This window comes from Sinohyriopsis cumingii, chromosome 12, assembly GCF_028554795.1.
Source record: "Sinohyriopsis cumingii isolate HCF-2022 chromosome 12, ASM2855479v2, whole genome shotgun sequence".
Classification (NCBI taxonomy): domain Eukaryota; kingdom Metazoa; phylum Mollusca; class Bivalvia; order Unionida; family Unionidae; genus Sinohyriopsis; species Sinohyriopsis cumingii.
In genome coordinates this window covers 22,945,198-22,997,118 of record NC_142972.1, presented here as the reverse complement: position 1 = coordinate 22,997,118, position 51,921 = coordinate 22,945,198, and the positions used below count along the sequence as shown (strand labels likewise).

At 36.7% G+C, this 51,921-nt stretch overlaps 1 protein-coding gene across 3 annotated transcripts; it reads left to right on the top strand.

Moving 5' to 3' along the window:
• The first annotated feature begins 13,679 nt into the window (after positions 1 to 13,679).
• Positions 13,680 to 50,528, top strand: LOC149786100 (uncharacterized). 3 transcript variants are annotated; one of them, XM_089976412.1, is made up of 6 exons: positions 13,680 to 13,879; positions 14,365 to 14,639; positions 16,944 to 17,356; positions 23,633 to 23,796; positions 49,211 to 49,520; positions 50,117 to 50,528. In XM_089976412.1, exons 2-6 carry the CDS (start codon positions 14,488 to 14,490, stop codon positions 50,338 to 50,340), a joined length of 1,263 nt encoding a protein of 420 aa, XP_089832538.1. In that variant the 5' UTR covers positions 13,680 to 13,879; positions 14,365 to 14,487; the 3' UTR covers positions 50,341 to 50,528. The 3 variants fall into 3 exon arrangements, with proteins under 3 accessions (XP_089832538.1, XP_089832537.1, XP_089832539.1); XM_089976411.1 differs by lacking the exon at positions 13,680 to 13,879 and having other exon boundaries at positions 13,939 to 14,639; XM_089976413.1 differs by lacking the exons at positions 13,680 to 13,879; positions 14,365 to 14,639 and adding an exon at positions 15,901 to 16,160.
• The last annotated feature ends 1,393 nt before the right edge of the window (positions 50,529 to 51,921 follow it).

Here is a 51,921-nt window from a genome sequence, read left to right as displayed (position 1 = left end):
CAGTTTCTTCAGCTCCAGATTTCAACCAACCATTTAATATATTTTTTGATGCTGGTGATGTGGTAGTTAGTGGCCTGTTAATTCAGGAAGACAAAAATGGCGTGAATCACCCAGTGTGCTATATGTCAAAGGTTTTATAAGCACAGAGAAATTATCCCGCTATAGAGAATGAGTGATTGGCTTTAATTTTGGCTTTATAACACTTGGAAGTATATACAAAATTCTTCTACTTCTCCGATTATTGTATCCAGTGATCACAAACCCCTTACTTTCAACAACAAAATGAAAAATAAAGATCAGAGTTTGTTGAAATAGAGTTTGATGTTGCAAGAATATAGCATCGATATTCAGCACATCAAGAGTAAAGACAATGTATATATTGTCTTTGCTCATGTGTGGTTCAGTTGAATGTGGTGCTAGTTACAATTCAGTTAAAGATACGCAGTTACAAGCTCTAACAATGACTGGTTAATAAAACACTTGTGACCGTTATGGGGCAATCCCGTTGGTCCATAGGGGCTCGGTTCATTATCATAACGGAGTAATGTAAAAAGCAGACCCAGCCTTATTATACCACCTATAAATGTACTTACACAAGCATAAGTAGTCTTATGCTGTTTATTGGGCCATACATGAAGACTGACTTACATCCAACATGACCGTAACGTCGGCCGTCTTGAAAATATTGTTGTTGTTACTCTTCCTGAGAAGGTGGTGATAAAGTTTTCACTAAAGGTTTCTTAAAATATCATGCTGATTTTTTAAAGTCACAATAGTTCTGCTCTTAGGACTAGATTACGTTTAGTGTTAGGGGTAGGGTTTCCAAACTTTAAAAAGTTGTAGCGTAGGAGTAGTAGAAAATGCGTTTGCACCTCTTATGCTTTTATGTAAGTATGTAGAGCTGGACAATTTTAATCTTATTTCTTATGTTCTTGTTGTAACACACGACATATTAAATGTTGTGGTTATATATTATTGGAGATGAAACATATGCTAAGATTATTCATTGGATCTATGAAGTGCTCATTGGACTAAAGTATTATTCCTGGACTTTTGTAAAGCATACAAGAGTTCTAGACAATGCCATTTTGATTGTGGCAGATGTGTACATTCGAGGATTTAAAACGCATTTGGAACATTCAATTCTTTTCGATTTTAAAATAACGTTTTAAGAATATTTTGGATTCAATTCTTAATACTGTAAGCTCCTCTATAATTTTATGTTTTAATTCAATAATTAAATTATTTGTTAAGTTTTACAAAACTTGGTTGTTTTGCTTGTTTCTGTTACTCAGTTTATGACTCGTTACCCTATTTTAAACAAAATTACAAATAGAACAAACAGAGTAGACACTGTTCAGCTAAGGCAATATGCGATAACAGATCCGGGCATCTTTTGTTTGCTTTGGGTTATAGATTAACGTGCTACTTAAGATTAAAGATTCGAAAACTTTTTGCCAGTAATTTCTAAACATACACAAGAAAAGAACACAAGGCAATGATATATCGTACCTAATATAGTATAATAATTATATCACTCAAAGAATCAAATACATTTTGTAGCTTTCAAGATACCCTGAATCATATATAGTCATTATATACGTTAGTACATCAGAACAGATATAACCATAGAGCGAGGGTATTTCTTACAGCTAAAATTAATCGATATGACTTGTACTGAATCTTTTTGTATGTTGTTGTTTGGTTATTTCTAATAAGAAAGTGAAAGTGTTCGAGAGTCTAGATAATTATACCAGGTATATAATACAGTTAACTCGTTTTATTGTGGACAAGAAAAGATTTCGGGAGTTTATTCAATAATACATTTAATACAATGCAGCATTCTTCCATACTCTGTTAATGCTATACTATTGTTGATCGATCTATTCGCATCCTGAAAATATTTATAGAAATCAGCATGGAGTATATCGATGGTATCAGAATATTTGTAATACCAGCTCTAGGGGCCTTAACAAAAGACGGGGCTTATTATAAAATAAAATAATAACAAGGATTGGGGCTTAATATAGAATAAAATAATAACAAGGGATGGGGCTTATTATAGAATAAAATGATAACAAGGGATGGGGCTTATTATAGAATAAAATAATAACAAGGTATGGGGCTTATTATAGAATAAAATAATAACAAGGGATGGGTCTTATTATAGAATAAAATAATAATAAGGATTGGGGCTTAATATAGAATAAAATAATAATAAGGGATGGGGCTTATTATAGAATAAAATAATAACAAGGGATGGGTCTTATTATAGAATAAAATAATAACCAGGGATGGGGCTTATTATAGAATAAAATTATAATAAGGGATGGGGCTTAATGTAGAATAAATAACAAGGGATTGGTGCTTGTTATAGAATAAAATAATAACAAGGGATGGGGCTTATTATATAATAAAATAATAACAAAGGATGGTGCTCACCATAGATTCAAATAGTAACAAAGGATGGAGGCTAAAATCAAATAATTTGAATGCTTCGCTTGCAAAAGAAATGCAAATTACTCTTGAATATTTTGAATTGTAATCACAATCATTTCGGCTTGTGACAATTTTTAATTTAGTTAAGGTTCGTGACGATATTGCAATAAATAGAAAACTCATTATTTAAATAATCACATTGTAAGGTAATTTTTCATAATTTCATACGGGACTACACTTTCAAAAACAATTATTTCTGTTTCGCTTAAGTTCATATCCATCCAATATTATCTGAGAAATTCCATTGTGATATTTACCTGATTTTGAAGTCTTAATGCAACTTAGGCACAATATGCGATATCGACAGCAAATAATAAGCAACGAGCCCGATACTCACTAGTGATATTAGATACCTGGCACAGAACGTTCTCTTATCAGGGTACATAAGTCATTAATACATAAGGAGAAAAGCATCGTGTTGCTTATATTCCCTTGTCTCTTCCCGTGATTACAAGTTTTAAATCAAGTTGAGCGGTGTCCGCCCTCTTTTTTTTTTTTTAAATATAAAAATAATAAGTTGCATCGGCTTAAAAATGCTAAACATTTCCCATGTATTCCTTTATTCACTTTGCTTTGGAGTAAGGTGTCATGTTTCATGTTACCAAAGGCCTTATAAAAGCGAAGCTATAGACAATAGAAGAGGCCTACTCTTTATTATAGTTATTTCACTGTCATTCTTTTCGGGCGAGTTGAGGTGGGAGGAGGGCGGTCACGACAGCATTGTGTCATGTGGTTGTACGGGGTTGAGACCACCATAAATCATGTTCTGCTAAATCTAGGAGCAGCAACGTTTGTATTAGACCCCGGCTTGTTGAATGGTGGGTCTAAGGCAGGGTGGGCGACTTTCACCAACATAACCAATTAATGACGAGAGGGGTCTGTGAGATACCGTCGTGGATAAGCCTGAAGCGTAAGGTGGAATGCAGCGTTTGGGAGGAGTCCTCCAGCGATGAAAGCATTACCTTTTATTATGACGACTACACATTACAGGATATTGAGGACTACACAAAAGCACCAGAAACATTCCGACCTTATTCCACTGGTGGGGATGTTCCATCACTCCTCCTTCCATAGCTACACTGCGCAAACTTTTCTTTAGCAACTCTGACGAAGAATTTATGCAACATGTACAGGTATCCGCACGAAACGAGCCAACTCAGAAGAGCCGTCGACCTCACCAGCTAAGCTCATACCCCGGAGGAGCGTTCGGAATTACCCCCAGCGAGGTCAGGCAGGCTAGAGAAAGAATAGATGACACAGTTTATGCTACAACCTGGATTAACCTTTTATGAGATCAGCGCTTCCATCGGATCGATCCTAGGCCAGTAGCACCATTTGTTCGGCATCGCCAACGGTCACCGCGATATGGGTTATTATTGCAGCCTCCGTATGTCATTTTCAGGATTGTACAATTGTCTTGTCCAAAATGAGAGTATACTCGTCCTCCGACACGGAGGCAGCGAAGAGGGCTCGCCAAACTAGCTCTGAGATGGAGTACAGCCAGGACACGAATTTGATCATCCTTTTCGGCATTGACTCTGACGCGCCGGACCATAAACTATCTAGCCAGTGAGATGAGCCAGCGGTATAGGGAGAGGGCAGCATCCCCACACCAGGGAATCCAGACACATAAGGCAACAGTGATATATGCCGCCTCAATACGGTCGACAATATCGACAGCCTGTCCATACTTTCTTCAGAGAGACCATCGGTGCTCAGTCTCCGCCTTGAGCTGGGCCTTGATACAACTGAATGAGTGGGATACGTGGTTATCAGAGATTTACACATCTAAGTGACCACACCAGTCAACAATGTTCGAGCGATAGGGATCGGTGGTGCTGAGGCTTTTTAATGACCCGTGTAGCTGTAAAGTCAAGATCGGCCAAACTTATTGAAAGTATGCGGCATCCTCAGAATGTTCGCATACTGTTCACGTTACCCGAGAAAGACCGTCATGTAGTGGTCTTGGAGAACGACTCGTGCGTCCTCTTTCGGTGTGCGAAGCGAGAAATTCGGGCCGGCACTGTTGAAAATCGTGGTGGTAAAATTGCCTTTGTTTAACAGATTTACTCAGGTCACCTTAGTTGAGGCCTGGCAGTGACTATCATATATTAGAATCCAAAAACCATTTTGTCTGTTTAGACTAATCGTAAGAATTTACTTTACACTGACAGAAGTGTAAGTGTTATGGTGAAGAATTCTATGTATATTTTTACTTTGATCAGACATACACTTTACCTATAGTGTATCCAAAGAATGATTTTAGTTTATGTTTACAATATATGCTTAAATTTGTGTTTTTCGAAAGTTACATCTAACGTACTACTTGTAAGTTTGAATCTGATAAAAGTAATGGTTTTGAAAATTGGCTTTGCTCGTATGTAAGAAAGGGGTGTAAAATTTGCCACCTTCATGGTTCTCCTTTAAAGATCATAGGTGGACATTACTATATTTGTTTGGAACTGTAACTTGCAAACTTACAAAGGCAGTAATATACATAAAACTTACAAAGACAGTAATAGACATAAAACTTACAAAGACAGTAATAGACATAAAACATACAAAGACAGTAATAGACATAAAACTTACAAATACAGTAATAGACATAGAACTTACAAAGACAGTAATATACATAAAACTTACAAAGACATTAATAGATATAAAACTTACAAATACAGTAATAGACATAGAACTTACAAAGACAGTAATATACATAAAACTTACAAAGACAGTGATAGACATAAAACTTACAAAGACAGTAATAGACATGAAACTTTACACAAAACAAAGACATTAATAGACATAAAACTTACAAAGATATTAATAGACATAAAACTTACAAATGCAGTAATAGACATAGAACATACAAAGACATTAATAGACATAAAACATACAAAGACAGTAATCGACATAAAACTTACAAGACAGTAATAGACATAAAACATACAAAGACAGTAATAGACATAAAACTTACAAAGACAGTAATAGACATAAAACTTACAAAGACAGTAATAGACATACAACTTACAAAGACAGTAATAGACATACAACTTACAAAGACAGTAATAGACATGAAACTTACAAAGACAGTAATAGACAAACAACTTACAAAAGATAGCAATAGACATAAAACTTACAAAGACAGTGATAGACATGAAACTTTACACAAAACAAAGACATTAATAGACATAAAACTTACAAAGACAGTAATAGACATAAAACTTACAAAGACAGTAATAGACATACAACTTACAAGGCAGCAATAGACATAAAACTTACAAAGACAGTAATAGACATAAAACTTACAAAGACAGTAATAGACATACAACTTACAAGGCAGCAATAGACATAAAACTTACAAAGACAGTGATAGACATAAAACTTACAAAGACAGTAATATACATAAAACTTACAAGGCAGCAATAGACATAAAACTTACAAAGACAGTAATGGACATAAAACTTACAAAGACAGTAATAGACATACAACTTACAAAGACAGTAATAGACATACAACTTACAAAGACAGTAATAGACATACAACTTACAAAGACAGTAATAGACATGAAACTTTACACAAAACAAAGACATTAATAGACATAAAACTTACAAAGACAGTAATAGACATACAACTTACAAAAGATATTAATAGACATAAACTTACAAAGACAGTAATAGACATACAACTTACAAAAGATAGCAATAAACATAAAACTTACAAAGACAGTAATAGACATACAACTTACAAGGCAGCAATAGACATAAAACTTACAAAGACAGTAATATACATAAAACTTACAAGGCAGCAATAGACATAAAACTTACAAAGACAGTAATAGACATAAAACTTACAAAGACAGTAATAGACATACAACTTACAAGGCAGCAATAGACATAAAACTTACAAAGACAGTAATGGACATAAAACTTACAAAGACAGTAATAGACATACAACTTACAAAAGATATTAATAGACATAAACTTACAAAGATAGTGATAGATATAAAACTTACAAAGACAGTAATAGACAAACAACTTACAAAAGATAGCAATAGACATAAAACTTACAAAGACAGTAATAGACATAAAACTTACAAATACAGTAATAGACATAAAACTTACAAATACAGTAATAGACATAAAACTTACAAAGACATTAATAGATATAAAACTTACAAATACAGTAATAGACATAGAACTTACAAAGACATTAATAGATATAAAACTTACAAAGACAGTAATAGACATAAAACTTACAAAGACAGTGATAGACATAAACTTACAAAGACAGTAATAGACATAAAACATACAAAGACAGTAATAGACATAAAACATACAAAGACAGTAATATACATAAAACATACAAAGACAGTAATAGACATAAAACTTACAAAGACAGTGATAGATATAAACTTACAAAGACAGTAATAGACATAAAACATACAAAGACAGTAATAGACATAAAACATACAAAGACAGTAATATACATAAAACATACAAAGACAGTAATAGACATAAAACTTACAAAGACAGTGATAGACATAAAACATACAAAGACAGTAATATACATAAAACATACAAAGACAGTAATAGACATAAAACATACAAAGACAGTAATAGACATAAAACATACAAAGACAGTAATAGACATAAAACTTACAAAGACAGTGATAGACATAAACTTACAAAGACAGTAATAGACATAAAACATACAAAGACAGTAATAGACATAAAACATACAAAGACATTAATAGACATAAAACATACAAAGACATTAATAGACATAAAACATACAAAGACAGTAATAGACATAAAACTTACAAAGACAGTGATAGACATAAACTTACAAAGACAGTAATAGACATAAAACATACAAAGACAGTAATAGACATAAAACATACAAAGACAGTAATAGACATAAAACATACAAAGACAGTAATAGACATAAAACTTACAAAGACAGTGATAGACATAAACTTACAAAGACAGTAATAGACATAAAACATGCAAAGACAGTAATAGACATAAAACATACAAAGACATTAATAGACATAAAACATACAAAGACAGTAATAGACATAAAACATACAAAGACAGTAATAGACATAAAACATACAAAGACATTAATAGACATAAAACATACAAAGACATTAATAGACATAAAACATACAAAGACAGTGATAGACATAAACTTACAAAGACAGTGATAGACATAAACATACAAAGACAGTAATAGACATAAAACATACAAAGACAGTAATAGACATAAAACTTACAAAGACAGTAATAGACATAAAACATACAAAGACAGTAATAGACATAAAACTTACAAAGACAGTGATAGACATAAACTTACAAAGACAGTGATAGACATAAAACATACAAAGACAGTAATAGACATAAAACATATAAAGACAGTAATAGACATAAAACATACAAAGACAGTAATAGACATAAAACTTACAAAGACAGTAATAGACATAAAACATACAAAGACAGTAATAGACATAAAACTTACAAAGACAGTGATAGACATAAACTTACAAAGACAGTAATAGACATAAAACTTACAAAGACAGTGATAGACATAAACTTACAAAGACAGTGATAGACATAAAACATACAAAGACAGTAATAGACATAAAACATACAAAGACAGTAATAGACATAAACTTACAAAGACAGTGATAGACATAAACTTACAAAGACAGTGATAGACATAAAACATACAAAGACAGTAATAGACATAAAACATACAAAGACAGTAATAGACATAAAACATACAAAGACAGTAATAGACATAAAACATACAAAGACAGTAATAGACATAAAACTTACAAAGACAGTAATAGACATAAAACATACAAAGACAGTAATAGACATAAAACTTACAAAGACAGTGATAGACATAAACTTACAAAGACAGTAATAGACATAAAACATACAAAGACAGTAATAGACATAAACTTACAAAGACAGTGATAGACATAAACTTACAAAGACAGTGATAGACATAAAACATACAAAGACAGTAATAGACATAAAACATACAAAAGATATTAATAGACATAAACTTACAAAGACAGTAATAGACATACAACTTACAAAAGATATTAATAGACATAAACTTACAAAGACAGTAATAGACATAAAACATACAAAGACAGTGATAGACATAAACTTACAAAAGATATTAATAGACATAAACTTACAAAGACAGTAATAGACATACAACTTACAAAAGATAGCAATAAACATAAAACTTACAAAGACAGTGATAGACATAAAACTTACTATAGCTGTACATCATGACTTCGTGTTGTCGTTCGGCATTTTCATGGACCAATACTGTTTTCATTTTTTGGGGTGTTCTCAACTGACACCCAGAATCGTTTTCGTTAAATATCATAGAATGATTTTTTTCCTCACAGTATAAGCACAGCCTTGGGATGTATCATGTACTTACCATGTGCGCCATTAATATGGTCCTATCAGCAGGATTGAAGTCATGTGTGAGGATTATTAACTTTTTCTATTAGGATTGTAACTCTAAAACCAATGAAGATATTTTAATTCAACATGTTAATAACCATGTTTAAATCTTATCTTCTTAAAATATAATTTATTGTTCGTGGTATTTTCATCAAAGTTCAGGTCATAGATGAATATAGCTTTGTGTCTGTTCTGTAGCTCACAAATTCTCAAGGATAACGAGGTAGAAATGTATATTATCAAGACTCTAGGTCTCACAATATGTAGAAGAAAGAAGTGAAACGAACAATTTAAGTAAAATCAACAAGCAATTTCATCCACAAGGAGGATATATACAAATACATATGTTTTCACTCACATGGTAATACTGAAAAAGTTTTGGATATTCACTCGAATAGTGATAATGATAACTTTTATTAAGAAAACGGAATATATAACTTGTGGTGTCCAGTTGACGAACACAATTCTTTTCAGGTCCACCGCTGTCGGATGGTCAAGGAGATACCACACATTGTCCACCCCTTCCAGTGTACCTAAGGATCCCCCAAGAGCCCTCCTGTTCGCTATAGACTCATTGTTCCTAAAACGTTGGTCCCTCACCTCCGACTTGTTAACTTTCTACATATCTTGTTTGTTACGTATAGATCGAGTCATACCAAAGACTTACAAAAAGTTGTACTAAAAACCGCCTCGCTTGGCGCTCAGCATTAAGAGGTTAGTGTTAGAACTGGTCGGCCTGGTATCTGGATAATGTGACTGGGTGGGACATCATGCTACATGTCTGTGGCATGCTGCTTCAGTGCTAGACATCACTATGAATTGTCACACTGCAGACATCGTAGCGATATGACTGCAAAATTGTTAAAGCTACGTTAAAAATCCAAATCACACACACACACACACACACACACGAACGTTTAGATAGCTCTTATTAGTAAAACATTATCCATGAATCCTCTCCCTACAAGTCATCCGTCTTGTAAACTATCAGATCCCCTAATATTCCCTTCAAGCTTATGATAATAAATAAATTATTTATTGAAACTGTGAGAACTGTTTTTTTTTTAACATTCATGATATATTTATACAAACTCTCTAAAGCGATTGAATTTATCACACTGTAGCTTTGTGACTTTATGGTAATCTGTACCAAAATATCAAATTATTTTCTATTCGCTAGGGTGCTCACCAACACTTGTAATTCAATAGAGCGATTACTGTACTAATTAGCACTATAAATTTAGTAGTTCTATTATTGCGCTAGGTCACCACCTGTTCAAGAAGAGATAGCATATGGAAATAAATGGAATTGTGTTTATCAGTAAAACATTCATTTATTTGTTCTGCGTACTACTTAAAAAGTATGCTACTGCTATCAATATGCAAACTGCTCACACTTCAATCGAGTTAATAAGTCCTTCATTTTCCTTTGTAAATGCCACATATATTTTATTCTTTGCTCTGATTTCACTCTAATTTTATTAATTTACCTAATTTACCTAATGTATTGTAAAACATCTGAATACTATCAGTACCTCTTATACTGTTGTTTTATATTTCACGTGAATCGACGTAAGGTAGAACCTTTCCAGATGGAAATTGTAATGCTGTTGTGTGCATATTTTCAATTATATACAATGCATATTTAACCAGTACACATTCAGAATCTCACGAAACAATATGGAACACTTGGTTGATGCTGATATTTGTTTTAGCTTTATTGATAGAACAGTTATTAGGCATAATGCATATAGCTATAATGTAACACAATCGTTTGAGTTCTGTTAATGTTTTTCATCTAAATTGAAATAGATCAAGCATTTTTTACAAATTAACTTTAAAACCATGTTGTCTATTTATCAGACAAGACATCAGATACGAGAATCTTTTGGTTTCTACATACTTCCTTTTTCTTAAACCAAAAACTATTAACATGTCAACGTACCTTTCTTTCTCATTTTTATATCCCCAAACATGTCTATTGTTTTTATCTTCTACATAATGTTAGTATTATCTCTAGGTGAAAACTCTTGTGATTTATTTAGCGAAAATTGCCCCAATGTGTTTGCGTTAGAATTTGTCAAGCTTTCACAAATGTTTCAACCATCAGTTTATTGTGATTCTGGAGTTTGCTCTAATTAAATGAATTTTTTCATATATTCCACGTTTACAATGAGCTGTTCTCTTTTCTGTTTACATCCTTTTATTTACTTGTACAGTTTCAACATTTCATATATTCATTTTGTCATGTTCTCAGATTGACGAGGAAGCGAATTTTTGATCTGTTTAACACATGATAATGGCTCATAATCGTCAACAATAATTATATTATTAAAGTTGCATCAACAACCATTTATTTTGTAAAAATAAAGAAACTAGCATCTAGATCTCACTACCCAAAAGTACTAAAAATGAGTAACAAAAAATGAATCTTAGAGACTTAAGAATATGGGCTGGATGAAAACTTTGAAATTGAATTTACACCAAGTAACCTACAAGCATATGGGTCTTCGCAACGGAATTTTTGCACTTTCCATGGGATTTATATGCACTGTTTATATAACAATGATATAAAGTCGCAAACCCTGTCGTCGTCATACGGCAAATTTCTCGATTAGGTGGTACACATACTATGATGTATTTAATGTTTTGTTGTTGTTTCTACTAAAAATCGATTATTATTAATTAAATAGGAAAATGTCCAAATGCCACCGCCTCCCCCCCCCCCCCTCTGGGCCATAGTGGCAAGACAGGTGCGAAAATCTATGAAAAGACGAACATAGAGGACTTTCGCTTTTCTTATTCCACAATGTCTCTGGACTTATGAATGATGGTAAAAGTTAAGTCAAACCGACCAAAGAATGAGAGAGAGACAGAGAGACAGAGATATTCTAATGGTCGGTAGTACTGTTATTAAAGCAGAATAATGACTTAGATCAACTGTACGTATATTAAAATATTTTAACTACCTCTTGTTAGTTCCTCATTTCGTTTAGTTTTTATTCCACACTAATTTTCATGCGCCGGTACCTGAAGGACAGAGCGTTCATGTGAATGGCTAGCTAAGTATGTGTTTGCAGTGCTCTACTTTCTTTCATTAAAACCATCTTTCATGTTTAAATCATAAGTGTGTATTTTATATGATTTAATCAATGTGAAAAAATAGAAACTCAGAAAAGAAAATAACCAACTTATCAATATGCAAAGGTGATCGTGAATATCCACAAATGGTATAGAACTACATTTTGTAAAGGACACACTCGGCAGGGATGCGAGGAGTCTATTCAGTCGGTCAATACACAGTTACCTGTAGTAAATCTGAACTCCGTTCAAAGGGCACATATATGTATTTGTATGTATCCTTTCAGTGAAAAAATTATGCATCTCGTGGTATATCATTCATACAACGTACATAATATATATATATATATATATATATATATATATATATATATATATATATATATATATATATATATATATATATATATAAGTCGTTTAGTTACTGTAAATTTTGTGTATCCATGGATCTGCGTGCACTCTGCAATGTGTTTTTTAAGGAAAAATAACGGAGTGTTATTTTTTTCATGAGTACACAAAGTGTTCTAGAACTCACATGGTCTATACTACTCCATGCAATATCACACTATCACGACTTTTCTTGGATATATTTTAGCGATAACCAACGTTCGCCGTTTCCAAGAACCTTTACTTTTCTTATTTCATTAATTTATTTTTATTACACTTATCCATAGACCATACGAACAATCTCTGATGATTTATAAGCTGAGATGAACTACATAACAGTACACTCGTACTGATTTGCACCAACGGACAGACACACGTACGGGTAGAACAGCATGACAATGCAAACAGTGGAGTACATGAAACCAATCATTTCTCTGTGTATGTGTGTGTGTGTGTGTGATTTGGATTTTTAACGTAGCTTTAGCAATTTTCAGTCATATCGCTACGATGTCTACAGTGTGGCAGTTTAATGTGATGTCTAGCACTGGGACATCATGCCGCAGACATGTAGCATGATGTCCCACTCAGTCACATTATCCTGACACCAGGTCGACCAGTCATAACATTACCATCTTAACGCTGAGCGCCAATCGAGGCAGCTGTAAGTACCATTTTTATAAATCTTTGGTATGACTCGGCCTGGGATCGAACCAACGGCCTCCCGCATCCGAGGCGGACGCTCTAACAACTAGGCCACTGGAGCTGTCAAACGTCTCTAAATACATCTACATTTTCGAATTATTAACAAAAGACAAGATTTAAGTTTCGGATGCATTATCCAAAGTGGGTGAGTGAATTGTACGTTTGTTGTTGTGTTTGACTGTTTTGTTCTTGTTTTCTTTAAACCAGTTTTGTGTACTTATATAAAGCACGAGTACACTATTTCTGGCTTGAATACACATGAGAGAGAGAGAGAGAGCGCATGCTATATAGATGTTATCTTTAATTAGTACTTGGCAGTAAAAGCGTATGAAAGTCTGAAGGACCCGTACAATAAACATCAGAATAAACGTATATACGGAGGTTCATCCACTGTCTCAGCTGGTGAGTTGTACTAATTGTTCATTTAACGGTGATGTTTTCGGGACACGTAACGTAATTAACAAACACCATTATATTACCACTGACGAAAGCGTGGACTTCGCATTCAGAGCGCTTTTATTACGATCACGCTTTGATGACGTCATGCCACTAGGCCGTATTAAGTGCCAAGTCTATTCCTTTTATTCAGAGAGCACGTGATTTTTTTTTTTTAAAGTACAGTGACCTTTAGGATCTGGATATGGACAAGGCCGCCAGCAGAGAATCCAGGAGAAATGCATATCCACAGACACAAGGTCACGAAATAAATTATATGAATGGTATGTATATGGCTGATCTCATGACCACTATTTTGTGTAAATTTAATTTGTGGGCTAAATCAAAATGTTGACAAAATATGTGACACTTTGCTCATTGATAAATTCTTAGTAATAGATATAAGTATATTGATGGCTACAAGTAAATCCATTACTTCCAATCAGCCGAGTGCGTGAATCAAATATATTTTCGTTTTTGTCGTAATTCTGATGAAACATGGATCGCCAGGTTGTTTGATATTCCGAATGAAAAATCAATATGTGAGCAGTGCAGCTGCGCACTAAACGAGACTGTTCAATATAGTAGAATTCATTGTCATCAACCAGTCGATATAATATAACAGACTTGAGAAAAATATGTTTTGTATTCAGACATGTTAAATCACAAGTATATCAAGCAGTGAGCCTGTGACTGATTAAGTACATGTGATGTACAACAAGACTATGAACAAAACTGACCAGTGGTATTGGCGATATTTATTTTACAGACTGATAATGCACGATGCTGAATAATGAACAAGCGGAACAGAATTGCTGCATTAGACAAAATCAGAGAGATTTATTAAAGACTGGACTCATCGATAAACACTGAAAATTTATGTTACTGGACAATGAAAATTCACGGTTCCAAGAAAGACTGGTTGATCAGCGTATGGAAAGGCTGGGCCCCTTGGCACACTCACATGACCACAGAACAGAATGGTAAAATGGGGACCCATGCCAAGATGAACAAACATGGATCTTTGGTCTTTAAATACTTGTGGTAAGTAACAAACAGCAGATTTCATAGCAAAACGAAGTGTATCTACTATCACTAACCGCTTGAATATAATTAAAGGTACTGACAAACTTGTTGATTAATCGCTAAATTCTCAGAGAGGGGTTGCTTAAATGAAATACCGTTAAAACGTATCATTTTTATTCTTCGCGTGTTTCAGTGTGTGATTCCTCCGACAACGAATGCTAAACTTAAAGATGGTTATGTTCCATATGATATCCAATAACTCATCACAAATCGATCCAGATTGTTCAGTATGGTCCATGTTTTGTCAGCGGAAGCTCTACACGCTATTTATTTACAGTAATGAAATAGAAGCTCAAGCCTTACTGATATAACTGTACTTCTTCGATAATCGCTTTGAAATAAACATGAGATTAAGTCAGATTGAGATTTTCAAAAGAACATTTTGTCCATAAAATATTTGTTAAGGATTTTTTTTGTAGTGGAGATGTTTTATTACTTGAAAAAGCAGATGCCACCTTCATTCATATGCGGTCTTGTGTAGTCTCTCTCTCTCTCTCTCTCTCTCATGCCAACCTAAACATCACGTCTGGTTTTTACACACAAGCACAGCCATAAGCCAAATCAAACATCATATCTGGTTTTTTACACCCAACCACATTCATTTGCCAACTTAAACATCACGTCTGGTGTTTTACAAACACGCACATTCATTAGCCAACTTAAACATCACGTCTGGTTTACACACACGCACATTCATTAGCCAGCTTAAACATCACGTCTGGTGTTTTACACACACGCACAGTCATATGTCACAAAACATGCTGTCTATGCACGCACACATAGGGAAGCTGCAGTAGCTCAGCTGATTTAGCGTCAGACTCGAAATCCGGGCCACAACACTCTCATTTATATACATTACAAAACATACCGTATGGTGATGTTCTACACCCACACACACGCGTGCGCGCCTATTTATATACCATATAAAACATACCGTCTGGTGTAGTTCTACATCTACATACACGCATGTGCGCCTATTCATATACCATACAAAACATACCACCTGGTGTAGTTCTATTCATTAAATATGCCACACTAACCATACTGCCTGTTGTAGTTCTTCAGACACGGACACGTTTTCTTTTATAAAAGTGTACACCAAGAGCATTATCATAATTTATAGGAGAATCGGTATGCGGTGTGACTACGGTAATTTTACTCAATCAGTATCAGTCAAATGCATCCATGTGGCGAAAGAAACAGATGCGTTTCATTAAAACTTTATCAGGGAAGTACAGGTGTCTTTAGTTCCCAGGACAATGGAACGTAGAGCGGACTGAAAGGTCACAGCTGCAAAACATTTGGAAGAAAAAGTAACTTTTAGAGTTTCACAAAATCTTGAACCAAAAACCAAAACTGACGTTCGTGGAAATAACTGATCAAAATGTGAAATCGTATGGCCTGAACAGAATTAATTGACAGTCTGCCTTCTAGTGGATATATATCGGAGTCATTCCTTGTCCGTACAATGAACTCAGTGTAAGGTCGTTAGTCAGTAACATTTAATTCAGGAGAGGATATGACATTATTTCTTGTCCTCAGGTGTCTGTTCAAGTGTACATAGACTGATATTTCGTATAACACTAATTGATGTTGTTGTTGTTGTTCTAGGGTTTAACGCCATTTTTCAGCACAAGATAGGCCATATATGGCGGCCAGTATAACTGGTGAAGGAAGAACCCTGGAAAACCCAGGAAAGAACCACCGACCCACGAGAAGCTACTGGCAGGCTTTCCCACGTACCCTCTCTAACCGAGCCTTGGACTCGAACATACGCAGACATAGGTGAAATGGCAGTGATCAGGAACGGTGAGCGCTTTAGACCACTCGGGGCCCCCAACACTAATTGATACTTTTAACATACAGGTAAGGTCCGATATTTCTTATAACACTGATATTTTTACCACACAGGTAAGGTCTGCATGAAATAATGGCATGGAAAATAACAATAATGGCATAAATACAATGTTCATAGTTACTTAAGTCAGTGGTAACAATAATCAGCAATAAAAGAACCAAATATATATACACAGAATTGTGTAATTTATATTAAGTGATACAAAAATATAAAACGCTTCGGAAAAATTGTCAGACGACGAAAACACCTGGCAAAATTAGGAACTGATTATACTGGCTATTTTCCATATTCCTCTGAGTATAGAATAAAATCACCCTTTTCCTCTTTTAAGACTAAATGGAATGGCGGGTTATACTTAAATAGGGACTGGTCTGCTTTTTGTATATGGATGTGTTTCTTTGCAGGTTTACTTTTGCATTCATCGGTATTATTGGATCCCTAAGATGCATCCTGTCCCTATTCGTCAGTTTTGAATTGGAGACCTCACCTGCTGAAGTGACTAAAGACTTAAGATGTGAACCGGATATTCTGCAAGACTCAATGATTTCCGGTGTAGATGCAGCCAGCGAGCCTGAGTGCCCATGGAATCACGTGTTCTCGGATGTGAGCAATAGAGTTAATCTGCTAGAGGTCGCTTTCAAAGAACAAGTATATGCGCGGGAATCTATTGCACGCGAAGTTTTCAATCAATCTGATATCAACAAGATTTTGAATGCAAAACTAGCCATATTTCTTGAACAATTGAACAATTTAAGCCACAAATATAACGACCTAGAGCTGAAGTACAAAGAACTGTCCACACGAGTATATTCAGACGGTAAGTTACGCGGGCCATTCTTTATGACCTGATTCGGTAAGTCATTGAGACGGACCGATGGAGCCTTACTTCTTATTTATAGTCTGTTTTCCTTTTCCAATCGTGAAATTAAAATTTGTATCATTTCTGAATGTACAAACAATTCTAACTGAACTCACATAACGCTCTTGTATAACCACCTGTATTTTTTTTAAAAATAATTTTTGAAAATGTATAATTTGTGTGCCTGATACAACAGTGGCTCATACAAAAGAACGTTGGGTATAAACACACTAGTACTGTAAATTATTACCACACATCACTGTTCATTATTATCATACTACTACTGATCTTTATTACCACATGGCACTGCTCATTATTACCACACATCATTGTTCGTTTTTTACCACACTAGTACTGCTTCTTATTACCATACTAGTACTGATCTTTATCACCACACGGCACTGGTTGTTATTGCCACACTAGTACTGCTCATTACTACCGCACATCACTGATCATTATTACTACACGTCGTTGCTCATTACCTCACAGCACTATTCATTACTATCATACATCACTGCACATTATTACCATAATAGTACTGATCACTATCAAAACACAACACTGCTCATTATTACCACAATAGTACTGATTATTATCACATAACATCACTGCCCATAATTACCATACTAGTGCTGTTTATTATTACCACACATCACTTCAAATTATTACCATACTAGTACTCATTACCATTACCACACAGCAATGTTAATTATTACCATACTAGTACTGATTATTATCACATAACATCACTGCCCATAATTACCATACTAGTGCTGTTTATTATTACCACACATCACTTCAAATTATTACCATACTAGTACTCATTACCATTACCACACAGCAATGTTAATTATTACCATACTAGTACTGTTCATTATTACCACACATCACTTCAAATTATTACCATACTAGTACTCATTACCATTACCACACAGCAATGTTAATTATTACCATACTAGTACTGTTCATTATTACCACGCATCAGTGCTCGTTGTTACCAGACAACTCTACTCAGTATTGTCATACTAATACTTTTCATTATTTCCACACAGCACTGCTCATTATTGCTACACAACACTACTTATTATTACCAAACATTACTACTCGTTATTACCATACTAGTACTGCCCATTATTACTAAACAGTAGCGCTCATTGTTGCCACACAACGCTGCTCAGTCACCACACGGCTTGAATTAAGTATAAATTCCAATGTCCTTATCCAAGAATGTTATCAAAGCACGTTTGTATTTCCAGAGAAAATAATCACTTGAATTCAGTAATTTGAAGAAAATAAAATTCATCCCAAACTGGTCAAACATAATACAACTTAAAGTGCTACATGTTAAAGCACGATTGGTAAAATCCTCACAGTCACAAGATAATATAGTTCTCTGCTTGACCCCAGGTCACAATTAGTATTTTCTAAAAACAATCATTACCTAATGGAAAATAACCTAGAATGATCTGAGCCTTGTTTACGTACAACACAGTAGCCTATAAAATTCGCTTTGGTATCTCCTAAACCCTCACCCAAATCAATACGTTTACCTGAATAATAATTCGGTTAATAAACTCATACATACAGAGAATACTAATGCTGTTATTAGTTGTTTAAATAAATGAAATTAAATAAAATTAAAAAGTCAATTAGGTCAACTTGATGGTCAAGTCAAGGTCAAGGCAAGCAAACAATGTTACGTTACAATAACATGTAATGAAATAAAAAATTTAAAACTAACAAACAAACAATTAAATTAAATGTACATAACATATGGCATGCGCCATGTCAGATGAGTTTCCATGCATATATCACAGCTGCCACGTACTGATGTTTTGCTGTCATAAAATCAGAATTGCTCATTAAAATATTTGTAGAGGTTTGTTTGCTTAAAATTTGAAACATTAAGTGCTTGTATCATATTATGCTGCTGTTTCGTAAAACTGCTCGCGTAAGGAAAATATGTCTTAAAATACTGTCCGAACGGTGGTATATGAAAACTGTTCTTTTCATTCGTCCGTGTACTCCTGATAGTAATGTTCCTTACAAACTTAAAAACTTTAAATCACTGGAACTTGATTATTTAAAACCTTGAAAGTAAGAAGAGCTTTTTCTAGAAATAACGTGATCCTTAATTGACGTCCATCCAAGAGGTTAGAAAAGAGATTATGTAGATATTTAAAAATCTTTAACATTTAAAATTAGCCTGGTTTTTCTTTTGTGTAAGATGTATAGTCTCTACATGTAAGAAAAATTGATGTGTTTTCCCCACACAGCAGAGCAGTAGGCAAAATGTGTAAAATCAACTGTACACGTTTAGGATCAACATATTAGACCTTAAACATCTAACCCTTTCTATATAATTCATAGTGTCTTACAAACTTTTATTAGGAGTTCTTTTTATTCCAAAGTGGACCAGGATAAGCATTATTAAAGAGGATACGTGAATGTTTAGACCAGGATAAGTTTTATTAATGAGGTCATGTACAAGTTTAGACATGAATAGGTATCATTAAGAGGATACGTAACGTTCAGACCAGGAAAAGTTTTATTAATGAGGTCATGTACAAGTTTAGACCCGAATACGTATCATTAAGAGGATACGTAACGTTCAGACCAGGAAAAGTTTTATTAATGAGGTCATGTACAGGTTTATACCAGATTACTTATTATTCAAGAGACGTTCACTTTTAGACCATGGTGAGTTATATTAATGAGGATACGTACAAGTTTTGACCAATAAAAGTATCAGTAAAATATTGAGTATACATACACGCTGGGTACATTTAGCAGTTTTAGTCACCCCCATCACCTCTAAACAGGTTTTGGCCTATATCCATAAAACTTAGCTGACCTCTAAATGTTTGCCCCCTCCCCGAAAATAATTCATCGGGCGCCCTTGTAGGGAGCCACGGTAGCTCATCAATTGTGGACTATCCGACACGTAATCCAAGGGTTGCCGTAGTGTGTCTTTTTCTCGGGGAAAAGTACTTAGCTCCTTTTTAATTTGCATGAATTGGCGAAATAGTGCTGACCGTACCGTGAAATCTACGAAAAACACGCTTAGTGTATTCATTCAAAGCACATATGAAATTAAGATTTCGTTGCTGTTAAGGTCATACAACATATGTAAGACTATCGATTGTTTAAATTTGCCAGTGTGTAATTTGCTGTTTAATGTACCGTTTTTCCCCATTCGAATTGGTTGCCATAGAAACGTTAGTAAAGAGATTGTACTGATTGTCAAAAAGTTTATAGTCACCAAATTCTGTATAGGTTGTATAACGTCCCACAGCCAATACATATCATTTTCTTTAGACTTTACAGACACCATCACCATACATTGTTTAGGAACGAAAATGAAAATAGGGAAGGGGAGGTAATGATGCCATGGTTTCTGAATCAAAAGCGAACTCAAGAGATTTTTGTTCCTTATTAGTCAGTTCATATGACACCCCCCCCCCCCTCCGATTAATACTTGCATACATGTATGTCATAAACTAGGAGGAATGCAAGAAACACAGAACATCAGATCTATTCATGTTCCATTTTAAAAACGTTCTCATTCACACTTATATCACGAATAACATCTACTTGGTATTATGGTACTAATCGTCAGAATGCATTAGTCATTAGTTTCTCTACTCTGTATTATCGTACTAAATGTGTTTCAGAATGCATTCGTCATTAGTCTCTCTACTCTGTATTGTCGCACTAAATGTGTTTCAGAATGCATTAGTCATTAGTCTCTCTACTCTGTATTATCGGTCTAAATGTGTTTCAGAATGCATTACTCATTAGTCTCTCTACTCTGTATTATCGGTCTAAATGTGTTTCAGATTGCAATAGTCATTAGTCTCTCTACTCTGTATTATCGTACTAAATGTGTTTCAGATTACATTAGTCATTAGTCTCTCTACTCTGTATTATCGCACTAAATGTGTTTCAGAATGCATTAGTCATTAGTCTCTCTACTCTGTATTATCGGTCTAAATGTGTTTCAGAATGCATTACTCATTAGTCTCTCTACTCTGTATTATCGGTCTAAATGTGTTTCAGATTGCAATAGTCATTAGTCTCTCTACTCTGTATTATCGTACTAAATGTGTTTCAGATTACATTAGTCATTAGTCTCTCTACTCTGTATTATCGGTCTAAATGTGTTTCAGAATGCATTACTCATTAGTCTCTCTACTCTTTATCGTAATAAATGTGTTTCAGATTGCATTAGTCATTAGTCTCTCTACTCTATATTATCGTCCTAATGTGTTTCAGATTGCATTAGTTATTAGTCACACCAAATAAGGCTTCTTCATTTCACAGGTGATTTTCATGAGAGTGAATACAAAGAGCAAGATGTTTTAAACGGCAGCAATTGCTTTTTACCCATCCTTAATAATTCCATGATAATTATCTTATCATCCGGCACCGTTATCCTCTACCGCGCGTGCGTGCGTGCGCGCGCGCGCGTGTGTGCGTGTGTATGTAAGAGAGAGAGAGAGAGAGAGAGAGAGAGAGGTGGTGGTGGATATGTGATCGCAATAGCTAAGGTTCCAATCTTCAGACTGATGACATCAAATGCTGTGTAATTACCAGGTCAGGGTTGGATACTTTTTTCAGTGTCAACTGAAACATAAATTTGTTTTGTTTACATTTTACCCGAAATTAAAAAAAAAAAAAATAGATGTGAAGAATTCAAGCGCATTCGCTACTGTTTTCGTCTGATTTTTAAATTTTCAACTGAATGCCGACAAAAATCCAACGTTTGACAGTTGCTGGAGCAATTTCACAAATTATAAAATTAAATTGTAAACAAATCAGTTACAAATGAAAATAAGAAAAGTAGATGTCACGAGCTCGCCATGTCTATATCACTATGCCTACGTTACAAAAATAGCTGCACCAGTGATGTTCTCTACACGAATGCATGGTTTTCAGTACTACTGGTGCCTTTTCAGCCTCTGGTATTGAATTCTTCTTCCCATTGTGTCACACTCTATGCACCATTCTATCACACTATTCCCTATTTTATCACGCTCTACCCACAACTCTATCACGCTCTGTTCACATTCTATCGCTCTATTGACCATTTTATCACGCTCTGTCCACAACTCTATCACGCTCTGTTCACCATTATAGCATTCTATTCACCATTCCATCATTCTATTCCCCATTCTATCACTCTATCCATCATTATATCACTGTTCACCATTCCATCACTCTATTCCCCATTATATCACTCTATTCATCATCATATCACTGTTCACCATTCTATCACTCTATTCACCATTCTATCACTCTATTCACTATTACTTACACGCATACTCATAATATCCCACAGTCATACTTGATTTATCATATGTAAAATTGTTGAAAAAAGCGTGAGACTTTCAGTTGTTACTTCACATTTTCCACATAAAAGCTTCTGAACAATAACATTGTTTGATTTTGTTTTTCCATCTGTAATATCCCCCGCCACCTCCGATGTTAATACCTGTAACATTTCAGTATCCAGTTTGGTGAGATAAAGTTTTGGTCATCTAGTGTGTACATTAGACTTTGGGTGTGGGCTGAAAAGCCCATTTGAACGATTTTACAATATTTACAAGCTACCGTTTCTTTTCTGATCTCTGGCATCCTAACCCTTATTTTCCATTCAGCCTTTTTGTTTGTTTGGACATTTTGTTCACCACATCCAACCAGACTTTATTATCATAGATTCATTTGCTAATTTGTATTCATGATACATCTTGCACTGCATTTTCTACTGATCACACATCATTTTATCAAGACAGAATTACAAGACAATATCCTCTACCATCTGGAGTGATAAAATTTTAAACTTGATTTTCATCAATATGTCTTTCTAACGTTAATAGTTTGTGCTTTTCTTGTAAATGAAAGTTACCAGAAGTTTACCATTCATCTGAACAAAAGGAAATTAATAACATGGTAATTATTTATTATCCAATATTCGTATTAAGTACTTACCATCACGGACGTCATTAGGGTAGGGATTGGGTGGTTGCCTTTGTTATCTCTTACGATACCTAAATCCGAAGTTTACCACGTGATCCCTTGTGATACCTAAACCGGAAGCTTGAAATTGTTATCTCTTGCGATACCTAATCCCGAAGTTTAACGTTTCTTCTCAGTCTCGAATTCCACCAAATGATCAATTCTAAACCAGAGGAGATACAGCCAGATCTTTCACAATGTTTCCATTTCTTCCAGAGCTGCTGGGCCTGGCCATCTTTATGGTCATTCTAGTAGAGATATTTTCTAGACTATGGTCTCGGATCGTCAAGCTGCTGTCCAAAATCACAGTGTACATGCCTCATTTTCCCCAAATGGGCCAGCGTCTGTTCCCCCGAGTGAGCCAGCCTCTGGAGAGAAAGGTACTGATGCTCTGAAATTTCTTAAAGCAATTCAGACGTCTAGAAATCATCATCTCTGATTATCAGTTGTTTTAACCAATATATACTGAAATTTAGTATTAACGTTTTCTTCAGATATCGTTCGACTTGCGGTAGAGTGCATCTGATTTTATAAAAAATAGCAACAATAAAGTTACGACTAAACAAAACAAAAAGCAAACCAAGCAGCGATGTAATTTATTTGATATCTTTTTAAACATGTTAGACGTAATATGTTGGATAAACATGCAAACATGTTTCCAAAAGAATTACTGAATTAATAATTTATAGATCCTCAGTTCTTCTCTAAGGTTGCAATATTTTCTGATAGAAATAATCATTCTTTGAGAAAGTTCTTGTTCGTGTAAATTGATATATTGTGCACGAATAGATTGATAAAGTGCTTTAAGAAACTTATTGAATTCATCGTTTAGATACATTGTATTGTGTCCACAAAGGTCTGAATTATAAAGTATTACATAAATATATATATAAATAATTAATAAAGAAGAAAACAGTACAGCTATTTAGTTTAATTACTTGAATCAGAAAAAGTAAACCGTGAACTATAATCTATCTCCTTTGAAGAAAAACAACTAATTATTACTAAGTTAAACACTTATCATTCTGTATTATTTGTCTGAACATATTTAAATACAAGACATGCTCTTATTTAAAACCGTGAACATAGCTGAATCATGTAATGCCCCTTATATTTTATGAAACACGCGTTTCATATCCTTATAAACATGCATGTTTGGATGACGCACTGGAACATGACCAATCGGATTAAAATCAGATCTCCACAGTGCTACGTGGAGACATGACGGACACCAATAGAAGTTCGTGTTTTGCTGATCTTTGAAATTCCATTTATTTTTTGTATTTTTTCAGATAAAGCTTTGCAAATTAATGTTAATTGTTAGTAACGATGCTCCAAATAATGTTTGCCACCTTCAAAAATTTGATAGTTGTAACTTTATTGGTGATCTACAAGGTCAACAGAACATAAATTCATATTGATGTCTATCTGATCTCTACGTGGGAGTGTAACAGTCTCATTTTAGTTAGATTGGGAACATGACATTTCCAATAAAGAATTTCAGGTAGCAAATAAAATAATAAAAATGAGTTGTATAACTATATACTCACACATTATGTTAAGCAACCAAAAATATTTTGTTACGTCATAGTTTTTTTCTTTATTGCTACGTTGGGGAAGAAAAAAGTTATTTGAGGTAATGCATTCTTTACACTGTCAAAAGACATTGTAACTAATAGCATATACTATTTTCCTTTAATGCTCCATTACTGTACTTTCCCATTTTAAACTGGTGTGTGAACGTTACTGGGAATGAATTTTACAACATATCTGTTGTTTAAATCAGCCGTCTGCTTTTAGATGGTGCGATTTCCATACTTTCAGCCACAGTATATGGAAGTAGCATAGTGGCATGCAAATATTCTCTCCACTGCGCATGTTGCAAATGCAAACGACTTCACATTATACCCGTCCCTTTTCCAGAAGTAAGTACGAACTGTAGAGTGGATCCTATATAGATTAGTGCAAAATACATTGTTTTTTGTGTCACGATTGTTGCGTACTGTTGTTTTTTACGATTAAATGTCATACCAAATCATTCATTACTTTCGAGCTAGTTTTAAAAGTCATGTGTAATGCCTGTTGGTATTCGGCTCCTCGTTTCTGAGATGCGTAGTGCAAGGAAATGAGTAAAAATTTCGCAAACAAGAAGAAAAAGATCATTGATTTATTAATAGCAAATGTTCAACACATATTTCAGTTCTAATTGTTTAAATCTATTCATAATGTTTGGGCAAAAAGATCGCCTCAGTACAGCTTCTGCCATTGGAGCTTTTTATATCAAAAGTTAATGACATGACATCCAGTGAGGAAGGACACCTTTTAAATGCAGATATTTCTTTACACGTTGGATCGAACTTTGTGTTCCGTTCTTATCTCATGTTACGCATCTCGAGACACGAAAACATTTTTGTTGTATTGTTTGCATATTTTTAATATAATGCTTACGCTAGCTATTAGGTCACGCTATGTATATTAGCCATACAATACGTTTGTTTGTAAATATTTAAGTTAAATTTTCTAGTACATTATCGGTACGATTAATTGTATTTTATATATTGTAACAATAGAAAGGGTAGTACTTACATGGCAGGTCAGGGAGCACAAGTGGTGGAGCGTCTGTGTAGAGTTAGTAAAATCTTGGGTTCGAACCCAACTCCAACCGTGTACTTTTCTCTGTTACATTAATTCATTATTTTGGTATGTCTTGTTTTAAGTCGTGCAGAATCGTTTCCTACTTCTAAGGGTATATTGTGTATTGCTATTTATGTGGCCCATTTAAAATACTGAATTGGGCCTCGATTTATGTAGATACATATTTCGCCGAAATCAAGACTGAAACTATAAATTCCTGAAATACAACCATCATACCGACTGAGTATTCGAGCTCACTTAAAGACACTAATGCTCCTTTAAATTAACATGCAAAGCAACGATATTTGGTTTCCAGTTTTGATTGGCCATCCATTTTTCTCTTTGTTATAGTATCCCTGAATTGTTAAAACTTCAATGATTTAAATATAATTTAGTAAAGTTGTATAAGATAAAGTAAATGAATAACCACACTGGTTTCCTTTATTGTGTAAAATTCTGTACACACTCTTGGTCCTTACGCCATAAATGTTTTACATTATCAATAAGCTTTGTTTCGTACTTAGCTGTGGAGATGTATATGGTCTTTTATAACACAGCAGTTAATTGAAATCAATCAGTGATGCATTCTGTTAGAGTCTGCATGACTTGTGATCACATCCAAAACTTCGGACTATTGGCAATATGTCTTTGCTTGCGTAATACTCAGTGTGCCATCAAGAGATTTGAATATGGTTTAGAAATCAATTATATTTTTAAGAACAAAAATGTAAATCGTACAGCTGTGAAATATGACCGTTGTCTAGGAACATGGGGTTGTATGTGTTTATATATATGAGTGGTTCAGAAATGTTCTCGTATAAGATGGCGAAATTGATTTTTTATTTTAAAAAAATAATAAATAGTTGGTCTAGGACTCTCTACTGCATTACTACTCACATACGAGAAAGGGGGTGGATTGGTGGGGATGTTGGAGATGGGCTGTCTGTGAGCCGAAGGAAACTGCGGTAACAGAAGAAAAATGGTCAACCAGTGAAGGCAGTGTCGAAATTAGATCAGAGACCGAGTTAAATAAAAGGAATGCATTTTGCTAAATAATATACATTTCAATATGTGTTTACTTTTGCTTAGGCTCACACCAGTTACATGTGCATGTGTGTTATAATATCGTACCGTAACTATTTCATATAACACTTTCTTCCGTGAACAAACAATGCCCCAGATCCTTAAGCAAAGATACATTTTAGCACGAAACTGAACCAACTCTACAATCTCCCAAACCGCCTATGATATTTAGAATGCATCTGTTGAGCCTAGATGCAGCAAAAAAAAGAGAGCAATCAATGATAGTGAAGTCCGCTATGTTCATTTATCAACTGTGACAGACTGTGTCAATATTTCCTCTTGTGAACATCCATGAACTTAACGTAACCAAGTTTGTCGCCATTTGTACTCTTTATGACTTTTCATGCTGTGTGTATAAGATAATCTCTTCTTAGCATAGGCACTTATCGATCGATAGGCATTTTCAATGATGTGTAGGAGTTGATTACATTGTTGATGAATTATTTTTCATTATGCGTATTTATGAAACACTATAAAATCTCACCTCAGGTATCAACTGGTGATAAAGGAGCGTAGCAGATTATTACCCTTGGCTAGCCTATGGGTAAAATACATTCTGATCTAGATTAGAAACACTTGAAACGTAGTACATGGTCTAAATGTCTCTCCGACATTAAATAATTCATTTAACTTGAAAGGCTGGTCTCCTGAAGATGATATATATATATTGGATACGATGTAATATATAAGGGACACATATCTTTTTCTGTAGACATGGTTCGCATCTGTTTCTTCGTGAAGGCAGATTGCATGACATGTTCGGATATTCCATCGACTCTGTCGTGCTTTAGTAATTGGATGGAAAATAGTCCGACATCAGCGTGTTATTGGTTTTTTCGCAATGGTAGGAAGATGTCATCAAATTGAATTAGTTTTGTTGGCTTTAATGGCACTTTAACAAATTATTTTCCACATAATGTCGAGTAAATGGGAGCTAAGTACCTTTCCCAAGGATCTACTGAGGCTACTGACCCAAACTGCCTTTGGCGGGTATCAAACCGGCCACTTTCAAATTAGAAGGCAGGATAGTTACATATTAAACTTCACGAGGCAATAAGAACAATTAAGGGCTTATTTGAATTATAAAATCAAGATCCAATGCAGAAAATACTCCTCATGGGTCCAAAAATCCTAATTAGTAGAAACACAGCAGGTATAATGTATGTTTCTTTTATATACATACTGGCTACTAACCACTAGTAAATACTTTATAACGTAACAATATATGTGTCTGTTAGCAGCAGGGAGGCCGAACAGACCGAAACTAAAAGAGGATTGAACAGACAAAAACAGTTTCATAAATACAGGGAGGCTGAACAAACCGAAACTAAAAGAGGATTGAACAGACAAAAACAGTTTCATAAATACAGGGAGGGTGAAAAAACCGAAACTAAAAGAGGATTGAACAGACAAAAACAGTTTCATAAATACAGGGAGGGTGAACAGACCGAAACTAAAAGAGTACTGAACAGACAAAAACAGTTTCACAAATAACAAACCGAAACTAAAAGAGTACTGAACAGACAAAAACAGTTTCACAAATAACAAACCGAAAAAAAAGAGGGCTGAACAGACAAAAACAGTTTCACAAGGGGAGGGTGAACAGACCGAAACTAAAAAAGGGCTAAACAGACAAAAACAGTTTCACAAATAACACGGGCGGAACAAACCGAAACTAAAAGAATGCTAAACAGACAAAAACAGTTTCACAAATAACACGGGCGGAACAAACCGAAACTAAAAGAATGCTAAACAGACAAAAACAGTTTCCGTGGCGGGGTCGTCATTGAAAAATCCATGGTCGGTCCAGCCCCCCCCTCTGCTGCTCAAATCCATGCGGGGGAATTAAATCATGGACAAATAAATAATGGCAAATATTGGCGAATCTCACGCATCTAGACTAGCACGAGAACGACTCGAAGCAATTAAAAAATTTATTCCTGTCCGTGATAGTGTCAGAGAAAAATTACAAGCAAGACAAGAAGCAAAAATCGAATTTGCAGCTGGCGCGGAAGAATTATTTAAGCCCGTTACAACAGCTACAAAAAAAGCCGCAACAGCCGCTGAAAAGGCAATATGGGGCGATATTAAAGAGGAGGAGAGAGAAAAGTTGGGTATTATCCCGTTGACTCAAAAAATAGCAAAAAGAACGAAGCAAACAAAAAAGATTTTACAAGATCTTCCGGCTGATATAGTTGCAGCTCAGCCTCCACCCGTCGCTGAAGTCGCTGAAGTCGCTGAAGTCTCCGAAGCTGCTACACCCCAACCAGTAAAGGAAATTGTTAAACTAACTGCGAGATTTGATCCGAGTTTTATTAAATTTCTTAAAAATACGCCAGAAGAAAAATTACCTGAATTGATATTAGAGGGTTTATACAACAAAGAAAAATTTTTAGCCGAGAAATATAAGCGCACGACTGATGATAATTTTGTTAAATGGACTTATCGTCTGTACTACGACACGAAAACGGTTAAATCTAGCGATCCGAAATACTCAGCACTTATAGGCGCAATAAAGAAACTTAGCAAAAGTAGACGACAAGGACCTCCACCTCCCTATTCACCGCCACCAGAGAAGCGTCCAGATGAAGGCGGTGATGCTCTCGAAGATCTTGGCCTCCTTGAAGCTACAGGTAGTGGTCTTGGTGGTCACATTACTTGCCCTGATAATATCGTCAATGACGTATCACGGTTGGAAGTTCTCATCGGAGGAAGACGTGCCGGAAACAACTCTCCGGAAATTATAAATGAAGCCGCAGATATCTGTCAGAGACTATTTCAGCGTGGCATTATGGATATCGGCATCTACCGGGGGCTCATTGATGAACTCGCGGATGGTTACTACAGCGACTAGCAAATTTAGTTAGAGAAACAATAATTAAATAAAATGATCGTGCACAATTCTCAACCTAGACACGCTAGTGTGTTACCAGTCCGCGTAGTGAACTCGCGATTACCAGTCTACAGAGCAACCTACGGAGATGGTCTCGGTGATACAGTTACTGGTTTGTTTTCAAGAATAGCCCCTAAGGTGTTACCGATTGCAAAACAATTGTCGATGAAAGCTATTGATGTTGTCAAGGATAAAGCCCTTGGATCTGTTGGTGATCTCGCCGGGAAGGCATTCGCGTCAATCAAGGATAGACTGTTACGGTTAACTCGTAGATTAAAAAAACCACCACCGGTGAAACTGGCCAGTACTGAACTTATGCCCGCGGACGTCAGTAAAGTAATAAATCAGGCTGCCAATCAAAAACTTGCAGAGCTTGTAACCCAAACACCCGAACAAATAAATACAAGCCTGATATCAGGAAGCGGATTTCGTTTTAGAAGACGATAATTTTATATAAAATGTTTAAACCTATATCTGATCCAGCGTTCGACATGGATGCACCAATACTCAAAGATGAGTCCGTGCGCGATTATCAGTATTATTCTTATGAGGCAACAGTACCTAATCAACGCGGACGAATTGAATTACGAGTCCAGGATACAAGTAGATATTTCCTGCCCGCTGAAGCATTTCTTGAAGTCACGGGTGAACTTGTAACAGATGTTGTCGCTAATACAGCATACGGAGCTAATGTTCGAGTTGGTTTTGTTAACAACGGTATCATGGCGCTGTTCAAAAGTGCTTCATACAGCATTGACGGAAGAGAAATTGAAATAATTCAGGATAATGTTGACGTTGCTACAACAATCCTGGGATTAGCGAGATACTCAGATGATTACACTAGATCAGCTGGTCCGACTATGATGTTCGCTAAGGATAATTCTGATCATCCGGATCATAGATCTAGCATTATGAGACAACCAACCAACCGTGCTGTTCCTCCTGTTGTTGATGCTGGTTTTAACGACGTAGAACATTTTTCATTTCCCAACCCTAATTACAATCTTGGTTTTGCTACGCGTAAATTAATGTTATCAGGTGACCGTAGGAGATTTTCATGCGCAATTCCACTGTCTCACATCTTTGGATTTTGCAGAAATGTCAGAAAGGTTATTTTTGGAGCCAATCATACAGTTGTACTTAACCGAAAAAGTGATGACGTTGACGCTATCTGGCGAGACGATGATGCTGGTGTTGCTGCCGGTAAAGTAATATTATTCAAGCTTGCGTTGTGGATGCCAGTAATGTCCCCATCAATCACTGAAGAGCAACGGTTACTCTCTTTCATGGACACAGGTGGTAAATCATTGATATCATGGTTGACAACATCAACAGATTCCATTCAAGGTGCCGGTCTCGGGCAGTTTACGTGGCACATAGCATCACAGCAGGGGGTGTCAGAACCACGACATATTTTCGTGGCACTCCAGACTAACGCAAGAGTAAATAGTCAAACACGATCGCATATGATATTTGACAAACTTAATGTCTCTGAAGTTTCGCTGCGAATAAACGGGCATCAAGAACCATCTGAGGACATACTGATAGATTATACAAACAATCAGGTCGCGCGTGTGTATCATCGTCTGATGACATTTATGGGACGTGATCAAAATATTGATACCGGGTTGCAGATATCACAACTGGATTTTACAACGCTGTATCCGATTTATTACTTTTCGCTGGAACATTTGGATCTAACCAAACAATCTGTCGTTGATATACACTTCAAAGCTCATGTAGGTGAGTTTCCCGCTGCTGGTTTTAGAGCTGTCGCGGTTATACTCTCCGATAAAGCAATGCTGCTTGAAGGTGTTGGCGGACGAATGAGAGTTATTGACGCTCCAGTAGAAAACATGTAACAATTAGATTAGTTTCTGAAATATAATGTCATACAGTCACGTTAATGTCACCTTGACTTCCGGTCAGACAAAGAAATTGCAATCGAAGAACGCAAGCACGTGCGGGACATCAATAACACTAAAACGAGATCAGATTACTGGTGGTCCAAACAAATTGTCGTTGACTAATACTCAGATTAAACATTTTAATAAGGCACTAACAGCAAAAACCGGTGTCCGACTTGATTTCTCTGCTGCAGCTATCAAGGACATGACTAAAACCGGTGGAATATTTCCTCTTCTCGCAGCAATACCGGCATTGATTGCAGCAGCAGCACCACCCGTAGCAAAGGCAGCAGCACTTGGTGCAGTTGGAACCGCAGCTGGAATGGCACTAAAGAAAGTAACCGGAAAAGGATATAAGAAAAAAAAGGGACGCGGTCTAAGACTACCGGGAACTCCCGCATCATGGTATCCAAAAAATTTCTAACGCTGAAACACAAAGTGTCCCCGATGAGCAATTTTGATTTACTCGATACTGTTAAAAAATTGCGTATAAAACATTTCAGAGGAGTATTTATGCGAGATCAATTACCGCAACAACCGAATAATCCAGAAACTGGCATTATCAATCTCGACAACAAAGACGGTCCTGGAACTCACTGGGTTGCTTACGCGATCGATCCACGCGGAATTATTTATTTCGATTCGTACGGTTTAGCACCGCCAACTGAGTTTCTCAGGTATGTCAGCAGATTTTTTAATGTTCCAGTGTGGCAGTCGACGTTACCAACACAAACATTAGTTGATCCGCCCATTTGTGGGAGGGAGGTTTTAAATGTTCTTGATGCAATCTCAAGAAATCCAGCAACTCCTCCTCATAAAGTAATGTATGAATATACCGCATCGAGAAATGCTAGCATTTGAAAAACAGCAATAAGAATAATGGTGGATATTTACGGAAGACCTTTCACACGAAGAGGTAAACCAAGCACAGATGCTGATCTCTCAAAATATGCGACCCGAGATGAAGTCGATAATCTTTTGAATCTATCCGGAGTTGACCCAGATGAAGTTGCTGTTTTTCAGGACAAGCAAGGAAAACTAAAAACTAGCAACATCAAGTGGAATGATTTAATCCGTAATGTTCGTACAGCTGTCCCTGGTAACTTTCCCGTTTTTACTGGCCGTGGTAGCATCAGGGATTCAAGTATATCGAACAAAATCATCAAAGACATCAACGATGAAATTAAAAATTGTGTGAAAAAAACCGGCGACGTAATGACCGGAGAACTCAGCATGAGCGGCAACAAAATAACCGCGTTAGCGAATCCCGAATCCGACCAGGATGCGTCAAACAAACAATATGTGGACATCGTCAACGGTAAACTAAATACGCTGCAGTCAGAGTATGATGTTCACGTGAACGGGTTTAAAAGACTCCAAAAAAACTTTCAAAAAACCAGTGAAACCGTGGATAAGTTCTTTGGGCCTCCTCCAGTCGTCGATGTAAAACTCGCTGATGTAAAGACCGACATTAACACGATCAAACAAACACAGCAGGATATCGTATCGGGTATTCCTGATATCGTTAACAAAACCAGTTTGATTAAAGTTCCCACTGGAGTTACTCCCGGGCATATCACCAACATCGTATTCACGGTATCATCGGGATTCGCAACATGGTCACGACAAAATAACACTATCAAATATACAGCAACAGCCACCGGTGTTTACAGGTTGTCTGTGTTTTCAGCCGCTAAATTTGAAATCTTCACAACATATCCTTGGAGACATTCCACCGATAAGTATTCGGGGGTTTGCACTGTAATACTAAACAGCGGAACCGAGGAAACATTTATGCTTGAAGCCGACGACGATAGTTTAACAGCAACATCTTACTGGTTTTGTTTGGAATTCGTCGCTGCAACGCCTCAATTGGTTACCGCGTAATTGAATAATGTCAACGACGCCAGATGCTCAACAATATCGATATAATCAAGTCCGTGAGTGGCAATCTGAGTTAAAAACTGTCATCGAAGTAACCAATCAAAAGGTAAAAAAATACCGCAGACGCATAACAGTGTTAGACATTATGGTTTATTCAGTATCTGCCGTTGTTGCATCCGCGGGAGTAATACTATCAGCGGTCACTCCGGTAATTGCAGTCGCGGCTACAATCTCTGTTTGTACGACCACTACCGTGGCAGGAGTTTTCGGCATCATAGCAAAAAAAATATCCTCGTGTGCTAACACAAAATTACACGATTACACGACAAAATTAAATACAGCCACGACCGCATATCAGAAATTATCATCGCTGATATCATCATCGTTAGACGTGCAGGGTAGCGACGCCGCGTCGATATCAGATTCTGAATTCAAACTAATGTCAGATGCGTACAATGACTATTTGAAAACTAAACAAATAAATAATGTCAATAGAACTTCTTCAACAAATAGTCACAAACACAACACCGGTAAGGACCACAATGATCTCAGTGTCCTCGACTAAACCAGAATTTGGTATTAATTTTCGAACTCCAATTCCAGTGGGCGAAATCGCGTTGGCAAAGCTCAGCGTGTATCACAGCTGGCCCAATATCAGGTCGGCATCATTTGGTGGTCTGCAGCCAAATAATTCATTCGTGTTCGGGAAAAGCAAAGCCGACTCCGGCGAACAGGGTGAACTTGACTGGAATACAATTACACTTCCCACTGGGAGTTATCAGATCGAAGAAATCAATAATGAGATACAACGCCAAATAAAACGAATCACCGGCAAGGAAGCCAAAATATCTATAACAGCTCATGAACCAACGCTGTCTGCGGTCATTGAAATCTCAACACCAGGATACGCCGTGGATATTTATAACAGCTCAATCCGAACATTATTAGGATGGCCAAAGGCCCCCGAGGTTAAACCTCGTCCACCAAAACCTGAAAAATCGGATTTTATGACCTATAAAGAAGCACTACACGACCTCGAGTACAATTATTATTTACTCCTTGCAGATCAATTACTAGCAAGAAAAAGTACTTTAATGCCCGATACTTGGAGTATAGAAGCTCCACGTGTTAAGGGGGGGCAGGAGCTCCGTGTTTACCGTCTAGATGATATAGAATCTGAATTATTTATTCCGATCAATCTAGTACATAAACAACAGCTACAACTCCTGCGAGTATATTTCCAATATTATATTTCTGATTTAACAAGTCCGCGTGATAATATTATCACAACCATAGAAAAACTAAACAAACTCGCATCGGCCATGGAAACTATAAATCTAAGAATAATTCAGGCTTTACTGGATCTTAAAGACTATATCGATGATAATTATAGACAGATAGCCAGAGCAGATTTTGCAATTAAATATGGTATTCAAGTGAATGATATTTCAGATTTTAAATTTCCTGGATATAACGTGCCCGAGCTGAGAAAATCAGTCTCTGATCTCATCGATCAATCTTTCGAAGATATTCTTGCCGCGTACGAACGAATAAAACCACAACCTGTTATTCTCAAGCACGACAACAGTACAGCATCCGATGGCAGACACATCTCACCCGGGATCGTAAATATCACAGATGTTATTGCGGTCAATCTTGTATGTGACGTCATCGATGGCAGTTACAGCGCATCAGATACTACGACGGCCCAACAGGGGTTTATCCTGTATACGTTCACACCAAAAGACCCCCCTGGTTTTCTGATTGTGCAAGAACCAATCAATCCGGTCTATCTGCGGTGTCATACCGTGTGGTTGTCAACGATAAATTTCAAACTCACCGACCAGAGGGGGAATTTGTTGGACCTGCGTGGCGAGACTGTCTCCGTGAACTTACTGGTGAAATCCTAAAATGCTCTCCCGAGTGGTTCGGCATAAGTTATCGTTGGAAACTCGAAGAGTTTCTCGTGCTAGCACGCATTTAAAAAAAACAGTTGTGTATAATGTATCAATGTGAATACATTCACGCACGAGTTCATATTCATGATAAGCAAATTCTTCACGAGGCAATAAAAACCGCATTCGGACAGACATTCCCAGAACAGTATTTCCCCGTTAAAATAATCGTTGACGTGTATGGTGACGAAGACTTCTTGTTAACTCGGTCACAATTGACGCAGTTACAGCAAAATCATATGATCATAGTTTGGTGTCAACGAGAACAGATTATGAACTATTCTCATTGTTGTATTGATGCTGAAGCGCTTAAGCAAATCCTGAAAATCTGAAAACGCCCCTCCAAGGCAAAAAAAAATAATACACTTTTTTTTTACCCCTAGAAATGTGCTTTACATTTCCACGCTGGCGTGGTTCAGGTTCTACTTTCACCTGGTGTGAGTCACACGCGGTGGTATTTATACTTCTTCGGCGTCACAAATACTAGTATTTTCAGGCATTTCCGCGTCTAGATTCTTTATATAACCTTTTAACAGTCTCACCCTGGTGTTAATTAATTTTCGAGTCTCATACTCTTGTGACAATCCAAGACGAATCTTCTCAACTGCATGGCACAGTGGAATAAATTCAGATACCTGATTTTCAGTTATCCCGGCAAGTGATTTGTAAACACGATCCTGTACATTTTTAATGAACCTATATCTGGCAGGGAGATTGTTCTTCCCCAACCGTGATAGCTCATTCAGGGATTCAAAATCTGACATAATTGTTTCAGTGTCTAGTAAAATATTAAAACCTCGCTGTTGTAATTCTTTAATTTCAACAAGTATGGTATTTATGTTTTCGTGATTCATATTATTATATATTTTCATATTTTTAAATGCATGAAAAATGCTTTACTGAGCGATGCTAGCATCGCCAAAACAAAAACACAGATAGATGATGAGCGGTTATCACTTACCGGGTACTCTTCGGGGTTACGGTTCTTTGTTAGGATTTTTTTTTCTTGGTCTTATATTAGACCTTCGTGTTGTGATTTTTCCCTTAGGGACCTCATGTTACCGTTTATTTTTGGCCTGCGGGCGTTACAACATTCTCGGAGGAGTTATCGTTGGAAACTCTTCGAGTTTGTGTCAATGATAGGAGTTATATAACAGAATGAAATCTTCTGTTTGAGCTTCTTGGAAAATGCTGTTTTGTAGATCCCATCTGCGACATGCTGTACAGCAGGTGGACAAATACCGAAATACCTACCGGCGGCGTTTATTGACTGGAATACAATTTCTTCACCTGTAATTGCGTTTATAGATTTAATAGCTCTTCTTGCAACTGTTTTACAACACCCTGTGTTACCCAGTAGGCAGTTCTTGCTCTGAGTGACCACGCGAAGATTGTTTATAGAGTTATCAAGTATGTTACCGTTAATGTGATCAATAACAAAACCCTTAGGGATCACTCCAAAGAAACATTCGTAAATAAAACGATGACATAAATACCTCTTTCCGCACGTGGCAGTAAATCTTGAATAACCACCATTATCAACTCCACCAACTGGTCGTCTTCGCGTGCAGTGTCTCACTATGCCATCTCGGTTTGCCTCATAATTTGGAATAGTTGGATGTCGGACGAATTCTTGATTCATTATACTATAAGCAAATCATTTGTCTAATTTGTCTGAAAACTTATTTATGTAATCACGCTCCGAGAGAGCGTTATCACAGTCTGGATATTTTTTATCATAATACCGTTTTAGTTCTCGATAGCGTTTTCCACCACACGCTGAACATAATTGCGTTTTTCCTCGTACTCCAATGCCGCATCTGATACACGGTATCGGTCCTAGACTCTCCCCGCGGACCTGTTGAGCATGTTGTCCACAGTATTCGTGTCTGCATGGTTTGCTACACGGCGCTGATGAATTTAGTTTAATCCACTTGCATTGGTTCATTATATATAATATTTTTGTCTATTTAAATACTTGTCTTAATTATAATATGGAGGAATTTGAAAGACTATCCAGAATAAAACCCGTATCAGGTTCTCGATTCGATCTTGACCGGTTAACCGCTGATCCACGACGAAGAGAGTTAGCAACGGTAATTGGTGTTATCAAGAACGCCAAAGAAGAGTTTCGTCGTGATGGTGCCGCACACACGTGGTCTTCGTATAAAATTATCCCCGACGCGAGCGTTTCTCTCTGGAAGTCCAAGGGACTTCTCATGCAAAGCATTTCTCGTGGCCGTATCATTGATGCTACCATGAACGATACAATCGCGCGTAACATAATTGGGTATCTCGACGATAGAAGATATTTCGTACAGATAAAATTTATTGTTGGAGTCGACGACGGAAAGTGGATTATCAGAGACAAACTAGACCCTGTTCTTGATGCCAAGGGGGTTCGTGGAAAAACCGTTCTGTTAAGTAAAGACTCAAAACCGGGAGTACTTGTTGGGATTGATATACCATATTATGCCAGAGCGTATCCTGTGACCGCAGTCATTTATGGAATTTATCCGATGAAGAAACCAAGCGTTGATAAACTCAAACCGATGAAGGTGTCGCCGTTGACAGAGTCAAAGATGAATTGTGTAGCTGAGCGAGTAATAGAACATTTTAAAAATGCAATGCGAGGAAACGGCCTAACACCGCTAAGACAAACTAAAATAACAGCGTGGGCGACACGAGTAGCGGATAAAGGAGCGTCAATAAATGATGTTGCTGAGCTAGAGCGATTACTAAAATTTCCTATAACGGTTTCATCGTTAACCGGTGAGGTATTGTATAAGTGTAAATACAATTCCCGTGGAACACCAATAACTATTATCGATCATAACAGTCACGCCTGGACTGACTCGGTTAGGATATTCCCGCGAGACCGTGTTGTGAAGTATTATCCGGAATTGCCGAGCAAGGGAACCGCTAACGGTTCCACGGGTATGTTTGATTTTATTTATCAGATAAGTAAAACCGATCCGGTGTCTGTGTGGTTATTCAGAAGTAGTGAAGATGGAGAATATGATCAGTTTGTGAGACCCGACGGGGAAATATACAGAACAACGGCGTTACAGCAGGAAATGAAAAAACTCGCAGAAAAATATCATGCGGGCAACACTGATACATTACTGACACACTGTTTTACTGTCCCGGGTGTTGCCGCACATGTAGCCCGGGAACGAAATTCATGGAGACCAACTCCGAAAAGTTTTCTTGCGGATATCCAACAGAGCTGTGTTGAATACGGACACGGCGGTTTGTGGAATACTCGATATGATCACCGCGGTATGATATCCGTCGACATGACGGCGTGTTATCCAGGAAGTTTCCTTGGGCGTGGAGAATGCAGCGAATATTTTAAACGGTTTGGCCACGTTACAAACTCGATGACAAGAGTTGCTGTAAACGGACCATTGCCTGATTTTGACTTGACCGGATTTGCTTGTGTGTCGTCGTTTAAATTCGCTAAGGATTTACATCCTGTGTGTTATGTTTGGTTTGGCAGACATTTCGTTGAGAAGCGATGGGCACCGATAGTGTTATTGCGATACATGCTTGACAGTCGAATACTGTTGTCGCTGACGGTCAGCGAAGCGATTATATGTTATTGTCGTCAAACCGAAGTTTGGTTGCCAACTCCAACGCCGGTTACGTTAGAAGAAGTCATCGAAGATTGGTCACGAGAACATCCAGAAACTTCTATCGACGCTATCATCAAGAAAGCTCCTGAAGTACTTAAAAACAAACTCAGAAATGACGAAAGCACAGCAAAAGATCTAGGACGAAGAATAATAGGGAAATTCACTCAAGGTGGAGCGTATGATCATAAACAACATCACAGTCGATTAATCATGGACAAGACTGAATTGGATCTTGTTGTCGCTGATGCAGCCACGAACAGCATGTTCTGTAACCGCGAAGATGTGTTTCTGTCAAACGGGGAAAAACTAGGGACTGTTTTTAGTTATATCGACGGAGAATCATCTCAGTACACACATTTGAGATCTTCGATGCTAGCTTATGTATCCATAAATTTGTTGTCGATGATTAATAGATTCCCTGTTGTCGCAGTGAGAGTTGCAACGGATTCATTTTATATTGATAAAAAACACTCAGCGCTGTTGGATAATGTTATATCGGATGATCCATCGTGGGGCTCGTGGAGAATAAAGAATGAAATGTTACAAGGATATTGTGAATCAGCTGACGTTGAAATTAAGGATGAGTATCGCAGCGCAGAAATGTCTTCGACGGTTTCGTTGTCTCCGCCGGTGCACGATCCTGTTACAAGACACAAAACAGTTTATCTGAACGGCCCTGGTGGTTCTGGTAAGACAACTCGGGCGATTGAATTATTTCGCGGTTCTGACTTGGTCGTGCTGACTCCCACACACAGACTTGCCAGGGAGATGAGACAACGGGATGTTAACGCTTGCACGTATCACAGTTTTTTCAAATACAGCGGCGGCACGTGGACACCTGAACGAATGGGTAAGAAATATATTCCCGAGAAAATAATCTGGGATGAGATAGACACTGTGCCGTTAGATATATTAAAACAGTTTCTGGATTGGTTGCTAAAGAAAAATACCGCAGTGGTGATGTGCGGCGATCATGGTCAACCACCGCCATTTACAGGTGAATCTCCACACGAGTGGCTGAAAACTTTTGTAGATTATTATGAGGAAATAACTAACGATGTTAGAGCACTCGATGAAACGCTGAAAGAGTTTAAGACACTGATCAGGCTACAAACCAATAAAGTCCAGTGTGAGATAATGCGTGAAATAATTCCAGAGACTTCGCTGAGCGACTTTTGGGAAACGTGGAAACCAGGTGATTTAATTGTGGCAAGTAGAAAGATAGTCAGGGACACACTTCAGCAGCGGTTATTTCAGTTACATCAGAAGAAATTTCCCATGTTGCCAGTGCCGTTGTGTTATAGACCAGCTGATACGCGATTGCAGAATATTGATGTTGATATTCCAGGGCGCCTGACTGCGTCGGGTCCGGAAAAACAAAATTTAGTATTGAATGATATTGTTATCGTTGATGTTGATGCTGTCGAACAGGCACTGAAAATGAGCAAATCCCCGTGGACGCTAGGATACGCTATGACCATCCACAGTTCGCAGGGACTAACTATTTCAGATACAACAGTTTGGATTGTTGATGATCGCATCGAGTGGTCAAATTTAGTTTATTTAGCCGTGTCAAGAGTAAGAAGGATAGCTCAGTTACAAAGAATTGTATTAGATGATGTTATCAACGACAGCATCAACAGATCAATCGCTGATGATACAATAAGAAAGAAATTAGCCGGTTACAAACAGAGCGACAAAAAAATGGTAGAGAGTTTGATCCCAAACAAAGTTTGGATGTTGAATTTGTAATACAATTACAACAACAGCAGAATAATCACTGTGCGAGTTGTAATTGTTTATTGCTGTGGCAGTATTCGAAAAACGACCCAAGACAATTTACCGTAGATAGAATAGATAGTAGCCTTGGTCATACACGTGAAAATGTGATGTTGACCTGTCTTGAGTGTAACCGACGCAGGGGGGTTGCTGCAGTTATTTAAATGATTGAATCACTTTAGTGCGAATCACTTTAGTGCGAATCACTTTAGTGATCGGGGTGGTAATTGTGTATCCGTGGGAATCACCTGAAGTTGCTCGCGTGTGAATCCACGCTGAGGAGCAGTTGAATCTAATCTGTAGATTGCGTTTCTCCCAGTTGATCTTGTTATGCTGGATATCTTATGTGTAGTAACACTCCATGTGGGATCGGTTGCTCTTTTTTTTCCTCCTTCTAGTTCGCCTGGTTCGTATAAATACCTAACGGTGACATTACCCAGCAGTGGGGACGCTAGCGTCCCTGGCTGCGTTGAAACATGTCCGCGTTCACTGACGCCGGGTATATATTTTTTTGTGATTGCATTTACAGGTCTCATGTTTGTTGTTCTGGTAATTTCATTATTCAGCGCGGCTATCACGTTTGGCAGTCTTGCAACCCATTCACGAGATCTCGTATCGTAAATGAATTCCCTCGCGTACTGGTATCCGAATAATCTCTCAGCGAGTGTTCTATTAAATCGCTCAACAATTGCCTGATCCCGATGAATTTCAGTATGCCCTCGTCGTATAACAACGTTATGCTGCTTTGTCAGTGATGATACCGCGCCCTGAAATTCTTTACCAGGATCAACTTGTAATAATCGGGGCCAGCTTAGAGGTCCTCGCTGATAAATTCGTTTAAACGCAGAGGCAACTTCAGCGGCTGTTTTAGTCGCTAACGGTTCTGCTTCTTTGTATCTACTAGCAACATCAACTACTGTTAGCGCGTATTTGTATGTTTTTCTACGGACAGTATCATGAGGCAGGAATAGTATGTCAGCCTGATGAACTTCATTGGGCACACTAACATCAAAATGTGCAAAGTTGATTTGTCGAGGTGGTGGTAAGTAGATTTGCCATATTGCTTGTTTTGACAGCCATTTTTTGGCAACCTCGCGTGTTACTGATGCCGCGTTGGCGAGTTTATTAATTGCTGAGTTACCTCTCCAGTATCCGATTGGGGAATAATAAATCGCTTGCATTGGAAATGCTTCCATTGTTATTAATTATCCAGCGCCTAATGCTAATTTAGATTTCATCGCTGATCTTACTAACCAATTAGCGAGTGACTCCTTAAATGATTTATTTTTTATGGCGCTTAGTGCATGAATTAATTTCACATCCGCGATATGCCTGTCTTGTAGATCTTTACTTCGATAAGCAACATCATGTATGTGACACGCTGCGTCGATAGCGTTTATCGGATACTCTCCCGGTTTTGGTTTAGATTGTTCATCAAGTCTGATATCTAGTCGTGTCCCTGGACCGCAGTAATTGTATCCTGGGAGATGCTTTTCTCCGGGATACTTTGCCCAGGGAGTTCCGGGGAGCTTTCCAAGTTTGGCTGCAATGTCACCTCCGCTAAATTCTCGCTTTTTTTTGAAATCTAAATTTTTTTGTGCCACATCGCGCACACTTACCAGAAAGTGCTTGTCTGTTATTTTTTGTTGTAATGGTTGTTATGTCGTTTGTAGGGGTTCGTGCCCGGCACTTCACACAATATAGATCCATAATTATTATTCCTTATATACAAATGGAAATTACAGATTTTTCTGCGACGCGAAGAAAGGAGCCAGTTAAGCATAATTCAGTGCTACCAAACTCTATCAGAATGATCATCATAGGACCGTCAGGATCGGGTAAAACGCAACTGCTGTTGAACATGATAATGAAGTGGATGAAGTGGGATAAGCTGTATTTGGTAGCACCATCTGTAGATGATCAGCGATGCTATAATGTTATAAAAGATTTTAATGAGAGTGCAAAAGCGCTGAGTGAAGACGGCGAGGGAGTAGTTGAATTTATCACTGATATCGAAGAAGCTCCCAGCGTTGAAGACCTTAACGGGGAAATAAATAACCTAGTAGTGTATGATGATGTGATGCTGGACAAGCAAAAAAATCCTGCAAGAATATTTTCCCGGGGTCGTCATAAAAACACCGATGTCATTTATGTTACTCAACGTTACACACAAATACCAAAAGTAATCAGGGATAACTGTAATCTTCTTGCTGTGTTTAATGGAGTTGATGTTCATACGCTGAGAAATATTCATCAAACCTGGTGTAGCGGCGATATGGATATTAATAAGTTTAAGAATTTCTTTAGTCGCGCTCAAAGAAACCCGCATGGATTTGTGACAATAAATTTACACGACCCGCGGACACGATACCGTATCGGACTTGATACATTGTATGGTTAACATAAAAATGTTTTTCCTTGGAAACTCGAAGATTTCTCACAACAGCAGAGGGGGGTTACTTGTAAAATTGTTTTGGTCTGTTCACCCTTATTTGTGAAACTGTTTTTGTCTGTTCAGCCCTCTTTTAGTTTCGGTTTGTTCCGCCTCCCTGTATTTGTGAAACTGTTTTTGTCTGTTCACCCTCTTTTAGTTTCGGTTTGTTCCGCCTCCCCTTGTGAAACTGTTTTTGTCTGTTCAGCCCTCTTTTTTTTCGGTTTGTTATTTGTGAAACTGTTTTTGTCTGTTCAGTACTCTTTTAGTTTCGGTTTGTTATTTGTGAAACTGTTTTTGTCTGTTCAGTACTCTTTTAGTTTCGGTCTGTTCACCCTCCCTGTATTTATGAAACTGTTTTTGTCTGTTCAATCCTCTTTTAGTTTCGGTTTGTTCACCCTCCCTGTATTTATGAAACTGTTTTTGTCTGTTCAATCCTCTTTTAGTTTCGGTTTGTTCAGCCTCCCTGTATTTATGAAACTGTTTTTGTCTGTTCAATCCTCTTTTAGTTTCGGTCTGTTCGGCCTCCCTGTATTTATGAAACTGTTTTTGTCTGTTCAATCCTCTTTTAGTTTCGGTTTGTTCAGCCTCCCTGTATTTATGAAACTGTTTTTGTCTGTTCAATCCTCTTTTAGTTTCGGTCTGTTCGGCCTCCCTGTATTTATGAAACTGTTTTTGTCTGTTCAATCCTCTTTTAGTTTCGGTTTGTTCAGCCTCCCTGTATTTATGAAACTGTTTTTGTCTGTTCAATCCTCTTTTAGTTTCGGTCTGTTCGGCCTCCCTGCTGCTCTGTTTGTGTCTATCCTTCCATCTTTTACATAGCCTATATGTCTTAATGTATATATGTATGCTTATCTATGAAAACCTTTGTGTGCCTTACTAACTGGACAATAATTGTATATACAGTAAAACAGAAATTTATCGTGGAAAAATTTCTCTTGTACTAATTCAATTTCCTTGCAAAATAGCAACCATTTTTTTTTTGGTCTTCCTGTAACAGTACTCCACCAACCCCTACGTCACTTGTATCCACAGACATTTTGAATGGGTCAGTGAAATCTGGAGCTGAAAGAACTGGTGCACTTTTGATTATGGCCTTTAACTTATCAAAAGCCTCCTGACATTTTTCCGAACAGTGAATATTGGTCTTCTTACTTAACAAATTGGTCAGGGTTCAGCAATCATGGAAATATTTTAGCAAAATTTCTTCCGATAATAACTAGTCAAACCCAAACTAGCATCAGTTGCTTCTGACTGATAGGCACAAGGAACTCAGAAATAGCCTTAACCTTAGCTTCTGTAGGTTTTATTTTACCTTGTCTCACAAAGCTAGCAAAAATACGGCAAATTTGTTTGCTCAAGTTAATCCACAGATTTGCTTCACTAAGCCTTTCGAAAGACTTTCGGATAGTTTCCATGTAGTTTTTCAGGTGTCGTTGTAGATGGTGACGTCATCGATGTAAAAGTCACAATGTCCTATACCAAAAGTTGTCATATTCATCAAACTTTTGAAAGAACTTGGAGAACCCTTCATCCCAAATGGCATTACTGATGTACTGGTGAAGTCCGTCTGGAGTCACGAATGCTGAAATTTCCTTTGCTCTTTCTCAAGTGGAATTTGCCACCAAAACCCTTAACAAAGTTTCTACGAAAGTCATAGTTTTGATATTCCATAAAGGATTAGCTCTGGAAATCTTGTGGACGCATACATAATCGTCAACAAGCATCAGTTGCCTAACTTGGTCTTAGGCAAAGGGCCGACACAGTCTACCGTTTTTCTACTACATGGTTCGTCACGCGCATGAGTGGGTGACAGGTGAGCTTTGGATATCTTCTGATTGGGTTTACCTACCATTTGACTAGTATGAAATTATGTATGAAATTTAGAAACATCACTTTTAATTTTTGGTGAATAAGAATTATTTAAGAGCTTGTAATAAGTCTTATTTACTCAAAAATGACAAGGACAACAGCATTTCATGGGCTTGTGCTTGACGAAGAATTTCCTGTAGATACAATATAGAAACGATAATTTGATAGCTCACGGACCACTCGTCTACAAACCCACATTCTATTCCCTGTGTTAGAACACTTTCACAAGAAGAAGACTTCTTATAAAAGAGCAAATTACTTACTAAGAAAATACTCTGATAAGCTCCTGTGTCTCTTAATATCTTGATAGGAATTGTCTTATCTAAAACACCAACAAGTGACAAAGAACCCTTTGACATGAATGGTTCATAATGTTCGTAGCAATATCAGACTGAGGTATGCAAGCTCCAACAGCTGTATTTCTTTCATTACATGATTGTAATCTTGACATCTTAGAAGAGCTTTTGTGACTGCTCTGTTATAAGTATGATGCCTATTCTTCACCCTATATAAATCAGAAATAACATGCCCTTTCCTCTTACAATAAGTCCGCGTGGAGAGCGATAAGGCTTTCTGGTCTGTCTTATCTAGAATTCTTCACATTTATATCAGTTTGAAACTTGTAAGTACTCAAGCGAGACTGAAATGGTTTCTTCACAAGAACCTGTTGCGGGGAAGATTTATTTACAAATGGAACCCTGTGAATCAAAACATTATTATCAGCCCTACTAGCCTTCTCTAAAGTTTCAACCTCTTTCTCGTCAGTGTAAGTTCTCTTGCCACTGCTGACACAATTCTTGAACTCTTCAATCTTTACGAGTTGTTTAAGATTATCATGATCTTTGTCAACCTTCTTGGCTGCATCATCTATTAAACAATCGTTCTTTTGCCATGCAAATTCAAGATGAGTAGTTTCTTTTCTACAATTTTTAAAGTTTTGACAATACGGCTCACGCACTATTTCATAAGCCTTCAAGACATATTCTTTCATCATAGCATAATCAACTATTTCATAAGCCTTCAAGACATATTCTTTGATCATAGCATAATCAACTATTTCATAAGCCTTCAAGACATATTCTTTGATCATAGCATAATCAACTATTTCATAAGCCTTCAAGACATATTCTTTGATCATAGCATAATCAACTGTTTTTCAGAACAGAGTGAAGTAAAGACATCACTAGCGTTACTGGTAAACACACTTTGCAATAATGAAGTCCAAAAATATTTCGACCATAGCGATTTATCATCAGTTTTCTGAAACTAAGAAAATATTTATCTACCTCCTTTTCTCTTAAAGGGATGACCAGTCTGATATGTTTGGTAAGATCAAAATAAGAACCAGTATATTCATGAAAGTGCCCTTTACAGGCCAGGTCCAATTCCTTTCCTTTGAACTCCCTTTTTATATCTGTCTTGCATCTCCCTATCTTTATTTCTCCTCCACAGTCTCTTGCATTTGCATTTGGTCTTCCCGAATTTCCCTCTCTCCTCCTTTCTTTATTTCATCTCTCTTTCCTCCTTTCTTTCTTGCATTTGTACTTTCAGTTGCAATGCTTCTTTCAGCAACTGGCTTTTTCTCTCATACTTTTGCATTTGTAGCTCATGCTGAAGCTGAAATCTTTTTAACTCTATTTCCGTCTGCATTTCCAAACTTCTAAACGAACCATACGTAGTCTTCTTTATCAAACTATGAATACTTTTACCAAAAACGTTCTGGTTCACCAAATAACGCATCAAGATGTTCTTGACCTGTTTCGTCAAAGAAGTCTTCGCTTCAGCAAGATCTTAGTACCTAGTAAGCAAGCTCATAATGGTTGGCAAGTTCAAGTAACTAAAGTGATTCTAAAGTGATTATGTACTAACGTGCTAGCACCAACGAAAAATCAGTTCTAAGTCCAAAGGATTTAACTTCAAGTAAATTTCACGAAAGTAGAATATCACAAAAGTGCTTGAATAGTTTCACATAATCGAACAGGTACTGTCTCGTTCCACTATGCTAGTCAAACGAACTAAGTATAAACACCGGCGTATTACTGTAGAATCATAACGTTGTGCTTTAACTCTCAAATATTGTCTCTACGTGCGCACAAAATCAACACAACTTTAATCTCAGAAAAGATTCTCTAACATTTAAATAATTTTACTGAGAAATACTTAACAGTCATGTTTTTACATTCTCTGATTATTGAGAAAGTCAACAACTTGGGCGTGCATGATATCTTTCTTGACGAATATAGTCCTAGTATCACGTGATGTTTTCGTGACTTCCATTCAAACTAATACGTGGTATAATTTGACAGAAATAATTGTTGACTTTATCAATGGGCCATGGTTTATGAATAGAATTTTACGCGTATTGTACATGTACTTTTACCATAATACAATATTTAAAAATAAATGTAATAAACCCAAATGACTTAAATAAAACTGTATTAAAAATTAATAGATAGTACATATATCCGTAACAACTGGATTTTAATATTGCATCTATTCACGGAAGAAACTCAGACTGGTTACATATTTTAAATTTCATCTCATTTACAGGATATTAATTAAACGCAAACCGACGGCAAAAAGATATTTAAAGCTTATTGTATATGCTCGCGTGGTAGCTTGCGACCAAGCCAAGGATGATAACCTTTCTGGCTAATTACTTTATGGCACAACAACACAAGTTGGTTATTTAGTACCGAATCGATTGGAGTAAAGTGCATTGCCCAAGGACACAACACAGTAGCTGACCTAGGCTGGTCTGATAATAGGATTCGAACCCGCATCCATTGGATCGCAAGTCCAGCAAGCTAACCACTAATCCACTAACAGTGATGATTGTTCCATATCATCTGAGTCCGTGACGAATATTGATTAGGAGCTAGCAGTGATGACTGATCCATGTAATCAGAGTTTGTGACGGAGATTGAATAGGAAACTAAGACGTGAAGGGTTTCTTCCCTACGATCATGATTATTGGTGTTTTGTCATCATGTTGATATGGGTGTAGATGATTTCCATAGGATGATACGTTTAGTTAATAAAACAGGATTCTGAACGCTTTTTGCCGTAATAACACAGCGTGTAATTAAACCGTCGTTGTGTGTGTGTAGATTTACTATTTATTTACACTACATTTTTAATCATAGAATACAAGTGTGTACCATCCTTTGCTAATAAATAAACGTGACCTAATAAGCTGCCAAATCATTGGTAATGATGCTAGTAAAGTAATACATGCATCGTTATAGCAATTAAGCCTAATTGTCAAATCCCAGGTCCGAATAAAATAATGACTTGGTAGTTTGCTATGTTTTCCATTGTTATCTCTTGTAAATACATTTTATCTCTTTGAAGTCAGGTTTTTGTTCTTTCACTAATCATATACACCACGGTACTTCGGTCACAAAACTAAATGACAATATTTTACCAGTTTGTGAATTATTGTTAGAATATGCAGAACGCATGACCATTGGAAAAGATATATGATCTGTAGTCACCGTATCGGTATCTGAGGATAGGTTTGAATTGCGCCGACAAGATATCAGTGACTTTGTGATTACGTAATACTCCACGCATTGCCAGTGACAGTATGGGTTGGCAGTCTAATGGTGTAGGCATACATAAGATTTTTACCAGCATGTGACTATTTTTTTAAAACAATTATTAGGTAAATGTATTTTTCTTATCACTTGTTTGATTTTTGTTGCTTTATTAATAGAATTCATCTGCCTGCTCAACACCCAAACACAGTGGGTCTGCCAGAAATGAACTGTGCATAGTTTTGGTAAAAAGAGGAAGCAGTTTGTATCAGACATTCTTGGACACCATTTTAAAGAGTTTCGATGACATCCGGGTGGTAGTTAGACCATATCACAATGTAACGTCACAAGAAGATCTACGTTACCTGCCTAACGTCCGTCTTTACTTTGTCCTTATTGATGCCGAAACTACACACAACCATGGCAACGGAACAGAGAAAGAGAAAGACCTCGAAATAATGACTGTGAAGGCAGTTAAATCAAAGCCAGGTAACATGGCATTGGGATATTTTCCTTTAGTTGATGCACATACTTATGACTTCATTTTTAACCCATACATAAGTGGCACTCTTTCTTGTCCTTTCAATTATCATATCATTTTATAAATAAATTTCCTTATACGAGGTCTGTTGAAAGATCAGTTTTGATAAGTTTTGTTTTGTTGTTTAGTCCAATAACGGGACCAGAAGGAGGCCATTTAGTTTTTGTTTGATATTGAATCCCTCAGAATTATATAAATTACAACGTAATTATAAGATGATACGCTTCACGCTTTTAATTTCTTACAACTATTTTTAGACTATTATAAAAAGACAAATAGATGGTATTTGTGGTTAAATACCATTTTGCTTATTATTGTGTACAGCGGTATGTCCATACGTGTAATTCTATTGCCACGATTTAGATTTTCGCTTTACAGTGGTGTCACTCATTAGGACACCACCACCCCCCACTCAGCTTAAGAGTTCTATCAACTTGAGTAAAACATAATGTTTTTAGAAATTTGTTTTGAATGCTGCAAACATCCTGCAAAAATATCATGTTATTGACGAGCAACACAAAATCTTCTTTCTTTTTTTCTTCAGGACACAGTGTGGTGATTATTGCTAATGATGAGGGTTCTAAAAAATTGACTGCTCATAGCATGTACAACACATCCATTCGTCTCGTGAAAAACAACGAGATTTTGCACGCACTTGCAGCTGATGGCCGCCTCTTTAGTATCTGGCAGGAAATGACGTCTCATCAGATGAGTCATCTGAGAAGAGTCATAAAAACTGTTCTAAGTACCAAACCCACGCTCAGATGATAAACTGATAAGGAAGTGCACTTTTGTTTGTTATCTCGTAAAATTCAGTAACTTTTATACACGGGCATCTAACTGACGAGCTTGCAACACACCATGGAACGCGTTGATGTAGTTATAAGGAACAAGAATTCATATTTCAGATACATGTACTCAAGTCGAAGCCAAATAAACCCAGTTCTTTATTCATCTATTTGAGTGACTGTTATGCTTTGTACTCAAACAGTGCATTATTTAAAATGCGACCATACAATATAATGTTTAAGAAGCAGACGACATGTTTTACCTTCTTGCACCAAATTTCAGATATGTTTAGCATACAATGTACATTGTTGCTACAAAACTTGGCTTGCTTGTAAGGCACCGATGTTTTAAATTGATTTTAAATGGTCTCAGCGGAACTCTCTCCTTGAACAGAGAAATCTAAATAAACCAGTTGTAACTGGAGGCATGTCTATGTAAATAAATGTGACAGACACGGATTGCTTGTACGTATGTGCAAAAGGAAAGCATGTCCATATATATAAATGTGGCTAGTTCTAGTTGCATTTGAACATATGTATACATATGTGTACGAATAGCATAAAATAAATTTTATATGCATTGGTCAAAATTACAGAATGATGGCGAGATATTAGAAAAGAAACATGATTAAGGAAATTTGTGTGACATGTACTTGTCCGAATGGAGTTTTGGTGTATGATTGTGTAAGTTATTATGATACATGTGAAAACAATTAAATAACTCATTTGTGATTCATCATGACCAAGTTGCATACAAATATCTTGCTAAATTGTCTTCTTTCATGGTTGTTTCTAACATATGATTGTACCTTCGTTCATCTAGAATGGTATTGTTTTAATTACTAATAATACTGATTAGGAATGTCATCGAAATCAGTAGACACAACACTATCAGGGGGTCGCTCGTATCGCACAGAGATCGTACAAAAAGTGTTGGCAGTACTAGAAGGAATAACTCAAAAGTTTGGAGACAGCCTATAAAATGCTAGCAGTAGCCAGACCTACATCAGAAAACAGCATACCTCGGAAAACAAAATCGCAGAGAAAGGGCTTTGAGATCTAATTCCACGGGATGTGGTTTAATCCCAGTAGAAAATATCAGTCAGAAACGCCATGAAAAAGGCCGTGGAAAAGACAAATAATAATAATAATAATAATAATAATAATGTAGATAAATTCCACGTATTGCCTTCCACGCCACATAATTCCAATTCCTAACCCGTTACTTAATTTTGCCAGTAGTGTGTAGTGATCATCAACATAAGCGCAGCTGTAAAATTTAATAACGATTCCTGCAACAGTTTAAGGTAAATGCAACACTTAACGCTATCTGATGACAACACTAACAGCAGGAACAATTACACCAGTTAGGAAAGACAAAATTCAGCCTTCTGTTGCATGTGATTTGAAAACGAGACAAAAAAGGCGTCGCCTGTCGTATTCATATCTTGCATCATGGCTTAATTTGATGACAATGTAGAAGTGATAAACGCAGTGATGGACATAATTCATCTTAGTTGATGATCCAGTCGTTGGTCAAATTAGATGATAATATACAAGT

Coding starts and splice junctions, on each gene's coding strand:
- LOC149786100 (XM_089976412.1), top strand. CDS start 14,488: ATGAAAATTCACGGTTCCAAGAAAGACTGGTTGATCAGCGTATGGAAA. Junction 17,357..23,632: donor CACACGAGTATATTCAGACG/GTAAGTTACGCG, acceptor CATTTCTTCCAG/AGCTGCTGGGCCTGGCCATC. Junction 23,797..49,210: donor GCCAGCCTCTGGAGAGAAAG/GTACTGATGCTC, acceptor CTTTATTAATAG/AATTCATCTGCCTGCTCAAC.